The sequence below is a fragment of the Elaeis guineensis genome, chromosome 7, assembly GCF_000442705.2.
Source record: "Elaeis guineensis isolate ETL-2024a chromosome 7, EG11, whole genome shotgun sequence".
NCBI lineage: Eukaryota > Viridiplantae > Streptophyta > Magnoliopsida > Arecales > Arecaceae > Elaeis > Elaeis guineensis.
In genome coordinates, this window is record NC_025999.2 from 74,354,795 (window position 1) to 74,426,883 (window position 72,089).

Below are 72,089 nucleotides of genomic sequence, written 5' to 3' on the forward strand. Positions count from 1 at the left end.
ACTTTCGATACCAGCTACCGAAGTTGGGTCCCACCAATTTATCATTGTCCAACAATGATCGGAGCGATAGGGAAGTGGCCATATTTGCACAAAGGAGAACCGATGATACGAAAAATGAAGAGCAGGATGAAGAAATGGCCCTCATTACTAGAAAGTTTAAGAAGTTTTTGAAGAAAAGAAGACAAGGAATGAGGAAGAGGCCACCTACAAAAGGGGAACATAGCAAAGAGAAGGATAAGGAGCAACCTCTTATTTGTTATGAATGTAAGAAATCGGAATACTTTAAGTCTGAATGTGCACAACTTAAGAAGGATCCTAAGAAGTACAAGAAAAATGCTATGATGGCTATATGGAGCAGAAGTGATGAGTCAAACTCCGAAGAAGAAGATTCAAATGAACAAGCCAACTTGTACCTTATGGTATATGAAAATGAGATAAACGCTGAAACTTCTAATAACTTTACCTTTGAAGAACTTCATGAAGCGTTTTATGATCTAATTGGTGAACTAAAGAAGCTAGGGGTAAAGAACAAAGAATTAAAATCAAAGAATCAATCTTTACTAAAAAAAAATGAGATTATTTCAAATAAAAAATTAATCTTGTCTTCCAAAAATTTGAACTTAAAAAATGAGATTGCCAAGTTAAAACCAATAATTGAAAAGTTCACTTTAAGTTCAAATAAACTTCAAATGATACTTGACAATTAAAAAGCCATTTATGATAAAGCTGATCTTGGATATAATCCTTTAAAGAAACAAAAACTTCTAAAAAATATCTTTGTAAACTCATCATGCAATAAATTTTCAAATATTACTTGCTTTAAATGTGGTAAAGTAGGACACAAATCCTATACATATTTTTTTAATAAATTTAAAAATTCTAATGTAAAGAAAATATGGATTCCAAAAGGAATCATTGTGACTAACCAAAGAGGATCCAAGAAAATTTGGGTACCTAAAGTCAAAACTTGATTTTTGTATGTAGGTGTGTCTTGTATCCTAAGGAACAAATCAAAAATGATATCTTGATAGCGGGTGCTCAAGACACATGACTGGTAATGAGTCCCAATTCATCACATTTGATGCTAAAAATAGAGGGATGGTCACCTTTGGAGATAATGGCAAAGAAAAGATCATCGGTATAGGTAACATTAGTATCACTCTCTCTAAGTATATTGAAAATATTTTATTAGTAGATGGTTTGAAATATAATCTATTAAGAATCAGTCAATTTTGTGATAAAGGATACAAAGTCATTTTTGAATCTTCATTATGCATAGTAACTAGTCCTATTGATGAAGGTATTAAATTTGTTGGGCATAGACATGGTAATGTCTATATAATAGATTTGAATGATCTTTCCAAAATAAACACGCAATGCCTAGTAGCCTTGAATGCCAAGATTAATGAGACTAGTTGGCTTTGGCATCGTAGGCTTGTACATATTAGCATGTATTCACTTTCAAAACTTATTAAAAAGGAATTGGTTACCGGCTTATCCAAATTGAATTTTGAAAAGAATAGAATTTGTGATGCATGCCAACTGAATAAACAAACAACAGTCTCATTCAAATCTAAAATTATTGTTTCAACTTCTAGGCCATTAGAACTATTGCACATTGATTTATTTGGACCCACTAAAACTACTAGTCTAGGTGAAAAATGATATGGCTTTGTGATTATTGATGATTTTTTTTGTTTTACATAGGTCTTCTTTTTGGCACATAAAGATGAAACTTTTTATGTGTTCTCAAAATTTTATCGAAAAGTTACTAATGAAAAAGATTTTTCAATTCAAAATATTCGAAGTGATCATGGAATCGAATTTAAAAATTAAGATTTTAAAAAGTTTTGTGATGAAAAAGGTATTGACCATAATTTTTCAGCACCTAGGACATCCCAATAAAATGGGATAGTAGAAAGAAAAAATAGAATCTTCGAAAAAATAGTCCGTACCATGCTATGTGAAAGCAACCTCCCAAGATATTTTTGGACGGAAGCAATTAACATGGTATGTTACATATTAAACTATGCTTTAATTAGATCAATTTTAAAGAAAACTCCCTATGAGCTTTGGAAAGGAAGAAAACCAAACATTGCATATTTTTATGTTTTTGGTTGTCGATGTTTTATTTTGAACAATGGTAAAGAAAGACTAGAAAAATTTGATGCAAAATTCGATGAAGCTATTTTTCTTGGTTACTCCTCTTCTAGCAAAGCTTTTAGAGTTTTCAACAAAAGAACTTTAGTAGTAGAGGAGTCAATACATGTTATTTTTGATGAAACTAACGATCTTCTTTCAAGGAAGAATGAAGGTATTGATGATGCAGATCCTCTTATAGAAGGGATGAAGGAGATCACTCTAAAAGACTCAACAATTCAAAATGAAGAAGAACATGAAAACAAACAAGAGGATGAAGGTGAAGAACAACAAGAATAATCTCAAGGCTCAAATGATCTACTTAAAGAATGGAGGTATGATCACAATCATCTTAAAGAATTGATCATTGGTGATCCTACACATGGAGTAAGAACTCGTTCCTCTCTTAGAGATGCATACAATCATTTTGCATTGGTTTTTCATTTTGAATCTAAAATCATAGATGAAGCTGAAAAAGATTATAATTGGATAAATGCAATGCAAGAAGAACTTAATCAATTTGAAAGAAATAATGTATGGACTTTAGTATCAAGACCTAAAAATTATCCAGTAATTGGCACAAAATGGGTATATAGAAATAAATTGGATGAACATGAAAATGTAATTAAGAATAAAGCAAGATTGGTTGCAAAGGATTATAATCAAGAAGAGGAAATTGATTTTAATGAGATCTTTGCATCTGTTGTTAGATTAGAAGTAATTAGATTTTTACTTGCATATGCTTGCTTTATGAATTTTAAGTTATTCTAAACGGATGTCAAAAGTGCTTTTCTAAATGGATATATTGCTGAAGAAGTTTATGTAGAACAACCTTCTGATTTTAAAAATTATACTTTTTCTAATCATATTTTTAAATTAAATAAAGTATTATATAGTTTGAAACAAGCACCTAGGGCTTGGTATGAAAGGCTAAGTAAATTTCTGCTTAATAATAATTTTTCAAAAGAAAATATAGACACAATTTTTTTCATTAAAAGAAATCAAGATGATATCTTAGTATACAAATATACGTTGATGATATTATTTTTGGGTCTACTAATAAAATTTTTTGTCAAGATTTTGCTAAGCTCATGCAGGGAGAGTTCGAGATGAGCATGATGGGAGAACTTACATTCTTCCTCGGACTTCAAATCAAACAAACAAAGGAAAGAATTTCCATCACTCAAAGTAAATATACAAGAGAACTACTCAAAAGATTTAGAATGGAGGGTTCCAAAGCAATTGGTACATCCATGAGCCCCTCATGTAAGCTTGACAAGGATGAAGGAGATAAAAATGTAGACTTAAAATTTTATAGAGGCATGATTGGTTCTCTATTGTATTTAACCGCTAGTAGACCAGATATTATGTTTAGTGTATGTCTTTGTACTCACTTTCAATCAAATCCAAAAGAATCACACTTGAATGCAGTTAAAAGAATCCTTAGATATTTAAATGGTACACAAACTCTAGGACTATGGTATTCTAAGGACTCATCAATTGACTTAATAGGATATTGAGATGCCGATTTTGCTGGATATATATTAGATAGAAAAAGTACTAGTGGAACTTGCCAATTCTTTGGAGTTAACTTAATCTCTTGGTTTAACAAGAAGTAAAATTCGGTAGCACTGTCTACGATCGAGGCCGAATACATTACAGCCGGAAGTTGTGCTCAAATCTTGTGGATTAAGCAACAACTTGAGAACTTTGACATCAAATTCAATAAAACTCCCATAAGATCTGATAACACTAGTACATCAATCTAAATAAAAATTCAATTTAGTACTCTAGATCAAAATATATTAAAATTAGACATCATTTCATAAGAGAACATGTTCAAAATAATAATATAATTCTTGACTATGTATGTACTGAGAAATAATTGGCTGACATTTTTTCCAAGGCCTTAAGTGAAGATAGATTTTGTAAAATTAGAAGAGAATTAGGAATCCTTGATCCATCAGCTTAAGTATCTTTCTAATTCCAAGTTCTTAATGCCAAAAAATTCATTGAACCAAATTTGTTGAGCTCAATTCTCATCTCTTCTTTTCTCTTAAAAGCTTAAAACTGTACTTTACATGATCAATCTCTAGGTAGACACTTTTTCCTCAAAGTTTTAGATTTTTTCAAATTTTTTCATCATTCTTATGAATTTTTCTGTGCCATGAGTCGACCCCTAGGATCGATCCTAGGGTAAACTTGTAATTCTGTCAAAACCCTTCGGGCGTTCTCTTTTTATTAGAAAATTTTCTTTGAGCTGACTCAGCCCTTCTTCTTCTTCCTCCCACCGAACCAAAAGCTCTCCCTCTCTTCTCTCTCAAACCGAAGATTTCTCTTAAATCTCTCTTCCCACCGATTTTCACCCTTCAAATTGTTCGTTTAGGAACCAACTTCCTCTCCTCTTTCTTTCTCGTTTGGGCGATTCGAGCTTGCTCTAGATTCTACCCCTCTTCTCCAAACCGATGATTTACCTCTCCAAAATTCTTGCTTTTTCTTCTAAAATCATTTTCTCTCTACCTCTCATTTAGTCTTCTAAGCTCCTTGCAAGTCTCTTTTGTCCAAATGGCTCCCAAAATGAAACTACCGCAGAGAAGAAAATCTGTTCGCGGGTTGAAAGAGAGTGTACGCAGAAAAAGAATAGCAGCCGAGCCCTCTCCTACACCAATCCCAGCTCCAGATCCTGCTTTAGCTTCTACACAGTCTCCAATCAGTCCAAGCAAGGTACCTCTCTCTGATCGAAAAGTGGAACCCGGGAAGAATATAGATTTCAAATTTTTTGAAAAAGAAGGGTTCTCTATTAGATCAAAGATTAAAAATCAAGGATGGGAGTTTTACTGTTTATTAAAGGAAAATACTTATGTTGATTTGGTCAGAGAATTTTACTTAAATCTGAGTTATTGCAATGGAACAGTAAAGTCTACAGTGAAAGGTGTTGATATTATTCTTGATCCAGTGTATTTGGGATAAATCCTGCACTTGCCTTGTGAATATGGAGCTCCCAATTAAAGAAGAAGGAATTAATGTTATCTTAGGGAGAACTTTTACTGAAAGTTTGAATAAATTAGAAGCAAAAATTATTTCTGTTGAAATGAGGCTTTTACATCACATGGTAACCAAACTGTTTGTCCGTAGGAGTGGCAGATAAGACCTCCTATCTGGTAGGGACATTTGCATCATGTATCATGTGATCACTGAGACCCTCTTGAACCTTCCTATTCTGATGATTGAGGCCATGAGAGAGATCCTAAATAGGTCTAAGGCTCACTTATCTTTTGGTATGGCACTCACCCTGATCTTTAGGAGGTTCGGATTCAGTTTTGAGGGGGAGGCAGTTACTAGGTTGTCTCATTTCTGACACCATCAACTGCCACACACTACACCGCATAGGTTTTTCAAAGACTAATGGTGGTTGGTCAAAGGGTGTCAAGGAAAGAGCAGAGGAGCCAGCTGAGGAGAGAGCAGAGGAGGAGAGACTGTTTTCATCTCCTTGTGATCACAAAGCATCTCCAAATATTCAGTTCGTGTCTGATCACGAGGCTGGTCCTTCAGAGTCTGTGAGGAGGTATGTTTCTGTATCACAGTCTGGGAGCAGAGTAGATCATTCAGAGATCAGACTGGCAGACGATCAGATTAAGATGATGTCCCAGCGTGTTGTCTCCATTTTATCTCAGCAGTTTGTCACCGCAGTCTTTGCTGAGAGATTGACATCTCAGGATGACTCAAACCAGACTTTGATCCCTCATATCTCTATTATTTTTCAGATGCTCACAGCTCAGTCCGTATGACTTGAGAAGCTTGAGGGATGTGTTCTGAGACTGACGGGCAGAGTTTTAGACTTGTAGGGATAAGTTTTAGTCTTAGCCCATCCCCAGCTACAAGATAACATCACGAAGATCTCAGACCTATCTGCAGAGACGGCTAGACTTCGAGGAGTTTTAGAGAGTGGATTTGACTTTTTGAGGAGAGAGATCAGGGGCTCCAGTGAGACTGCCTCAACTCAGTTTAGTACCCTGATACAGTTTGTGTCGAGAGCTTTGGATCTTTTGGATACCATTAGACTTTCTCTTCTAGCACAGCCCGTAGCTTTCCAGGCTCCAGGATCCTCTCACCCCTCTACTCATGCCGATACTTTTACCCGTGCCCGAGGCAGACGTGGTCGAGGTCGTGCCCGTGGATTTGATTCTACATCTCCTCATCATATCTCTGACTCTTCAGATTCTGATCCCTCTAGCCATGATATCTATTAGGTCTAGAATAGTTAATCTTTTTTTTATTTTTATCTAGGATCTATCTTATGGCCTTTGTATTTTGTTGGCTGATTGATTCTTGGATAGTTATTATCCATGATTTTTATATGATCTATGTATTTTGACTTAATGTATTCAGTCACATGTTGATATATACATTTTTTTTATGCTTTGAATTTTAATGAATGTCTTTAGATTAATGTTTATGAATGGGATCAATTAAAATATTTTAATTATAAGATATGAAAAATGACTCATATATGTGTGATGAAATATCATGAATAGCAATATCTTCTAAATGAGCAAATTGATATATCTTTTATAATTGCTATAGTGAGGGAGAGTAGAGAAATAAACAATGAAAGAGAGGGAATAAAGAAATAAAATATGGTATCAAAAAAGGGGAGTAGAGAAAATATGTCCTTTATGTTATCTTTTTTTTTCTCTTCAAAATCTCTTAAGATCTTAATTGATGCTGTCAAAAAAGAGGAGTAGAGAATCAAAAATCGAGATCGAGCAATAAGTAATAGAGAAATAGAATCGAGACCAATAAGCAAAATTGTCAGCAATTTTCAAAGCAAATTATCTAATAAGCAAATTTCAAATTGATCTTCAAACTCCTCATGATGTATTTCATTCAAATAACTGGCTATGATGTTTAAGTGATGCATCTTCATAAATTTGAAATTCATGTTCAATACTTTATATATGTTATACTCTGCTTTTGCTCAAATATTTTGTCATCATCAAAAAGAGAAAGATTGTTGCTCCTTGAATTGATTTTGATGATTACAAAGTATTTGAGGGGGTTACTAATGATTTTGGCTTAAAAAAAAATTTATTATTTTTCAGAAATAAAATCGTAATTTTATCACGTCCTAATTCAAAAGCCTCAAGAACAAGAACAGAAGATTTATGATCTATTAAAAAAAATTTCATAATTTTTGGATATATATTTTGAAAAAAAATAATATTTATAAAATTGAGTCGGTCCCATGAGTCGACTCATGTCAAATGGGGCTGAACGGCACGCTGTTTTTTGGCTGGCACATCCAATTGAGTCGACCCCATGAGTCGATCCCTGTGCATGAGTCGATCCTATGAGTCGATCTCTATTACTGTGCATGTCAAAATTACAGAAGTATCATTTTCTGTTCTGTACCACAGTAGTCGACCCCATGAGTCGACTCATGTGTATGAGTCGACCCCTGCGACGAAAAAATTCTGTAACAACTAGTTTTTTAGCTCGTTTTGGCGCATTTAATGCTCATTTAATGATCTCCAACGGTTCTAAAACTACCCAGATCACTCTCCACCATCATTTAAAGCTATAAAAGGCACTTAAAGAAGGGAATAAAGAAGATTTTTCAAGCATTCATTTCAGCCCTAAGCAAAGAGTCTTCTTGAAGTTAAAGAAACTTTCATTTCAAGTTTACCAATTCTTCAAGAGCTCATTCAAGTCTTCAACAATCTTAAGAAGAATCAAAAAAGCTTCTTCATTATTGTGTAAAGTGTATTTAAAGCTTTATTTGCTCGTTAAAGGAGCTACATTTGTATTTCCGTATGATTAACTGTTATACTCTGTTTTTAAGTTGATCTTTAGTTTTGGAAGGATTCCAAAATATGGAAAGGTTGATCCGAACCTTGAATCGAATTATATTGGATTAGCTTGTACCCAAAAAATAAGTGTTCTAGCTTGGGATAGTTAGAGTCGGAGGTACCGACGTTGTATTCTTGTTGAATACGGTTTAGTAGATTTGAATTTTCAAGTAGGAGCTTGGGGAGTGGATGTAGGTGCAAGATTGGCACTGAACCACTATAAATCTTGGTTGTTTGTGGCATGCTTACTTGATCTCTATCTTATTTTCTTTTCCTTCTTGCACTCTTGCATCTAATATCTTCACTTTTCTTAAATCACTCACTTCAACTAACTTGCCTTTTATTACTTAATCCTTGTGGTTCTAGATTAATTTTAAATTTTTAAAAATCTAATTCACCCCCCCTCTTGGGTTGCATAGCTGGGCAACACTAATTCAGTGACGGAAGGCTTCTGGGCACAGTCAAGTATTTGCGAAGTTGGAGTGTGATCAAGATAGGATTGACCACTCTAAGAGTTGGAGAAGAATGAGTCGCTGTATTTCAATTTAGCAAAACCTTGGCCAAAATAATCCATTAGATGGATTTGATATTTTGAAATACAATATGGACAATCTGATCAAAGTTGACAGTCGAACTCTGAGGTGTCCTATGAGCATTTTGGTCAAAGGGATGAATTATATGGAAACTATATCCGCATGGGTTCTAAGGATGTTGTTCTACACATTCGACCTATTCGGCCGTCGGGTACCATTGCTAGATGGTCACTTCGATTGGTATAAAAAATTTATTCCTATACTATCGGCTTAGGTTCGGACCTATGAGGTCACACACATTAGAGTTTATGATCCGATCGGATGGTTGATCAATGATTAAGAATCGTTTTAGGATTAAACGATCAATACGATTGACATTTAACCTAGTGCAAGTATTGCAAGAGGATCGATTAGCAATTCGATTACTAATTGACTTAATTTGATTAAGCCAATGGGCTGAGATTAAGTCTAATTAAATATGATTTAATTAGATTTGGTTTGGTCTTGATTGGATCAAGTTCAATTGGTTTATTGGATAAAGCCAAGTGCAAGGAAAAACTAGTCTTAGTTCAAATAGGACTTGGATCAACCTAATTTCTAATTTGATTAAAAAATTAAATCAGATTTAAATCTAATTTAATCTAATTAAATTAGGCTCTTGATTAAGTTAAGACCTATTTTAATTAGGTTGTTTTGATTTTGGTTTGATTTAGTTTTGGTTTGATTTGGTTTGAGAAACCAAATTTGAACAAGTCATAGATTGAATCCTAGTAAGACTAGGATTCCACCTTGTGCCATCTTAGCCCCTCAGGCCCACTCTCTCTTATCCCATGCCCACTTTCTCTTATTTTGTATGACAAAACCCTCTCTCTCAGGTCTTCACGCATGCCTAAAACTTTTCTCTCTTTTTCTCTTACATGGAATGTGGTTGTGGATCAAGTCAAAGTAGGAATTAGTTTGGATTTCAAATTTTATGAGATAGAGTTTTAGAAAACCAAAACTCTTTCCTTATGGCACTGATTTTACCCAAATTTTTTTTTGAGATTTTCATGGATTTTATGGCACATAATATGCGCCCTTTGCTGGTGGTTCACGGCAGAAAAAGGAGAAGGGGACGCCCAAGAGTTGGGTGCCCCTTGTCTTGCCTTGTTTGGATAATCCTTGACTAGGTATTTAACCTAGACGAGGACTCTTCATATCTCTCTGTTTAAAATAAATTTCTTCATGAAATTTTCATGGAACATAGAGCATTGAGAGACCTTTGGGGCATCCAAAAATCAAGAAGAAAGAGTCTTGGGGTTTGGAGATCTAATAGACACAAAACTAGGTGTCTGGGTTAGAGTAAAGAGAAGAAGAAGAGGGTCTTCTTCTAAAGTTACTGGGTTCATCTCTTCCCTTTCTCCATCTGTAAGCTTTCTGAGAGTGCCTCATCTAAAACTCCTCCTACTTTTCATCTTTGGAAGAGTCCAAATCAAGAAGAAGGAGGCATCTGATTGACCATCGAAGAAGGATCAGCGCAGTACTAGCATACTGTACTGATTTCCTAGATCAGGACTTCTGATCGTGATTCTGGGCTCGTGCGGACGACTTCTAGAGGCCGGATGCGTGTGTGGCTCGCAACATCATCCTCAAGCCCAGATCAGTAAAGTTAAAACATCTAACTTGCAAGGTAATAGATTTGATCTATTATATTTTACATACATTAGATGTAGTATAGAAACATGTTGATATGATCAACATGTAGTTCTTGCTTTTTATATTTTAATTTTTGATTTAATACTATATAATAATTATGTAGTAAAATTTTAGATCTAGAGATTCTCTGATTTTATAAGATAAATTTTGGTTTATTTTAGTCTTCCGCTGTCTGATCTTGAAAAAGTTTCAAGATCTAACCTTGAAATCCTAGATCTGGTTCCTTCAATTGGTATCAGAGCCTAGGTTGTTTATTACATGATTATTTATACATACTTAGATTATTTCTTAGATTAGATCTAATTTATAATTTGATTGTTAAATCTGAAATTAAAATTTTTAGATCAATCACGAACTGTAGGTTGTCCTGCTGTAAGGTTTATCCCTTACAGTGCAAAGGTTGTCCTAGTTCGTGTAAGTCTATCTTTAATCATAAATTTGTTAGATATGATTTAGATTAAATTTATGATTTATTAGATTTAAAAGGTGTTTAAATCTAAAATGAAATCTCTCTGTTAATAATTCCCGCGCAAAGAACCATCATATATTTATCTGAAAAATTTGCGCAGTTTAAAGTTGAAATTATTTCAATTACATGAATCTATTTAGATTAGATCTAAAGTAGTTTGATGCTTATTTCACTTGTATTTTGATTATGAATCAAACATGCAACTTGGTTGGTAGAACCATATTGTAAAAATATTTTACAAATATGAAAATTATTTTTAAAAAGTCGAACCCCAACCCTCAGCCCAAAACTTAATTGAGAATTAAGAAGTTGTTTGATTAGGTTCTAGGATTGTGAATTGAAGAACCTAAGACACAAACCATAACACATTGGGTTAATGGGTTAGTGGGAATTAGGTCCATTAATTGAGTTAGACCTAAGGTTAGATTAAAGATGGACTTAATTAGAGAATTGACTAAATTTAATTAATTGTTGTCTTAGATTAGGTCAAGGATTCTTTAGATCAATTACAATAGTTGTAGTTGGTCAAGTTCATGTCTTTAACGAGTACCAAATGGACTTGATTCTTGGCTAAGTGATCTAGCACGAACTGTTAGGTTGATCTAATTGAAACTAATTAAACCAGTTGGTGTCTAAGATAAACCAGACCGATGGTTTTTAATTGGCAGCTCGCTTACCTGACCATTTCTGATGGTGTCTAAGGCAAGCTTTGGCAGACCCTCCCACCGATCGAACTTACCTGGCTTCTTGGTGAAATTATGTTTTGATCGGATCACTTGACTATTCGAGCTGACCCATGTCAGCTAGGTAAATCAGTGCGACTGATTTAGGTGCTCCTAGACGAGCCCCTTTAAATGGTCTCCCTTAAGCTGACTTGGTGAAGCCAGTGAGAGGATCATGATAAGCTGGTTCATCTGACCTCCTCTAAATCAATTAAATCTTCTAAAATTATTAGGTCCTTAAAATGAAATAGTTATGGTGATAACTAAATCATAGCCTCCCATTAAGTGGATGATAATGGGTCCATCAGTTGGATAATCATTGGAGGTCCAAAGGCCTGGTGCTTATCGACTGATGGAATTGTCATTCATAATATGATTTCTTAACTGCATCTTTCTAAATGGTGGTTAGGTTAGCCAACCAAAGTTGGGCCTAATCATTCATTGGCTAGATGGGCCAAGTATGGTCATGTTAATGGTTGGACCTAACCAGTCCTTTTCAGTAGAGGCCAAAGCCTACTGATTAGGGACTGGGGCAAAATTAAAATTATTAAAAATTATTTAGAGAAACAATTAGTTATGAACCTACCCTTAGATGTACATGGGTTGGCCAACCAAAGTTAGGCTTGTGTGTAGTCTAAGTGAATTATAGTACCCACTAAGGAATTAGGGTAATTCCTCGAATTGGAGGTAGAGACTACCAATTCGAATAAAATAGTGGAAAAAATCTTTTGATTAAAGTCCAAATCTTTAGATTTAATAAATCAATTACTAATTAAGTTATGGTTTTTTTTTGTGCAGATATGGCCACTTTTCTATCGCTCCGATCATTGTTGGACAATGATAAGTTGGTGGGACCCAACTTCGGTAGCTGGTATCGAAAGTTGAAGATAGTCCTGGATAATGAACGGATCCTATATATGATAACGGATCCTACACCTGAGGAGTCAGCTGCCAATGCACGTGGAATAGTCAGAGACACTTACCAGAAGTGGCTCAGTAACCGGACCATGGTGTGCTGCATCATGCTGGCTGCCATGAGCGACGAGTTCAGTCACAGATTTGAGACGACTCAGTCAAAGGATATACTTCAAGTGTTGGAGGATGCCTTTTGGCACACTCGATGATGTGGAGAGGCACAAGACTAGTTGTGCCATCTTTAACGTCAAAATACATGATGGTGCCTCTGTCATTAATCATGTATTGTACATGATCGAGCTGATGGAGCGTTTGAGCAAGCTTGGGAAAGATGCAATATTGAACTCACTGTCCAAGTTTTATCTCCCATTCCTCACTCATTATAAAATGACAAAGTCTGAAGTAAACTACCACGGGTTACTGGAGTTGCTTCAGAACTTTGAAAAAGATCACCAACTCCACAAGGAGTTGGTGAACTTAGTGGGAGGTTCGTCTTCTGGTTCTCGACCCTTTAAGAAAGGGAAGAAGAACAAGAAGAAAAAAGTGAAGAAGGTACAAGTTCAGGCTGGAACATCAGTGCAGGGCTAGACCAGAAAGATCAAGCCTGATAAAATCAAGCTGAATGCTTCTTTTGCAAGAAGCGGGGGCACTAGAAGAGGAACTGTCCTCAGTACATTGTCTCCCTGGATCCGAACAGATAGAGAAAGAACCAAGCTATTGCTGGGCAAGATATTTATACGATAACTCTTTGTAATTTCTCTATTTGTGATATAACTGACTGGGTATTGGATACTGGTAGCCCTTATCATATTTGCAATTTGTTGCAGGGGTTGCAGATCAGTATAAGATTCGAGCAAAACGAGAGGTTCCTGAACATTGAAGATGGAAGATCAGTTCCAGTTCTACCATTAAGAATCTTGAAACTTATATTTGAGTCCCATACCGTTGTTCTTAATGATTGTTATTTATATCCCAGTTTTTTTTTAAATGTTATTTCTGTAGGTCTTCTGGCCAAAAATGATTATGAAATTTCAATAAAGAAATAAGTTTGTAATATCATTATGAATGGTATTACTATTTGTTGTGAACATTTGAACAATGATGTGTATATGTTATCACAACTTGTTAACGTAATCTATTCTACAGGCAAGCACCTTAGATTAGATAGTGTATCAGATATCTATTTATGGCACTGTAGGCTAGGTCATATAAACAAGAACAGGATAAACAGGTTGACTCAAGAGGGAATCCTCGAAGTTAGTGATTATGAATCACTTCCAACCTGTGAGTCCTGTCTTCTTGGTAAAATGATCAAGTCACCTTTTACTGGAGAAGGTGAGAGAGCTACTGAGCTCTTAGGCTTAGTACATACTGATGTATGCGGGCCCATAAGCACAAGTGCTAGAGGTGGATATTTTTACTCATCACTTTCACGGATGATCTATCTAGATATGGATATGTCTATCTGATGAAACATAAGTCGGATTCATTTAAAATGTTCAAATGATTTCGAAGTGAAGTAGAAAAACAAACTAGGAAGAGTATTAAAACTCTTCAATTTGACCGAGGAGGGGAATACCTTTCTGATGAATTTCTCACATATCTAGGAGAGAATGAGATTCTCTCCCAATGGACTCCTTCAGGAACACTACAGCATAATGGTGTGTCTGAAAGGAGAAATCGGACTCTGTTAGACATGGTCCGATCCATGATGGATTTTGCCAGCTTGCCGATATCCTTCTGGGGATATATACTCGAATCGACCTGTTATCTATTAAATAGGGTTCCAAGTAAGTCTGTAATTAAGACTCCATATGAGATATGGATAGGCGTAAGCCAGCATTTTCACACCTTAGGGTCTGGGGGTGCCCGACCTATGTCAAACGGTTAGTTACAGATAAACTTGGACCTAGGTCTGACAAATGCATATTCATAGAATACCTCAAAGAAATCAAAGGATATTTTTTCTATCATGCTGATGAATAAAAGGTATTCGTCAACCTTAAGACAATCTTTTTAAAAAAGGAGTTCCTTGATGAAGGAACCATTGCCTCTAAGGTTGAACTTGAGGAAGTTCAACAGGTAGAAGGACCGACACCAATAGCTGAACCTGAGTTGGATTTGATTAGATCAGATTCGGAGTCCAATATACCTGCACCATTAAGGCAAGTCGATAGAGTACCACGTCAGCCAAACAGATATTACAGTTTCTTGGTCCGGGATGGTGATCCCATCGAACTCGATGAGAATGATGAGGATCCGATCATCTATATGGATGTAATGCAGAGACCTGATTCCGAGAAATAGCTTGAAGCCATGAAATTCGAAATGGAGTCCATGAAGGTCAATGATGTATGGACATTGGTTGACCTATCTGAAGGGGTTAAACCCATTGGGTGTAAATAGGCCTTCAAAAAGAAGAGGGGTGCAGACGGAAAGGTGGAGACCTATAAAGCACATCTGGTTGCCAAGAGATATCGTCAACGTTATGGTATTGAGTATGACGAGACGTTCTCTCCTGTGGCAATTCTCAAATTCATTCGGATAATGCTTGCAATAGCTGTCCATTTGGATTATGAGATCTGACAGATGGATGTAAGGACAGCTTTTCTGAATAGAGAGCTGACCGAAGAGGTGTATATGATACAACCTGAGGGGTTTACATCCATAGATGAGTCCAAGGTGTGCAAGCTTCAGAGATCTATTTATAGATTGAAGCAAGCTTCTCGGAGTTGGAATATGCATTTTGATAAGGTGATCAAAACGTATGGCTTCATTAAGAACGAAAAGAGCCCTGCATCTATAAATGGGCAAATGGTCCAGTTGTGGTATTCCTTGTCTTGTACGTGGATGACATTCTCTTAATCGAGAATGACATCCCCACATTACAGGAAATAAAGATTTGGTTGTCATCACAGTTCTCCATGAAGGACTTGGGTGAAGCATCCTACATCTTAGGGATGAAGATTGTTGCCCAGCTATGCAACCCAAGAGGGGGGGTGAATTGGATTTTTAAAAAATTTAACATTAATTTAGAACTATAATGATTAAATAATAATGAGCAGGATATATGTAGAGAGTGATTTAAGCAAGGTATAGAAATTAGATGCAAGAATGCAAGAAAATAAAAAAATTTAGAAAGAGAATAAGTAAGCACAACACAAACAAACAAGATTTATAGTGGTTCGGGGTCAATCTTGCACCTACATCCACTCCCCAAGCTCCTACTTGAAAATTCAAATCCACTAAACCGTATTCAACAAGAATACAACGTCGGTGCCTCCGACTCTAGCTATCTCAAGCTAGAACACTTATTTTCCGGATATAAGCCAACCCAATACAATCCAATTCAAAGTTCAGACCAACCTTTTCAAGTTTTAAAATCCTTCCAAAACTAAAGATCAAGACAAAATAGAGTATGTGAGTTAATCATACAAAAATATAAATTTAGCTTCTTTAATGAGAAAATAAAATTTTAAATGCACTTTACACAATAAGAAGGAAGTTTGATTTTTCTCAAGGTGGTTGAAGACTTGAATGAGCTCTTGAGGGGTTGGTGAACTTGAAATGAAAGCTTCTTTAACTTCAAGAGGGCTCTTTGCTTAGGGCTGAAATGAATGCTTGAAAAACCTTCGATCTTTTTTTCTTTTTCCTTCCTTTAAGTGCTTTATAGCTTCAATAGATGGTAGAGAGAAACCTAGACTGAAATAGAGCCATTGGAGATCATTAAATGGGCATTAAATGCAGTCAAAACAAGCTGAAAACTAGCTGTTGCGGAGTTTTTCTGTCACAGGGGTCGACTCATAGAGTCGACTCATGCACATGAGTCGACTTATGGGGTCGACTTCTATGGCACAGAACAGAAAATGACTGTTCTGTAATTTTGGCATACACAGCAAGAAAAGTCGACTCATAGGGTCGACTCATGCACAGAGGTCGACTCATGGGGTCGACTCAATTGGGTGTGCCAGCCAAAAAAATCAGCATGTCATTCAGTCCCTTTTGACATGAGTCGACTCATGGGGTCAACTCAATTTTATAAATATGATTTTTTTTTTAAATATATATTCAAAAATATTGAAATTGCCTCCAATAGATCACAAATCTTCTGTTCTTGCTCTTGAGGCTTTCGAGTTAGGACTTGGTGAAATTATGATTTTATCCCTAATAAACAATAAATCTTTTTTCAAATCAAAATCATTAGTAATCCCCTCAAATACTTTGTAATCATCAAAATCAATTTAAGGAGCAACAATCTCTCCCTTTTTGATGATGACAAAATACTTGAGCAAAAGCAGAGTATAACATATATAAAGTATTGAACATGAATTTTAAATTTATGAAGATGCATCACTTAAACATCATAGCCAATTATTTGTATGAAATACATCATGAGTAGTTTGAAGATCAATTTGAAATTTACTTATAAGATCATTTGCTTTGAAAATTGCTGATAATTTTGGTTCTTTGACACATTTGCTTTGACAATTTTACTTATTGCTCTCGATTCTATTTCTCTATTACTTATTGCTCGATCTTGATTTTTGATTCTCTACTCCTTTTTGACAGCATCAATTAAGATTTTAAGAGATTTTGAAGAGAGAAAAAAAAGGATAACTAAAGGACATATTTTCTCTACTATCTCTTTTTGATACCATATTTAATTTCTTTACTCCCCTTCTTTGATTGGTTATTTTTCTACTCCCTCTTATTATAGCAATCATAAAGGACATACCAATTTGCTCATATAGAAGATATTGCTATTCATAATATTTCATAGCACAAATATAAGTTATTTTTCATATCTCATAATTAAGACAATTCAATTGAACCCAATCATAAACATTCATTGAAATTCAAAGCATATAAATATATATTTCCAAAATGTGACTGAATACGTAGATATCCCAATACATATGAGTCAACTCAAAATACAAAAGTCATGGATAACAACTATCTAAGAGTCAATCAGCCAACAAATACAAAGGTCATAAGATAGATCCTAGACATAAAAGACTGACTATTCTAGATCTAATATATATCATGGCTGGAGGCATCAGAATCAGAAGAGTTTGAGATATGATGAGGAGATGTAGGATCAAATCCACGGACACGACCTCGACCACGTCTGCCTCGGCCACGGGTAGAAGTACCGGCATAAGTAGAAGGGTGAGAAGATCCTGGGGTCTGGCAAGCTATGGACTGTGCTAGGAGAGAGTCTGATGGTGTCCAATTGTTTCAAAGCTCTCATCACAGACTGCATCAGGGTACCAAACTGAGTAGAGATAGCCTCACTGGAGTCCTTGATCTCTCTCCTCAAAAAGTCAAATCCACCCTCCAAAACTCTTCGAAGTCTAGCCGCCTCTATAGACAGGTTGGAGACCTCTGTGATGTCCTCATACGGCTGGGGATGGGCTAAGGCTAATACTTGCCTTTGCAAATCTAGAACTCTGTCCGTCAGTCTCAGAACACATCCCTCAAGCTCCTCAAGTCATACGGACTGAGCTGTGGGCATTTGAAAAATAGTAGAGATATGAAGGATCAAAGTTTGATCTGAGTCATCCTGAGATGTCGACCTCTGAGCAAAAACTGAGGTGGCAAACTGCTGAGATAAAATGGAGGCAACACGTTGGGACATCAGCTTAATCTGATCATCTGCAAGTCTAAACTCTGAAGGATGTACCATGCTCCATGACTGTGGAACTGAAGCATGTCTCCTCACAGACTGAGGGACTAGCCTCGTGATCATATACGAACTGAATATTAGGAGATACTCTGTGATCATGAAGAGGTGAAGACAGTCTCTCCTCCTCTGCTCTCTCCTCAACACTCTTCAACCAACCGCCATCAGTTTTTGAGAAACCTATGCGGTGTAGTGTGTGGCGGTTGATGGTGTTAGAGTGTGTTAATTTTGTGACTGCCTCCCCCTCAAAATAGACTCCGAACTTCTTAAAGATCAGGGTGAGTGCCATACCATAAGGCAAGTGAGCCTTAGACCTGTTCAGGGTCTCCCTCATGGCCTCAAACATCAAAGCAGGAAGGTTCAAGGGAGTCTGGGTGATCACATGGTACATGATACAAATATCTCTATCAGATAAGAGGTCATGCCTACCACTCCTAGGGACAGAGCTTGGTCACCATGTGATGCAAAAGCTTCATTTCCATTGAAGTATCTTGGCTTCTAATCTATTTAAACTTTCAGTAAAAGTTCTTCCTAAGATAACATTAATTCCTTCTTCTTTGATTGGAAGCTCCATATTAGTATAGCCTTCACAAGGCAAGTGCAGGATTTATCCCAAATGCAATGGATCAAGAATAATATCAATACCTTTCACTGTAGACTTTACTGTTCCATTAAAGTAACTTAAGTTTAAATAAAAATCTTTGACCAAATCAACATAAGTATTTTCTTTCAATAGATAGTAAAACTCTCATACTTGATTTTTAATCTTTGATCCAATAGAGAATCCTTCTTTTTCAAAAAATTTAAAATCTATATTCTTTCCGGATTTTACTTTTCGATCAAAGAGAGGTACCTTGCTTGGACTGATTGGGAACTGTGTAGAAGCTGAAACAGGACCTGGAGCTGGGATTGGAGCAAGAGAGGGCTCAGCTGCCATTCTTTTTCTGTGCACACTCTCTTCCAACCTGCGAACAGATTTTTTTTTGTGGTAGCTTCATTTTGGAAGCCATTTGGACAAAAGAGACTTGCAAGGAGCTTAGGAGACTAAATGAGAGGTAGAGAGGAAAGGATTTTAGAAGAAAAAGCAAGGATTTTGGGGACGTAAATCACCGGTTTGGAGAAGAGGGGTTGAATCTAGGGCAAGCTCGAACTGCCCAAACAAGAAAGAAAGAGGAGAGGAAGTTGGTTCCTTAACGGGTGATTTGGTGGGAAGAAGGATTTTAAGAGAAACCTTCGGTTTGAGAGAGAAGAGAGGGAGAGCTTTCGTTCGGTGGGAGAAAGAAGAAGAAAGGTAAGAGTCGGCTCAAAGAAAAATTTTTCAATAAAAAGAGAGCACCCGAAGGGTTTTATCAAAGATTACAAGTTCACCCAAGGATCGACTCGGAGGGTCGACTCACGGCACGAAAAAATTCAAAAGAATGATGGAAAAATTTTGAAAAATTTGAAACTTTGAGAGAAGGGTGTTTACCTAGAGATTGATCATGTGAAGGATAGTTTTAAATTTTTGAGCTCTTAAGAAAAAGGAAAGATGAGAATTGAACTCAACAAATTTGGTTTAATGAATCTTTGGCATTAAGAACTTGAAATCAGAGAGATACTTAAGCTGATGGATCAAGGATTCCTAGTTCTCTCCTAATTTCATAAAATCTATCTTCACTTAAGGTCTTGGTAAAGATGTCAGCCAATTATTTTTCAGTATATACATAATCAAGAATTATATTATTATTTTGGACATGTTCTCTTATGAAATGATGTCTAATTTCAATATATTTTGATCTAGAGTGCTGAATTGAATTTTTAGTTAGATTAATAGTACTAGTATTATCACATCTTGTGGGAGTTTTATTGAGTTTGATGCCAAAGTCCTCAAGTTATTGCTTAATCCATAAGATCTGAGCACAACAACTTTCGGCTGCAATATATTCGGCCTCGGTCATAAACAGAGCTACCGAGTTGAGTAGTAGATTTGAGGGTGATTGTCCTTTTCTTCTTGACATCTTCTTCTTGACAACAACTTATCAAGATTTTTTAAACCATTAATAATATCCATAAAATGAATAAATATTTCAGTTATTAATTCATCAAGCTCCATTTTAAAGAGTTCATATTTGTGCACAAGTATGTTAATTTTTGATTTCTTAACTTGATTAGTGCCTTCATGTGTTACTCTAATCTATCCCATATTTCCTTAGCTGACATGCATATTGAAATGCGATTAAACTCATTAGCATTTAAAGCATAATATAAAATATTCATGGCTTTAGCATTAAGTTGAGCCATTTTCTTGTCAACCTCATCCCATTCTTTTTCGAGTTTGGTTGATTCTACACCATCAATTATCTTAGTGGATGTGTGTGGTCCATTAACTATGATACTCCACATATCGTAGTCAAGTGTCTGAATAAAAATTTTCATCCAAGCTTTCCAATAGGTGTAGTTTGACCCATTGAAAAGTGGAGGTCAGTTTGTGGACTGCCCCTCGGCTAGTGAAGCACCAACTTGAGTTTTCATAGATCTTTAGCTCTTTGATGGTTAAATCAAAGTAGGGTTAGAGCACTGAGCTCTGATACCACTTATTGTCCAGTTATGCAACCCAAGAGGGAGGGTGAATTGAGTTTTTAAAAAAATTAACTTTAATTTAGAATTATGATAATTAAATAACAATGAGCAGGATATATGTAGAGAGTGATTTAAGCAAGGTGTAGAAATTAGATGCAAGAATACAAGAAGATAAGAAAATTTAGAAAGAGAGCAAGTAAGCACAACACAAACAAACAAGATTTATATTGGTTCGATGCCAACCTTGCACCTACATCCACTCCCCAAGCTCCTACCTGGCAATTCAAATCCACTAAACCATATTCAACAAGAATACAACATCGGTACCTCCGACTCTAGCTATCCCAAGCTAGAACACTTATTTTTCGAATACAAGCTAACCCAATACAATCCGATTCAAGGTTCGGACCAATCTTTCCAAGTTTTGAAATCCTTCCAAAACTAAAGATCAAGACAAAACAGAGTATGTGAGTTAATCACACAAAAATACAAATTTAGCTCCTTTAATGAGCAAATAAAATTTTAAATAAACTTTACACAATAAGAAGGAAGCTTTTCTGATTTTTCTCAAAGTGGTTGAAGACTTGAATGAGCTCTTGAGGGATTGGTGAACTTGAAATGAAAGCTTCTTTAATTTCAAGAAGGCTCTTTGCTTAGGGCTGAAATGAATGCTTGAAAAACCTTCGATCTTTTTTTTTCCCCTCCTTTAAGTGCCTTTATAGCTTCAATAGATGGTAGAGAGAAATCTGGACTGAAATAGAGCCGTTAGAGATCATTAAATGGGCATTAAATATAGCCAAAACGAGCTGAAAACTAGCCGTTGCGGAGTTTTTCCGTCACAGGGGTCGACTCATGCACATGAGTCGACTCATGGGGTCGACTTCTGTAGTACAGAACAGAAAATGATTATTCTATAATTTTGGCGTATACAGCAACAGAGGTCGACTCATAGAGTCGACTCATGCACAGGGATCGACTCATGGAGTCGACTCAATTGGGTGTGCCAGCCAAAAAAATCAGCATACCGTTCAGCCCTTTTTGACATGAGTCGACTCATAAGGTCGACTCAATTTTATAAACATGATTTTCTTTCAAAATACACATCCAAAAATATTGAAATTGCCTTCAATAGATCACAAATCTTCTGTTCTTGCTCTTGAGACTTTCGAGTTAGGACCTGATGAAATTATGATTTTGCCCCTGATAAACAATAAATATTTTTTCAAGCCAAAATCATTAGTAACTCCCTCAAATATTTTGTAATCATCAAAATCAATTCAAGAAGCAACAAAGATCTATAGGGATAGATCTAAAAGGATGCTTGGATTATCCCAGTCCACGTACATAGACACTGTGCTGAAGAGGATCGGCATGGAGAATTTCAAGAAGGTCTATCTATCGATAGGCCATGAAATTTTTTTCTCTAAGAAGGATTGTCCGACAATTCCTGAAGAGAGAGAGCGTATGAGTAGAGTCCCATATGCTTCGATCGTGTAATTTATCATGTACGTCATGACATGTACAAGGCCAAATGTGGTATACTCACTAGGAGAAGTGAGTAGATACTAATCTGATCCTGAAGAAAACCACTGGAAAGTGGTTAAAGCCATCCTTACGTATTTGAGAAATACTAAGGACCAATGGTTGGTTTATGACGAGTCAAATCTGAAACTTGTGGGGTTCACAGACTCCAGCTTTCAATCTGACCATGATAACAGTAGAAGCGTGTCGGATTATATCTTTATTCTGAATGGTAGAGCCATTTGCTGGAAGAGTTCCAAGCAGTATACTGTGGTAGACTTTATTTGTGAGGTGGAGTACATCGCAGCATCGGATACCGCGAAGGAAGCTGTGTGGCTGAGAAAATTCATCATCAAGCTCGTAGTAGCATCCTCCTTCGATGGTCCGGTCCTGCTCTACTACGACAGCATTGGTGCCATAGCTCAGACAAAGGAATCCAAAGCACACCAGTGGACAAAGCACATTTTACGCCGCTTCCACCTGATCCAGGAGATCATGAATCGAGGTGACGTCGATCTTCAGAAGATCGATGGAAAGGAGAACCTGGCCGACTCCTTCACTAAAGTCCTGGCGATAAAGGAGTTCGACAATCACAAGTCGAAGATGAGTATTAGATACTGTGTCGAGTGGCTTTAGGACAAGTGAGAGTAGGAAAATATGTCCCAAATACCAATCGTCAGTCTGTTGACGGTTGAGCAACCAAGTATTGTAATTGATTTGTTAATAAATAAAATATATTTTTGATATTTTTATCATAAGTTTTCATCTTCTAATGAACTCCATTGTTACGATGAAGTCCTTAGGACTATTTAGGTTTGATAAAGAGAAGATTTATCGATTAGTCCTTAAAACTATTCATGATCAAATGATAGATTGTTAATAAGGACGACAGCCTCTATCGAGCATAGGTCGCTGTAGGTCATATAGGTTGGTTGTCCTCTTAACCAAAGAGTGTGGAGATACTGGTATAGCATACAGATGAGATGTAAGGGTACATCATCATTGAACGTGACCAATTCCAGAGCATTCTGCTGTCGAGAATATCTTTGATGGGATATAGGTATAAGTGTCCCTTAAACTTGAGATCACCTCAGTGACTTGCAAGCAACTCACTATGCTTTGATACTGGACTAACTGAATTTTTAATTCAGTGACGGAAGGCTCCTGGGCACAGTCAAGTACTTGCGAAGTCAGAGTGTGATCAAGATGGGATTGACCACTTCAAGAGTTGGATAAGAATGAGTCGCTGTATTTTAATTTAGCAAAATCTTGGTCAGGATAATCCATCAGATGGATTTGATATTTTGAAATACAATGTGGACAATCTGATCAGAGTTGACAGTTGAATTCTGAGGTGTCCTATGAGTATTTTGATCAAGGAGATGAATTATATGAAAACTATATCCGCATGGGTTCTAAGAATGTTGTTCTACACATTCGACCTATCCGACCGTCATGTACCATTGCTAGATGGTCACTTTGATTGGTATAAAAATTTATTTCTGTGCTATCAGCGTAGGTTCGGACCTATGAGGTTACACACATTAGAGTTCACGATCCGATCGGATGGTTGATCAACGATTAAGAATCGTTCTAGGGTTAAACGATCAATACGATTGACATTTAGTCTAGTGCAAATGTTGCAGGAGGATCAATTAGCAATCGATTGCTAATTGGCTAATTGGCTTAATTTGATTAAGCCAACGGGCTGAGATTAAGTCTAATTGAATATGATTTAATTAGATTTGATTTGAGTTTGATTGGATCAAGTCCAATTGGTTTATTAGATAAGTCAAGTGCAATGAAAAACTTGTCCTAGTTCAAATAGGATTTGGATCAACCTAATTTTTAATTTGATTAGAAAATTAAAAAGTAGATTTAAATCTAATTTAATCTGATTAAATTATGCTCTTGATTGGGTTAAGACCTATTTTAATTAGGTTGATTTGATTTTGGTTTGATTTGATTTGAGAAACCAAATTTGAATAAGTCATAGATTGAATCCTAGTAAGACTAGGATTCCACCTTGCGCCACCTTAGCCCCTCACGCCCACTCTCTCTTATCCCATGTCCACTCTTTCTTATTTTGTGCGACAAAACTCTCTCTCCCAGGTCTTCACACACGTCCAAAACTTTTCACTTTCTCTTACATGGAATGTGGTTGTGGATCAAGTCAAAGTAGGAATTAATTTGGATTTCAAATTCTATGAGATAGGGTTTTAGGAAACTAAAACTCTTTTCTTATGGCACTGATTTTATCCAGATTTTTTTTTGAAATTTTTGTGGCTTTTATGGCACATAATATGCACCCTTTGCTAGTGGTCTATGGCAGAAAAAAGAGGGGACGCCCAAGAGTTGGGCGCCCCTTGTCTTGCCTTATTTGGATAATCCTTGACTAGGTATTTGACTTAAGGACTCTTCATATCTCTCTGTTTAAAATGAATTTCTTCATAAAATTTTTGTGAAACACAGAGCATTGAGAGACCTTTGGGGCATCGAAAAATAAAGGAGAAAGAGTCTTGGGGCGTGGAGATCTAATAGACACAAAACTAGGTGTCTGGGTTAGAGCAAAGAGAAGAAGAAGAGGGTCTTCTTCTAGAGTTACTGGGTTTATCTCTTTCCTTCCTCCATCTGTAAGCTTTCTGAGAGTGTCTTATCTAAAACTCCTCCTACTTCTCATCTTTGGAAGAGTCCAAATCAAGGAGGCATCTGATTGACCATCGAAGAAGGATCAGTGCAGTACTAGCACACTATGCTGATTTTCTGGATTATGACTTCTGATCATGATTCGTGGGCTCGTGTGGATGACTCTTAGAGGCTGGACGCATATGCGGCTCGCAACATCATCCTCAAGCCCGGATCAGCAAAGTTAGAACGTCTAACTTGCAAGGTAATAGATCCGATCTATTATATTTTACATACATTAGATGTAGTATAAAAACATGTTGATATGATCAACATATAGTTCTTATTTTTATATTTTAATTTTTAATTTAATGTCATATAATAATCATGTAATAAGATCTTAGATCTAGAGATTTTCTGATTTTATAAGATAAATTTTGATTTATTTTAGTCTTCCGCTATCTGATCTTGAAAAGGTTTCAAGATCTAATCCTGAAATCCTAGATCTGGTTCCTTCAGAACTCAGTACTCTAACCCAATTTTTTATTAACCCTACAAATCATAAATCTTGGTCTAATTTTTTATCCATGATCAAATCTATTGCTTTGATACCATAAAATGTCATGCCCCAACTCTGAGACATAATACGACCATGCTATCGAGAGGTACTATCCTTAATAATGCGAAGCTTATCGATCATAGTTGACTAAAATTCATCATAAATAAAATATAATAAAAGGTTCAATTCCATCATTCATCAAGTAATTAAATCAAGATTGGTTTAGAACATCCAAACCTAAAATTAAATATCAAACCCATATCTCAAAATTCATCAATAGTTGATTACAAATCCATAATTATCCAATAAATTAAGATTCAGCTATAAAATCTCTAAGCCCACTAGCGTAGACCTTCAAGCCTGTATCATCCTTCATGCCCAACCTTATTTGTTTGGATAGAAAAAAAAAACATAAAAATGAGCTGCACCGGCTCAATAAGTGAACCTTATACTATCTTATCTGGATCAAGTATAAATTTATACATGCATCAATAAATCATTTAAACAAGATTATTATTAGAATATAAAACTTTTATGATAACAATATATCATTAAATCAATGATGTTCTTGCATATGCATAAATCATGCAATTTACATAAATATAGTTTCTGAAACATAATGTAAATAAATTCATAAATCATATTAATCTTATAGATAAAGTTATAAATTATCTATTATTTTATCACATTATAATTCTTAATAATGCTCTCAGACTAAATGTTATGATGACCTTATATCCGTGATAGGGCTGTAATCAAATTATGCTAACTACTATAACCCACTGGCGAGGGTCATTTGCCGAGCTACTATAATCCATTGATGAGGACCGTATGTCGAGCTACTATAATCTGCTAGCAAGGGTCATGTATCGACCTACTATAATCTGCTAGCAAGGACTATGTGCCCAGCTACTATAACCCACTGGTGAGGACTGTATGCCAACTATTGTAACCCACTGGTGGAGCCATATATAACTATCTGAGAGTTCATAGTTATACTTCTTAAATCATATTTTTTTAAAATATATATTCTTACATCGTAAATAAATAAGTAGAAGATATTTAACAACTTTACAGAGTTCATAATCCATAAAGTGAAGCAATCATGAAATCAGTATTTTTATAACTATACCAATTTTCATAAATATAGGGTTCATAGTTCATAAACAAATCATTAATATTAGAACATCCATAAATCATATTTTTCATGACAATACATGATTTACAAAATATCATATGCTTGATCCTTAATTTTAAAAAATATAGAATCATCAATGTTAAATATTTTTTTTATATTTTATAAAGTCTTAAACATTGAAAGCATCTGATAATTCAAAAATAAGGAGTATCGGGGTTATTTATCTCTCCATCCTAGCTCTTCAAACTTCGCTAGATGAATTTATCGAATCCATTTAATATATTAAAAATATAATTAATTTATATTCAATAAATTCAATTATAAGGAAAGAAGACTATAGATTGGATGGTTAGTCCAACAAGCTATCCGAACATCGAAGCAATTCAAGGCCTTCTAGCTAAGGATCAAGTCTAAGCGACTCAATCAAGGAATCGTGAAACATAGATTGGATCAAAGTCAAGATCGATGAACAGGATTTATCAATAGTGGGTTTTAAAGATGCTAGACATGATTGGGGTGGGGTTGACATACGACATTGCTATCAAAGTTGCCTCAGATCATCTTGCTGAAGTTAGCAAGAGGTCTCTTAAAAGATGAAGACATGACTCGATAAGGTCCCTAGGTCTTTTTAGAGAGAGAAAGTGGGTGATGAGAGAGAAAATAGAAAGAGAATGATTCTTCTTCTAATTTCTTTTATTTTCTCTTTTTTTCAAAAGTGTGAAAGAGAGGAAAAGTAGATACAAAAACCTAGAGAGGAGAAAGAAACAACTCTTCTCTCTTTTCCTTTTCTCTTTTTTTCTTTTTCTTCTTTTTTTTTCCTTCTTTTCTTTCTTGGCCGAGCAGGAGAGGAAAGGGGTGATGGTTCTTGGATGGAAGACCAGTGGTGGATGGCGATACAGGCAGCTAGTGGCAGTGGGGCAAAGGATGGTTGGTGGCATGTGGCTAGCCAATAAGAAAATCATGGGAAAAGGTTTGAAAAATAGGACATATGAATCTCTTTCTTGGATTTTTGATCATTGGCTGCTCATTGACGGTCGTGATTTTATTGAAATAGATCGTAGGGTGGCTGGACAACTTGATTGTAGGTCAGGCATCTAGAGCGACAGTATCGATGGCTCAAAAAGAGAAGATAATTAAAGATTAAAAAATAGGGGACATCTTCTTGGTGAATTTTTGACAAAGTCGGTGGCCGACAGCAGTGCTGATGGCCAAGAGAAGGGGAAGAGAGAGGAGGAAGAATCACAGTCTTATCTTGGCTCTGATGGCGTCTTCGACTCCAATTTTTGGCGAACAATCGGCAAAACAGGAAGGAGGAAGAAGAGAGGAGGATTTGGCTCATCGTGGACTGCTTTGGAGGGAGGAGAGAAGGGGATTTATAGTGGCTTCTTAGGATTTTAGCAGCCCTAGGAGTCCGACTCCTTGCCAGACATGTTGGAGAAGAAGACTCCCTTCATGAGTTTTCATCTCAATTTTTTTCTATTTTTTTTCTTTTGGATGGGGTTTTGGGTCGATTTCTAATAGATTAGTCCAATTAGACTAGGGCATCATACAGATAGTGGTATTTGAGATTTCATCATGCCATAACATCTTATGGATTTGTGATAACCAATGAAGATCACTGTATATATGTCAAGTGATTTGAGAATGATTTCATAATTTTAATTCTCTATGTGGATGATATTTTGCTAGCAGGTAATTCGATAAGTTTTATCATCGGTGATTGTCCTCTAATTGTGAAATGAAAGACATGGAAGAGGCTGTATATGTGCTTGGACTTGAGATCATAAGAAATCGATCAAAGAAACTACTAGCCATATCTCAAGAACCATACATCAAGAAGGTTCTTGAATGTTTCAATTGCAAGATTACGATCCCATTGATACAGCAGTATAAGATCCTAAGTCAAAATTTGTGCCCTAAGACTCTAGAAGAATGTAAACAAATGAGAAAAATCCCTTACTCCAGTGCTGTTGGGTGTCTTATGTACACTATGATGTGTACTCGGCTTGATGTCTGCTACATCGTTGGCTTGGTTAGCCATTTTCAGTCAAACCTTGGACCAAAGTACTGGAAAGCAGTCAAAAGAATTTTGAGATATTTATAAGGCACGATAGATTTTTGCTTATGCTATGAAGGAAGGATTTGTGCTTGATTGGACGTACTAATGCTGATTAGGGTGGAGACCTAGATGAGCACAAATCAACCTCAAGATATGTATTTTTGCTTAATTATGGTGCCATATCATAGAGTAGTAAGAAGTAAACATGCATGACTTTGTCAACTATGGATGCTGAGTTTATAGCATGTACTGCTGTCACACAAGAAACAATTTGGCTTAAAAGACTCCCATGCCACTTAGAAATTGTCCTTGATGCGCATAGACCAGTTGATAATCTTTTATGATAGCAAGCAGCAATTGCTTATGCTAAAGATCCAAAGTATTATGGTAAGACTAAGACTAAACACATAGATATTAAGTATAATTTTGTTAGAGACATTATGGCACAGAAAGTAGTATTGCAGTATATTTCTATGCAACATATAACTGCTAATTTTTTAACAAAACCAATTTCTAGAGATGTGTATTTGTCTCATGTGAAATCTTTAGGATTGTATAGACTATAATGTACTATTGTATTTATAGGCTGTTTTAGTGATATATATATATATATATATAATCTTATTTTCGTTTGTCTTGCAAATTTACTAGTACATACACACATGAATTTTACAAAAAGTATGTCATCAGGCAAAAAATTGGCTTACTCATATAAGCAATCGCCCCAAGCACTGGGAGAGTGGGTTGTGATAAGATATGACGTGCTCAATAATGAATGAAAGCAAAAGAAGCATGTAACGTTATATGTCGTCTTGACAAAGATCAAGATGAGGTTCATGACAACAATAGACTGAACATGATTCTTACTATCATGTATGTCTGAGGAGAAATCGGTTGCAAGAACTTGATTACTCGTAGGTAAAGCAAGTTAATAAGATCTCAAGCTAGTCACAAATAGTAAGATATTGTAATTGAGCTAAGATCCATATGGTGGTATATTTATATTTATAGACATACACTCTTCTGTAGATGAAGAAAACCACCATAACATGTGTTTATACCATGCGTTTGAGACGACTGATAAGGAAGGTGAGTGAGAATATTGATAGATATTGAATCCCTACTTCCTCACTATATGAGGTTTTTGAGGCTATGTGTACATAAACTGGCCTCACATTATGCCTTATGAGACTTTCGATTATATTGTAAAGTGAGGTGTAAATATTTACTATTTTATCATGTTATCTAAGGTCATATATTATTCGACTTTACGGGATATGTCTAGGAAAGCAGTTCACATGAAACCGAGCAATATGAGTGTGATTGGAAGACTATTTTTTAATTACATCTTTATATGTATTCTCTGGCTGTCCAATTATGTTTACTTGCGAAAAGTTTGAACATAATTGTGGATACACGATGAGAATGAAAAGTCAAGTATAGTTTTTGAGAGATTAAGCATACTTGGTCTGATGTAATAAAATAAGTCTAGGACACTACGAGACATATTTATTTCATCAAAGTATTTACCTTTTTGGGATTTAAAGCTACTGTGTCATCCCTAATAGATGTATGGTTTAAGCTTCCTAATATACGTGTGCTCGCTAGTCAGACGATTCATTTTTTTATATGAATTATTTTCTATGATAATGCAGAGAGTTGTGCTTTGAGATGTGTATGACAGCGAGAAACCCATCACGTGCAAGTAGGAGATGTTGGAAATATAAATTTCTATGTAACCGCCGATGATGGGCTTATTAAAAACTCTCCACTATTTGGATAACTATCCGGTATTTTGAGTAAAAATGGGAAGTTGTTTCTTATTCCACCGTAAATAACTCTCAAATATTTAAGTAAGAGTGGGAAGTTATTCCTTATCTCACCGTTACTGCAAAAGATAGTTATCTCTTGGAGATATCCGATTAAAAAATATGGTACGATGGACAAAGCACAGATGTTTTTTTTGGCTCTCAAACTTTCTCAACAACATACCCAGGAGCAAATGGATTTGAGTGGTGGACAAAAAGGCATTTATCCATTCATGATTTATGTCTGACTGCGAGCATATTGGCTGATTAGTGATTCCCTCCACACAGTTCCTTGGGGTAACGTATTTTTAAACTTAAATATTTGGAATTTATGAATTTTTGAGCACCATAATTAAAATAAATAAATTTATTTTTAATTATCCAAAAATTACTTCACTAATGAATTCATAAAATACAGGTTGCTGATATATATGAGCAGATGTTCTCAATGTCCTTACGTTTCTCATATATGTATTTTTCTTGTCATCTACTTTCACCATGCTTGGTTAGGATTGAATTTCAACTTGACCTAACAATATTGTATTAAAACCTTGAGTATTAATCAGATATATGGTTTGACTGTAGGTATACTATTATTTTTGATCTGACAACTCATTCCCCCATTGGATACCTTCACAGGTACAGCTTTCTTTTCTTACCCTGAATAATTGAACTTATATCTTTCTGCTTACTGTTGAATATTGATTCTTGGTAACCGTTCTATTAAAACGTCAAGGAAGTTCTTTTGGCTGATCTTTTATGGTTTTCTATTTGCAGTATCAAAGAAGAGCACTCCGATACAAGAGAGGTTGCTGCTTTAGATTTAATATTTTAGTGATGGGCTTCCCTTGTGGTGATGCTCAAGGTAGAGCAAATACCTTTGAGCTGCAAAGCATTGTTTACCTGGGCATGTAAGGATGGATTGTTTTTGTTTGGGGAACATAAATATGGACCTTCCCGATAGACAGCATGAACATTGATGAGAGTTTTTCACTTAAACAGTATACTTTAATTCTACTTGCAAGTACAGAACTGCCACAACAATGCATAAAGCCTGGGATGTAGCTAAACATGCATCGAGGGAGCATGTCTGTGTTCGTATTCCAGATGATTCTATCTGTCAAGCCATATTGCAAAAATTGGACGCACCTTTGGTTTGCATAGGGTTAGTTGAAACTATTAAAATAGCCAGAATATATTCTAGGTCTTTCAAGCTATCATTTCATAGAAAAGTGATGTTCAACTTGTCTACTGGGGGTCTCCACTGTCCCTAGTTGCTTGCTGATTGTGTCCATTTTCCTCAGTGTACGATGGCCTGAAAAAGGTCAGTGGATGTTAGATCCTGTTACCATCACAGGTACCAAACTACCTATGAGCCAGAGGCACGGGCTATAACTTTCCTTGAAGTGATGTTATATTTAAATGAATAGTATGTTCTGGGTTTGTTTCTTTTTAGTTGTGCTGTGTCCTGTTGCTCTGATATTTATTTATGTTTGCTTTTCTGTTCAAAAAAATTGCTTCTCTGTAATTACTTGGATCAAAGCATCAAGGAAGGATTTGGAAAAACTGAAAAGCTTTCTTCAGTAGAGGATTTAATTCCTTGATATAGATGGATGATGAGCAAGCAAACATAAAGGATAACTACAGTGAGATGTTATTGGAGGAGAAAATTTGTGATTGTTGAACCTGAATTACCATTTAGTTATCAAGATGTTAGTAAAATGCAGTAGTTTATATGCTGGTTGCTGTAAAACATTTTCCATATCTGCCAATGTGCACTATCTAGATTTTAAAGGGCTTCTTTGCTTCTGTTGAGAAATCTAAATTAGTGTTCTGAAAATTGTGTCATATCAGGGTTGTTTGATGGACTAAAGTTATGCTTTTGCTTAGAAGAGTGGATTATAAAGTAGTTTGAACTTCTAATCATGATCAACCTAGATATTGCAAACAATGACATTTTTCATTTTGGATTGAAAGAAAGTGGTCTGTACTGTTGAGGTGTGGAAAGGGATATAAATCAGATCTTAAGGTTTATCACATGATGCAAGAGTAGAAACTTCATAGGTAAAATATAACCTACAATTGAAATGTTCCAATTTTAGGGCTGTCAACTGATTCAAGCTCTACTCACAGACGAAATGTTTAGCTCGATTCTATGCTTGAATAAGCCTGGATTGATTGTAAATAAACAGAGCTTAATCAGAGGTTTTAGGCTTGAAAATAAATTTTTGTTGACCAAGTGCCTATTCCAAACAATAGTACATTCAGTTTATGTTCCAGAGCTGTAACATGAAATCCGTCACTGCAATTCAGTTTTTCTTATTGAAACCAATTTCGGTAAGCATCTCTGTTCTATTAAGTCTATGATGTTGAAATTTCATTGCTAATCATTTCCAATTTTTAATTTAGGACAAATCTTGGGCTTCTGCCTTTCAGACACTGTTTGGAATTTGAATGTTACATTTTTGTATTCTATGAGATTCATATGAATGCCCACCTGGCTTATGTATGCATTTCCAAGTTCTAATGAACCATATATTCCTTATAGCAGTTGACCTTGGACTTTGAATATATTTAACTTCGAATATATCAGAGTGGCTGATCCATCCACCAGAACTGATATGACTGGAGCTTATCCAAAAATCATTTGGCAAAGAAAGGTATTATGTACATCCATGATTCAACAGTCGTTCCTCTTTTGGCTTGCATTTTAGCATGTGACTGATTACATTTTCTTTTCTAAATAAGATATCTACTTTCTGTGATCAGACCAGATAATGACCAGTCCAGCAACTTTGTATTATATGGACTTTCAGGAGATAGCTCTGACTCTTTCTGTTGGCATTGTTTTGTTCTATCATTCTTTGTTATTAAGACTTTTCTTAGTTGAAGATGTTGGAATTTGGTGGTAGGTACTTCTTGTGCATATGCGCTGATACCATTTTGTTAAGGTGGATAGAAGAGTATCAATCACATATGATAAGAAATGCTTAAGAGAGGAGAGGAACAAGATCATAATTCATCTTCATTTCATATCCAACTCTTGCTACACACTCAAGAAATCACTTCTGTTTATACTACTCGCAAATACATTAACTATTAGAGTTTTATGACTCTTTGATCTCCACAATACATTAATTAATATCTCACACACTTTTGTAAGAGATACATATTTCTAAACTTCTCACATATATTTTTAGAAGTCACAAACACATTCCTAGACATAAGTTCATGTACCCACATTTAATACATTTTTTGTACCTAGACATGTATGCATAATCCACTCACATGGTTCAATGTGTTTTTTGATAACAATAAATTCATGTTTATCTTCCAACACCCCCTGTTAAACATGAATTTTTTGTTTAACTTTTTTCTTCAGCTTCTCGTAACTAGTGTACATCCTGAAGAGAAATCTCTGACAGCTAAAACATGTCTTCAGAATAAATATTCTTTCTTCCTGTCATAATTGCTGTCGAATCTCTTGGCACCATTTTCTAGTATCGCTAGCTTCTCTTCCAATGCATCACATTTCTCTACCACTTTCTTATGCATGTTAGTCAGTTCTTGATGGTCATATTTCAGATCATATAGTTTTTGTAGTTCACATCTCTTACTATATAGTCATACATAGTTTTGAGATGCCTGATTGCTTTTAACATTGCTTCTTGCTCCGCTTCTTTCTTTGTACTAGCTTAACCTCCATAAATCACATGTTTTCCATATCCATCATCAAGATTAGTATAACCCACAAAAGTAAGATCATGGTCTGATCCATACTTTTCACATAAAAATGAGATTGATGATAAATTTAATTTCTCAAGCAAATCTTTGAGTACAATTTTAATTGAGATTATTACAACAGTTGATATTACCTTATCGAATACATAGTTCTCCATTGTACTTTATCAAAACTCACAATTTTCTTGGCAGTTGCACTTTTTCAGAGACTTTCTTCGTTTCTTCTATGAAAGATTTCTTGTCTTCTTTGCTTGCGGAGTCACTCTTTTCAATTCGTACTGTTTCAACAGGTCTCTATTTCTTATCTTGAACTTGGAGTATCATAAGTTGCAAACTGCATACTCAACAGAACTTCTAGCTTGGAGTTTCCTACTCTAACTATAGAGAATGTTCTTCCACCTTCACACATCTTCGGATTATACCTTGCTTTGGCTGTTGCCTTAGAACCATGCTGGCTCTAACTATTGCCGTAGGACTATGCCGGCTCTAATACCACTTTGTTGGAAGTTGGTGGTGGGTACTTTTTGTGCATATGCTCTAATATTACTTTATTAAGGTGGGTAGAGGAGTACTCAATCACATATGATAAGAAATGCTTGAAAGAGGAGAGAAACAATATGACAATCCATATTCATTTGATATCCAACTCCTACTACACACTCAAAAAACCACTTCTATTTATACTACTTACACATACATTAATTACTAGAGTTTTATGACTCTTTGATCTCCATAATATATTAATTAATATCTCACACACTTCTCTACGAGACACATATATTCCTAAACTTCTCATACATATTTTTAAAAGCCACAAATATATTCCTAGACATAAGTTCATGTACCCACATTTAATACATCTCTTGTACCTAGACATGCATGATCCCATTCATATAGTTCAATATGTTTTATGATAACAATAAATTCATGTTTATCTTCCAACAGAAGATTAAAGAAAGCATTTATTGACAAAAACTGCAGATGTTCAAGTGTATGATTCAATTAGTTGGAGAACGGTCTTTGCAATGAGTCTATAAATTCTTTTCCTTTAGCTGCTAGGTATATTTATCAATGTGGTATCAGAAAATTCTTGGCCTAGAGATTGTCATCGGAAGATTTTGTCTTTTCATGAAAAGAATGCTGAGGAGGTGGTTTTTATAGCTGAAAATAGTATTTAGATAGAGGGATATCCATTTAACCATGAAAGATATTTCATTAAGTTTAGATGACTTAGGTTTCTGTGGAATTAATCTCTATAATTGTAACAACCTAAAGTTTCATCCAAAAGGACTAGTCATAATGTATTATTTGGGTTCCTTAGTCTTATATAAGCACTTAAGATCTTTTCAGCAAATAATCAATATGGGGACTAAATAAACGCCCCCACTGGCCTTTACATACTCCCTTCATTTATGCTCTAGAATCCTTGTCAGATTGAGGATCCAAATCCATTCAGCTCATGATCAATCTAAATGAACGCATACTGCAGTGTCCTTTGGTCCATATGGATCATGGGTTGGGTTCACTCGGATACTGTTTGTAACAACATAGGATCTCATCCAAAGAGGCTATCCAAAAAATATTATTTAGATTCCTTTATTTTATATAAGTACCCTAAATGCCCTTAGCGAATAACCAATATGAAACTAAACACACGTCTGCATAGGTCCTAGTAATAATTATCTCGCTTCAATACTTTCTCATAAAGTTATTGTTATTTGTATGTTCAATCAGCAAATATTTTCTCCAACCATGTTAGGAATGCCATGGTTCAATGGAAGTTAATCCTTCAAGTGCTTCTTCTACCAGTAAAGAAGAGATTATGAATTTTGATTGTACTGTTCAGGGACAAAGCTCTGGACTGGATGGTAGTGGAAGGCGAAGACTCTGCTGCACAAGATGAGTGGCCATTTTCTTCAATCAGGTTGAAGGTATCAACTAACCAAATGCAAGAAGCTATCTTGCTTTTGGTTTAACTATGTGAGGTTCGCCCTCTTAATCTCAAGGACTGGTCATTACCATAGTATTAAGGAATTTTAAAAAAAGGGATCCGGTATATATCCTTGCAATTTGTAGATGGCTAATTGGTTAACCAGTAGTCTTTGAGTTGAAACTAACATGCATGATGTGGTATGAGTTCCCATAACTTGTTCTGATCTTCGTTATGATACCAAATGTGACTAATTTGAATGAACAGAAACCTTGTGGCATCCAAGTATTCACTACTATGCCATGCTTTTCATTGCATACTTCGGTTTTCATTTACAGCATGGTAGATTAATTGAAAGTTTATTAAACCATGGATGTAATAGTACAATGAGTTTGTGTTCATCAAATTTACATCAGCTTTATGTCAAACTACATAAAACCATTTATTCCTAAATTTGACATGTTGCGTGCCAGAAAAAAACTAAGATGCTTGTGGATCGGTTTGTTTGCTGGTGTTTTCTGCTTTTAATCATGAAAAAGATTCAGGTGCTTTGAAGATGGGCTGTCAAGGGACTTGAGAAGACTATTGTGAATGTTAGCAATTAGAAAGATGTCATGCATTAGTTAAACATATTTTTAAAAGAAACTTTTAGCAGAATAGATGCCACTGTTTCTGATAGATTATGTTAGATTTGATAAACCATGATAGTGTTGATGGACAGCGTGTCTGAAGGTGGATGTGTATTATTACTAAAGAAGCAAACATGAAATGATAACCACAGAGAAGGCACCGGGGTGGGCATCAGCCCATAATGAAGTGACGAGGAACTGTTTAAGATAGCCGGCTTATGTGCAACGAAAAAGGGCCAATAAGAAGAGGGCTTTAGATCTGTGTTATAAAAGCTAGAACATAGAAGGTAAAGAGAGTGAGGGTTGGCAAAAGGTATGGTATGTTTACCTTTCAACAGAGGGTATGAACCAAGCTAAAAATAGCTCTGTAAGCATTAAGGCAACTTCAAAAATGTCAATTTGTGATCAATGTTATTTCTGTTTCGTTTGGTTGCGGTTATGGTAAAGTAACAATGAGATTGCTAGAACAATTGGGAAGCAGGTAAATATGGAGTCTGGTAGTAAAAATCCCACACAAAATTACCAAAATTTGGAATCTAGAATTTAAAGTTCTTGGGTTGTCTGCACTCTGTACCATTGTTTAATCTGAGTAAACTGCACCATTGTTGTTGAGTTCTTTTGTTTCCATTGATTTCATCTATAGTTTCCATTAAATGGAAATAGTTTCTCATGGTTACCCCTCAGACTATCTTCAAACTATTCCCGTTCCCCAATATGTGACATCCTTAAGCTATAAATATCAAACTAATCCTTCACCACAGAGACAATCTCTCAGTCCTACAGTCTAGCATCATGTGTCCAGCATGACAATATCTTCTCTTAGATTACATAATCCAGCAATCAAAATTGTGGGGATACATGACGGGATGGTATCCCCACATGGATCCATGTGTATGATTTGGGACCATGGATGAGGATTGTGATGGTCCCACTGCAGCTTAACCTTCAAAGCTAATCATACTTGTTCTCCTTATGATTGCAGCATCGATCGGGCCCACTGAGAGCACCATGGTCTGTCAAAAGAAGGGCTAATGATGGTCTTAAGACCATGTGAGCATCATCATAAAAAGTTCAGATGCCAATTAGGGTCAGTTGGTGGGCAACATGGGCTGTTTGTTCCCAACGCCCTGACTTTTGTTCTTTGTTCCAAAGCTGAAATGGGAAGGAAGGTGTTTTTATTGGGCATCAGAAGCCCTTGGGTCCCTCTAAGGGCTCAAAGTGTGGTGATGGTGACCAGGCCCACCACCTTTGGACCTCAGATCTTTGATTCACATGGATTGCGAACAAGGGGCAGTTCTGGGTATCACAAAATTCCAACTACCATGTCCCTTATATGGCCATTGGTTATAGCCATGGTCATGGTGGCAACCAGAGGATGGCAGCTGGAAGATTACTTGCCCTTTGGGTAGGGGTGGCAGTTTTTTTGGATTCACCTACTAACTGGTACCGAGCAACCGGGGTGGTTGGTATGTGTACTGGGACAGGGTCAGGAGGCAAAGGGTTGGCACAAAAGAATGGTTGATCTTTTTTCATGGCATTGACCGTTAGATTGCATCCCACAGAGATCTCAAAGCACACTAAATCGTTAATTCTTCCTCTTGCACTGGTCTCAAAGTAGATATTGTGCGATCCAACGGTGATTCGTGCGAAGGAAGGATTCAAGAGGCTAATGGGTTGGATACTAGTTGTGGTCACATGACCTGGTTATTAAAGGGTGATAGGTTTTGGTACCCAAGTCCGTGACCCCTTGATTATGGATTTTGGCTATGTTTACAGCCCCATTTGCCGCCTCCATTCTTGGAGATCATAGTAACAGTCTTTGATTTTTCGAGAGTGCCCTGATAGACTCCTAGGTTTTCTGGACATGTTTAGTATCTTTTCTTTGTTACGAACATAATATCATGGTGGAATAACACATCCTTTTGATAATCTTATTGTGAAAGCCCGGCCCACTAAGCCCTGTAAAAAAAAAAAAAAAAAAACAGAGCAGGAAGACTCCCGATCGGAGTCTTCCTCTTCCCCCGTTTCCGATCAAAAATCGGAGTCCTAGGGCCATTAAAAATCCTAGGACGAACTCTATAAGAACCCCCTCTCTCTCCTCTATGGGTAGACCCTTCAGTCACCGACGATTGCCGGAGATTTTTCTCCGATTTTCTCTTTTGAAGCCACGGCCCCTCGATCTGTGCTCGCCGCGATTTCACGCCGGTGGGGGTCACCGGAGGTTGTGATAAGGTCTCCCTCCTCTCCCTCTCTTCTCTCCCTTCTTTTCCGTGCCTGTGGGCACGATTGTCGGCGATGGGGTCGTCGGATTTTGCTGGAAAAGAAAATTCCTATTTTCGTCTCCTCTTTTCTCCGATTTTCCGGCACCGACGGTCATCCCCGACCGCCGGTGCAGGCCCTCCGAACTCGGGGGAAGGCCTCCCTTGCCGCCGGCCACCGCCGGGCAAGGGGTGGCCGTGAATGGCCGACGTGGGGAACGGGGACCTTTAGATCCCCTGTTCCGGCCAAAGAAGGCCACGGGAAGGAAAAGAAAAAGAAAAAGAAAAGAAAAAGGAAAAGAAAAAGAAAAAGAAAAGGAAAGAAGAAGAAAAAGGAGGAGGAGAAGAAGAAAAAGAAAAGAAAAAGAAAAATATATAGTCAAATAATAATAATAATAATAATAATAATAATAAAAAAGAAAAGAAAAGAAGAAAAGAAAAGAAAAGAAAATATATATATATAAAATAATAATAAAAAAAAGAGAGAAAGTTTCTCTCATCCATCTCTAAAGTCTTTCTCTCTCTAGAATTGGATTCGTTCTCTCTCTACTTTCTCTCTCTAAAAAAAAAAATTTCTCTCTCCAAGAAATCCTATGAATCCCTTATTAGGCTATCTTCTTCACTTCTAGGGACCTATGATCTTAAATCGGGTTAGAGCCAAAGGGAGAGATTTATTGGACTGATCATCAAATCGGTCATTTCTTTATATTATGCAATTTTATTAAAAATATAAAATTTATTAATGATTTAATATTTTAAATAGGACTGTCTGATTCTTTTAAGGAAGATTAAAAGGTCCAGGACGATCGAGGTAAGTAGATCTTATGCTCCTTATTTATTTTTTTTAAATGATCATATTTTTATGCAAAGAATTGATATTGATGAAATCATAAATTTTCATAAAATAAGGATCGGCATATGTGATATGAAAAAGTATGTTTTATTACGATCATTGATTTTATGAATATGTCTTATGAAAATAGCATGATTATAAAGTATGAATTTCATTATTTTTCCATCTATGTATATGTATGCTTTAAGAAAAAGATATAATGATTTCAAAGGCTCTCAGATGGCTATGAATGAATCCCTACAGGAAGGTCGACATCCGGAGCTAGCATCCACATGAAACATGGTCCTGCTAGCAGGTATAAAGTTGGCACATGAATTAAGAACTCTGTCGATTAAGAAATATGGCCCTGTCACGGGTATAATAGTGACCTTAGCACGAATATCTGTGAGCAATGTTTTGAAACATGACATGAATACATGATGAAAATGATTTATGATTCATAATTGTGAAATATACATTATTTATGCATGCATGATGAGCTTATAACTTGTTTTATTATATGCTCTATGAAATATTTATTTTTGTAATAATTGTTATTTGCTAAATGATGCATTATCATAGAAAACTTATGCTTGATCCGGTAAGGAAGCGGAAGTCTACTTACTGAGCTAGTGTAGCTCATATTCTTTTTGTTTTCTCTTTCATGTACAGAGAAATAAGGCTAGGATCGAAGGAAAGAGAATCCAGGCTTGGAGATCAGCAAAGCAAGTTTAGAAATTTTGCTCTAGGAATTCAGTTTATGTTTATGGATTGTAGTCATTATGAATTTTAAGACTTGGATTATTTTATCTCTGAATTTAGATGCTCTGAACCAGTTTTGGTTTAATTAAATAATTGAATTGAACTTTATTATTATATTTATTTGAGATACACCTGTTATTATATTTAAGAAGATGAATTTTGGCTTCGTGTTATCGTGGGTCCATCCTCGGTAGCATGGCCGTGTTATGTCCTGGGTTTGGGGCATGACACTTACTGTGTTGCATCAATGCTGTAGTGGAAAGTATAGACGCATGTTTTTTATGGGATAGTAATTAACTTAAGCTATATTATTCACAATTCTAGTAGATACTGCAGACAATCAACCAGTTCAAATATTTCTACTGAAAAAATTAAAGATACTACTATTTCGAGATTTACCATTGTCTAATAGAAGCACAGGAACCAGATTCATTAACAGAATAAAGAAAGGCATGATCCAATTGGCCAACAAGGCCTTGTTGATCCGGTAGGTGATGTCCTGTGCTTGTTGAAGGTTACGTTTTTCAATCTGTATAGGAGCTTTGGGATTCCTCTACGCATTTTAAGCGTCTCTTATTTTGCTTTGCAACTGTCTCATGTGGGCCATACAGGAAGAAGAATAAAGCTAATGGATGGCTATGATAGTGACAAATCAATGCATGTTTGCTGTTCGGTTTTCTTTTCTTCTCTTTTCTTCCATGAAACTTGATCCAGATCTCATGATTTTGTTTTTATTGAATCCTTCTATCTCTCTCCAAAAAACACCATCTACGAAAGAAAAGAGATTATAAAAGGGAATATATTTCGTGAGGATCCACACGAGCTTATGTTAAGTCCTACATCAATGATGCACTAGGTAGATTTTGAATACCTATATAAATCTAAGAAATCCATTTTATACTTTCAGTTAGTCTTTTCAGATGAGGCATTGGATTGTTATAAATGGTATCAAAGCGAATTTGACGTATAACCTATGTAAGTTAGGATACACTTTGAATCCATAGGTTAGCGAGGATGCTCAAACTTAAATAAGAGGAGTATGTGAGGAATGTGTAGACATGTATTTAGTCCCATATCAACTGATCTTTTTAGATGAAATCCTGATTTATTACATACTTCATGATTATATGTAACTCAATTGCCAATTTGCACGAACCTCCATTATCTAGCAGCTTCAACCCACACAATGTAGGGTCTCCAATCATGCGCAAAAGATGCGTTACAAATATGTATATATTGCTTTAGTTGTATAAGGCAGAATTCTTAGTTTTGTATGACCACGTCACGTGGTATGACAATTGCTGGTGGCTGCCAATGTGGAAATGGAGAGGAAAGACTTTTGAGATGCATGATTCGAGTTTCATTTTTGGAGTTTTGATTTAGTAATAGAATAGATTCTACATACTGGGTTTGTTTGCTTAAATAATGTTGAATAGTGAGACAGAGAGTTAAGATTGGGGTCATGGAATGATTCTTGCCAGCTCAGCCAGCTTGTTTCATGCTATCTAATAGTTTCAATTCGGTTGGATGCGGTTTATGTGATGGGATGATTAATTAAGGTCTGCCAGTGGAAAAATTGATCATAGTTGTATCAATTCTGGATTGAACTTCTTATTACAAAATAGATGCCACGGATTAGGTCATTACGATGACAGCTAGTCCTAATGGCTTTATCTTCAAGAAGGAGATGTAAGGTCCACTAAAATTCTTATGTTGAATCATTGTGAAGATGAGAAACCCAGGCGACTGATCCAAATTTTAGTAACTTTATCAAGCAAACCAGCTCATATGACCCGGTTCAAGATTATTAAGTTGATTATAATATTTGTCTTACTAGTTTGTGTGAAGAAACAAATACATCTCATCAAAAAACAAAAAGGAAAAAGAAAAAAAAAATGTATAAATGCATTTCTTAACATGATCTATCACTGGGAATTTCCCTAGCCTATTTAAGCATAACCAGATAAATCCCTTGTCAGTTGCTTGAACCAAGATTTTGATTATAATTCAGCTTATTTTCCATTTACTCTTTTTCATTCAAGCTGGAAACCAGCCCCCTTGGTGTAAATGTAGTCACATCCACTATTTCAAAATCAATAAACCACGAAAACAAACTTGAAAATCGATGAACTATTTTGGTAATCAAGTCTAATATGTAATCCACCAACATAATCCAATTGATGGACTGGAAAGAACTTGTAATAAAAAAAGCCATGTTTTTTTTCTTTAATTATTACTCTAGTAGCTAAACTTATCACCATCCATCTCTACCTATGTCTTAAGATCACTGCCTTCATATTTATTATAGCTTAATCATGAATCAAATTATTCATATTAATCATCTAAAGAGAGTTAATAAGCTATAAACTTCTTATTAGTGGATGACACTCTAGAGAGGTGGAGTTGGTTGATTAGTGGCAGCGGTGCTCCACTAACAGATGATGCTGGGGAGAGGAGGCTGGACAAATATTTTCAGAAGAGAGGAAAATAGATTAGGAGCTGGGATCGATAGAGACTACTAGATAAGGCTGGTGGCAGAATTTGGAGGTGGAATAACAAGATGAGATGGGGTTTTGGGGGGGGGAGGGTTGACGCTCAGGAGAGGAGAAGGAGAAGGTTGGATAAGGATGCTTGAGAGAGAGGATAGATGAGGAAGAGGAGTTGGGACTGGTGGAAATTACTAGGGTTGAAAGATGAATTTGGGTGGAATAAGGGTTAGGGGGATTTGGTTCCTCACAATGCTAATTTGCGTCATCTTATAAATGGTCTCCAAAAATGTAAATTAGACGATGGAAAAACTTTCTGATGGTAGGTTTCAATAGGAAAAACTATATTGTCCTGAAATGTCTACCACCAAACTATTTAGACAATGGAAAGTGATCAGACTCATTGTCTATTTGACACCAGTCTTAGATGCTCTGATCTTGGATGGAGCATATAATGCCACCAGTTTTATTAGAGTTGTGCAACTCTTCCATCACAATTTCTTCTCTATTTTCAGAGAAATGCTTTGATAGGAATTTTTCATAAGAAAATATTCCTGACTGACTCAGTTGACATTCAGTTTGATTCTATTTGCCTCGTATTAGGCTGGAAACAGCTCACAATAAATCCAAGTTTTTTAGGCCAAATGCAGAGTTTTAGGAGTTACATAAGATTTATTTGATTTTGATGATTTGACCAAGTCAAATCCAACTTTATGAGATCTAGATCCAATAAAATTGTAAGTTTGGGACAGACATCCCACTCATGGTATCTTAAAAGTCTTGGGTGTGCATTGTATCCACGTCTGCTTGGGGCAATCTCACCCTAACTTCATAGTCAAGCTGAACTAGCTTTATATCTTTAAGGCAAACAGGAGACATACCATCCACCTGACCGTTGGGCATGCCAAATCAAATTTTATAAGATGTACACTCAAAATAGTTAAAGTTTGGATCCCAACTCAGAATCCATACTTGACCTGCAGCTCTGAACTGATTGACATTCAATAACCAGCAGCACTCATAAGCATTGGAAATCATTGCCCTTGTTATCCTGGAATTTCCTAGCCATCATATTTTAGAGTTATCCCAATTTTATCCCCAGTAGAACGGAATTTTGTCTTTTATGGCTGTTTGTTTTGAGTTTGCCTCCAATACCATGTTCTATGGCACTGTTGTTGTAACAACTGGTGCCAGAATTTGCTTTACCAAAAAAAAAAAAAAACTAGTGTCAGAACTTATCTTGAAGCGACATAATGGAGCAGGTGTGGATGGTGAAATTATGATAGATTTAAGGAGGTTTATTTTAGATATAGCCCTATAATCATAGGGACGGTCCTCTTTCTAAGATATCGTTGTTGTGATTATGCACTTATGATTCGGTATGTGAGGTATTGTCCATTCTGACTCATAAATCTCAAGATTTTATTTTTAAAATTTCAATTCAAAAGACACCTCACATAGGATGGATGGTCCCTTCTTATATAAACAATATTCTCCTGACTCACAATCAATATAGGATTAATGATGTCTCTTCTCCTACATCACAACAAAACTTATTCTTTTTTAATTTCCTTAGTTTATTATTTTTTATGTTATTTTGGTATTTGTGTCTTGTTCTTGGATTGCAAATTTTAACTATACCGAGAATCATGTTATTCTACATTCTATCAATGCTATAGATTTTGAGATTAAAGATTTATGCACCAGCTTCTTGACATAGATGATGAATTAAGTAATGCACATGGTATGAGAGTCCGGAGTCTTCTTCCGAGGGGTGTTTAAGTGTAGTGGTTCATTGCATTTATGACTTGACGGTGTTACGGAGCTTCCTTTAATTTGTTGTGCCCATGTGTTTGTTGTGCTCTTGTGCAAGCGGCTTTTATTAGTTGAGATTGCCATTGCTGCTTTCTTTAAGGTAAGTTTTTACCGTGTGAGCATGTAATTCTCAATGAGGAAGTGTTGGAGATCGTTGTTGTTCATTATGCTACAATTCTATTTTCGAGTTATCATCGTTCTGAAGTTATCCTTGTTTGCTGTCCCAATACTATCCCAGATGGAATAGGAATTTTATCTTTTTGTAGCTATGGGGAGCGGCAGATTAGGATCGTACTCGGTGTAACTCTTTCCCATGCGGGCATGCAGTTCACAACGAGGAAGTGTTGGAGAGCATTCTTCACTCTGGATTTTATTTCTGGTCATCATTGCTCTAAGAGGATGACATCGAAATAGAAATAGCTATATCTTATGAAGCATTTGATTCGTGATCAAAATTACAATCAAAATGAAAATTTGAATCCTCAAAAAGAGTCGAGATTAGATTTTAGAAAGATTTGATCATTCTTATTCCACTCTGAAATCAGAATTGGAATGAAATTTTCCTCAACCAAATGATCAGAATAAAAATCATACATTTTTATTTCCATTTCTATTTTATTTCAAGCTCCAACTCTCTCCAACCAAATATCTTTTAAAAGTTATTCAAGTTAGTTATCCAAATGCTATCCCAGGTAGAATGGTAATTTTGCCTTTTTATGGCCACGAGGACTTTATTTCCAACACCATGTCCTACCACCATTGGCATAATAACTAGTGTCATAATTTCTCTTAAAGTGATATAAGTAGAACGTGTTAAGATACTAAATTATTTTAGGTATCTATGAAGAATTAAATAAAAATCCTTTAATACATGCACCAGAGAATATCGCATGTGACATGTTTTTTATTTTATTATATTTTTTTAGATTTTTACATGTATACTCTTCTAAACATTCAAATTTGCATGAATATTCTTTCAAAATTGATATTTGTATGTATATCCTCATAAAATATTTATTTTATATGTATATCTTTTTTTTCTTATTTTTTGCATATATATCCATATCATTTAACGTCGTTATAAAATTAATGGTTTAAAATTTAAATGACTACAATATCTTTATGGGTAGATGTGCAAAAAAAAATTATAAGGATAGATATATAAATAGCAATTTTATGAGGATATTCATGCAAATTTGAATATTTATAAGAATATAAATATAAAAAATTTTAATTAATTTTTATCTATTTCATCTAGATGGATTCAGGCCCTCTTACTCCACAATATAGTAACATATTATATAATATAACAATACGATGACGATATTATATAATATTTTATATATTAAAATATTATATTTATTTTAATTTTTGCAAGATAGGATGATTATGTCCATCTTATAATAATATGATATACCTTATACACTTTAAAAAATATTTTTGATAAAAATTTTTAAAATAAAATATAATAAGATTATAAATTCTTATTGTTACATACTGTCTAAATCTATAACCATGTCTATTCTATGCAAATGTACAAGTTATTCATCTAATATCATATTTAGATACTTTTCTTAGAAGCATATTATTATATATTAGAGAAAATATGGATGGTTACGATCTGTTTATTTTTTAAATAAAATAATTTTTATTTATCATTTGATAAAAAGATCATTTAATCTATATAAATTAATAAATTAAATAAATTTATTATTTTAGTTATATATGTTAATTTTTTTATTAAAATAAGAAAAGAATTAACAAATCAAGAGAGGTGTATTTATATCAAGGATTTTTTGCGTGTTTATCTTTTGAAATATTCAAATTTATGTGAATATCCTCATAAAATTACTATTTATATATATATCCTTATAATTTTTTTTGCACATCTATCTATAAGGATATTTTAATCATTTTAATTTTAAAATATTAATTTTTAATGATGTTAGATGATATGGATCCATATGTAAAAAAAATATTTTATGAGGATATACATGTACATATCAATTTTGAAAGGATATTTATATAAATTTGAATATTTAGAAGGATATACATATAAAAAAAAAATTTTTTTTCTAATATCGGACTTAAAGAGAAAACCTAAAAGTGAAATCAGAATGGAACTTCGATTACTATTGAAGTCCATCAATCTTGTGACTTATAAAAATAAACAAATAAAAAAAAATAAAATCTATACAAAACATTAAAGTTGAGACCAAGACTCTTTCAGTGCAACATATGTTGGATGTTCAGTGCACCACATAGCAGCCCACCAAGTCTTCTTCCTCGGTGTTTTTTTTTCCTTTTTGTTCAGAGTGCTATGGACAGATGGCGTGCATCCAGCATGTAACTGTTTGGATTGGACGGGTCATGCTTCTGATGGTTGAGCAGACTGGTTTGCTCTAGCTCTCCTCTCCCATGCCATTCTCTATCACAAAAGAGGCGCATGCAAAAAAAAAAAAGAGGAAATAGGATGGAGCTCTGTGTGTGGTGACTCTCCTCTCCCATGCCATTCCCTGTCATGAGAGAGGCACATAAAGAAAATAAAAAGAGTGAGGAATGGGGCGGATGAAAAAAATCTCAGAGAAGATTTCTGAGAAAAAATAGAAAACATTGATGGCAAAACATGGATTGTCTTATCGATTTCTTTCCACGCTTTAGCCTATGTATACTAAAGAAAAGGTGAGGTGGGGAGTATTTTTTCAATGGATCTATTTTTGATTGCTGCTGCTTTTATTTTTCATCAGGCTTACTGAGGAAAGATTGAAAAGGATGGCAGCAGATAAGAAAAATCAAGTAAAAGGAGCTAGAGAAGGTGATCAAGATTGAAGAGGTTGATAGCCGAAAGGAAATTGGGAAAGTGGGGCTAGAGAAGGTGAGTTTCCTCATCAGTTTTTTTCTCTTCACTATAACATTAGAAACATCGTTCTGTTCTTTGTTAAGAATGTAGGAGGATTGCTGACCATGTTTTGGCAATATTTCACTCCTTCGTTCACAAACATCATGTGAGGGAGGAAAGGGACAAAGGTTATGGTAGCCTTCCTCAAAGTCCATATGAAAGAAAAAAATGCAGCAATTGCTTTGACTCAAGTTGATAAATACAAATAAAAAAATTTACAAAAAAAAAGAGTGCCAGAGTTGCTGATCAGCTTCAACAGCCTTCCAGCGATGAGGAAGAAGATATGGATCGGGGTTGGGAGACATCGGGTGGTGGATTGGTGAGGAGAAAGAGAGAGGAGAAAATGGGTTACAGATCCTCGGTTGGTAGAATTGGGTTGTTGGGTTAATGGATGCAAAAAATGGATTATAGATGATTGGGTTAACAGGTTCAGAAATCTGTTATCGCTCAATATGGGTTGGTGGGTTAACGGATCCAGTAATCGGATTGTGGGTATCAGGTTCATGGGTCGTCGAGCCCGAATTGGTTCTGTTGGGATTAGGAAATAAACTAGGGTTGAGTGTTGAGTTAGAATCAGATTGGGATAAGGGTTATATTCTGGTCGGATGTGATGGTTAGGTTAGGATTAGGGGTTTGGTTAGGTTTAGGTTTAGGATTTTGGTAGGGGTTAGGGTCAAGCTAGAGTTAGGGTTAGGATCAGGGTTAGGCTGGCTAGGGTTAGTTGTTCGGCTAGGGTTTAGGTTAGGGTCAAGGGGCTGGGTATGGTTTGGGTTAGGGTAAGACTAGGATTAGTTACTATTAGGGGTTAGGGTTAGGGTTATGATTAGGCATCTGGTTAGAGTTAGGGGGGCCTACGGTTAGGGTTAGAGTTAGGGTGGGCTTGCAGACCAGGTTGGGTTGGAGAAGGAAACACCAGAAAAGAAATAAAAATAAACAGTTGAGAAGAGAAAGAGAGGGATAGTGTTTGGATCGAAATGAAGAAGAAGAAAGAGTACAGAAAGAAAATAAATAATAAATAAATAATAAGTGAGGGATTATGGTTATGATAGAGTTGCAGGAAGAGTTGGATTGGACAAGAGAATGAAAAAAAAGAGAACAAAGCAATAGGGTTAGGATTAGAATGAAGAACAAAAAAAAAATCAGGTAAGGGATGAAGAACAAAAACAGCACCTTGACCACTCTGCATAGGGTCGGCTTCGGGGGCTTGCATCGCTGTGCCGGCACCGATGGGGAGGAAGGCGATGGTGGAGACCCAGAGGTGGATGGCCATGTGATGGATGATGTCCACTATGTGGTGGGAGAGGCGGGGGAGGACGTCGGAGACAGCCATGGGGTGGATGCTGGTGGAGAGGAGGGAGAGGGAATGGCGGAGGAGGGAGCCAGCGAGGACGATGATGGTGGTGGTTCTGGGGGCAGGGAAAGGAAGCGGGGGGGGGGGGATGCGGACACAGAGTGCGGCTGGTTGGTTGCGGGGGGCGGGGAAAGAAAACGAGGGGGGGCGGCCAAGTCTGAAGGCCGGAGGGGCATCGCCAACAAACGAGAATGTTAGCTGCAGTGGGAATAGAGCCAGGGGGAGATGAGGGAGGAGAAGGGGAGGCGATGGTGGAGGGCGAGGAGCGACCGAGCTGGAGGTTTTGGAGTACACCGGCCATCGAGGTGGGGTTGGGGTTGGGTTCATGTCGGGGTTGAAGCCAAGGGGGGCCGATGGATACTGGAGGGGTAAAGCTGGGAAGGGGAGCACTGGTGGGGGAAGGGGAGGGGAAGGGAAGGATTTTGGGAGCGGCAGTGGTGGTGGTGGGTGAGAGGGGATTAGGGCCCGTGGGAGAGGAATGGGAAGGAGAGATTGTGGGAGGAGGGGTGGAGAGAGTGGGCTGTGCTATCGGAGAGCGGCGGTTGGAGGAACGAAGAGGCTAGGGTTTGGGGATCGGGAGTAGGGGGTAGGATCTAGGGTATGAAGAGATTTTTTTTTTTTGGTGGCAAGGTATGGAGAGAGTTAGAACATTCTGGAAGGAAGTATTTAAAAAAAATAATTTTGCAAAAAATCTCCTCCACTTATTATTTTTACAGAGTAGTCTATCATTTTGTTGTAATTACAAAAAACTCTAAATTATAAAAAATATGTTTTAAAAAAATATTAGTAAAATTTTATTAAATTTAAAAAATATACGTAGATAAAAAAATATTAATTATTTTGAAAAAAAAGACTGCATAGATTCCAAAGTTGTGGTAGTATTTTCAATAATTTTTTTTGATGACTACAAAAATATTTCTTAACAGTAAAAATATAATAATATAATATATAATATTCATCTAATACTATAATAATATAATAGTATAATATTTCCAAATATAATATATATAAATATAATATATTATATTATATTATTATATATAATAATATAATACTATGATAATATAATAATATAATATGTTATTATATATAATAATAAATATTATATTATGTTATATTAATATAAGATATTTACATAATATACCTGATATATTAATATATTGTATTATAAAAAAATATTATATTATAGTATGCTATACTAACATAATATACTATATAATAATATTTGTATAAAATATTATAACATATTATTATAGTATGATATAATATCCTATATTATTATAATATATAATTATTATATCTTTTTACGAGTAAATTCTAAGGTATGTATAAAGTATAGTTTAAAATTTTGTCTAGAATGTAGTTATTGGTGTTGGACCGATGGAATATTTTTTAATTTTTTTTGTTGCATTATTGGCGATCCAAAAAAAATATAAAAAAAGAATAAGCGATATTTAAAAAGTTGATTGTATTAATTAGATGATACTAATTCATCAAAAAAAAATTTGTTTGGTGTTTTAAGATTAATTTTAAGATACTATATATAAATTTATTATATATAGTCCGTGAAACATTCAAAGACCAGCAAAAATAAGTTTGATAGTTTGGGTTATATAAAATTATAATATATACATGCACATATTTGATTTAGAAATTTCATTATTAGAAAAATTAGTTTAAAATTATGGATTATATTTTGTTGATTAATTTTAAGATTTAATATTTAATACATAAATATCAAATATTTAATATTTAATATTTAAAATTATGGATTATTTCTTCAATCATTGTGGTTCATATTTTGTTATGGAACTCAACTCAGTAATAATCTAACAAAATTTTATGATATTCGTATTTTTAATTTAGATGAAAAAGTTATGATAGATGAAGACTAACATGAATGCAAATTCATCAACTGATTAAAAAAATTATATATTATCTTATATTAAAAATTATATATTGATAAAATATCTTAAATTTTTTGCTTTGACTCAAGGTAAATCCCGTTGTGAAGTGCGGGTTACATGCTAATTGTGCATGTGAAGAGAGGCCATCCACCCATATCCCCTCTTCTTTCTTATCAAGCTTCTCTTCATCTATCTCTTCCTTGTTAAGTTGTCTCTCCTTTCTTTGAGGCATTTCTTATTTCCAAGTCTCTTTCTACTCTTTCAAATCCTTTTCTTTCTCATAAATAAAGAAGCATATGGTATGTATTAGGAAGCCGATGAATATATATCATTTGGTTGTGCATTGTATACTAGTAAACATCGTATTCTAGAAAATGTGTATAGATTTACCTATATGTATGTATTGGAACACCAAATAACTATTTTACTAGATGCATATGACCTGGCTATGTAGTATGTAGTGATAAATATCATGTTTCAAAAATTATACATTGATTTATCTAGAGATGTATATTGGGATCAATGTTGGATAGCTATTTTTACAAGAGATGTATAGTACCTGATTATATACTATATATTAGATTATAATCCCATGCGATGCATAGGATGCGAGACATAGAGAGGTTCGAGAGGTCTCAAAACATCAAGGGACCAACTCACACAGCCATAACCCGCACAAACTCTCATAAAATTCATTTTATTTTAATATATTTTTAAATTATTTTTATTTTAGACTATAAATAGCCTCTACTCTATTTTTTATTTTTATTTTATTTGTTAAAGAAGAAAGATCTTTTTTCGTTCTCCAAAGCTCGTCCTCCCATCCACTTTCCCTCCTCTCTCTTTCTCTTGTTGTCATCAGAAAACTCCTCTTGCCTCCACGGCGTCTCCCACTTGCTCCTCCACCATTGCCTCTTCCACCGACGACATCTTCGCCCAGCTACTAGACCCCAATTCCTAGATTGGCAGCACCATCAAGAGCTTCTAGAGTAAGGGTCTCCTTGCTGGGACAATCGGCAGCTCCCGAAAGTGGATGGAGGTAGTGGTGGTGAGGTGGAGTTCAGGTTCATCCACTTTTCCTCCTCTCTCTTTCTTTATCTCTTTCTCTTGCTGTTGCCACAAAACTCCTCTTGCCTCCATGGCATCTCCCGCTCGCTCCTCCACCATCACCTCCTCCACCATTGCCTCCTCTATCGGCGACATCTCCTCCCAACTGTCAGATCCCAGTTGCTAGACTGGTAGCCCCATTGGAGGCCACTTTTTCAAAGTGAGACAAAGAAAGAAAGTCTTGAGAGAGGAGAGAGAGACAGGGGTATGGAAGAAGGGACTTCGACCGCGACAGTCTCCCTAGAGCCACTACTTCAGTCAGCCCAGGCATCGGCCTTGCCGATGAGGCCAAATCGGGTGGGCGCCATTCTAGGTCAAGCAGCAGGCCGATAGGGCCCCTCGATGTTGGTGCGTGAGACCGCAGCATGGCAGCTAGAGTGCCGTGCTAACTAGGCCTGCTCCTGACCGGTGGTGGCACTTGACATCACTTGGAACCTGGCCTTCACCGTAGTATCTATTACAGTTGTTGGGGGCCATAACCCTAAAGCAGCCTAACATGCCAGTCTAGATTTGAATTGCCAGGTATGTGGTCCAGTGCATTATCCATGTGGCGCTGGTTTGGATGGAGTACCGATGGTGGAGGACACAACCACATGAGGTCGAGGAGGGAGGCGGCAATGGGGAGAGGGCACAGGATAGAAACGATGTCGGCTTGGACTGGGAGACATCGATCATGATCGATTTTTTTAAGAACTTTCGCGAGTGCAAGGTTTGAGAGCTTCCATGAGCATTGCGACGTGGCCGATGGAGACTCTATTTTTATCACGTGTCAAATGGAGGCCATACCAACATAGAAACCTCCATTTTAATATATATATACTAGCTTAGAACCCAATGCGATTATGGGATGGGAACCTAAGAAACCCTCTAGTCTCTTCTCTCAAGTACTCTCTTTTCCCATATCTCTAAAAAAGATAATAAAATAAAAAGAAAAAGAAGCGAAAAAAAATCAATGGTGGCAATCCCCTCCTCTTCCCCACTCCCTGGGGTGATCCCCTCCTCTTCCCCACTCCCTGCCCACACTCCCCCTCTGAGTTCGAACCGTTGTTCCTGTGAGAAGAGGTGGAGACCCTTGGACATGGTCGTTCCATCATCGTCGCAGAAGGAGATGAGGAAGGATTAGAAGAAGAGAAGAAGACCCCCAAATCCCTTCTTGCCACCAGTTCCTCCTTCCATCCCACTCAGAGGATGACTCCCCTCCATTCTTTGACCGAAAAGATCTACAGGAAAGTGGTGCAATCCCACACCGACGCGCAGCAAAGGCCCAAAGAATGATGCCCTATCAAACGTCGCCTATTTTCGATGTAGATCCGATTGGAGCCATAGTCTACGATCGGACCTAAAGAGATCTCTAGAGCCAAGATGGTTGAAGGGATGGGCGGAGAAAAGAGATTGGCGATGGCGGTGGCCATGACGTCGGGCCGCACCACGGAACCTCGGAGGCAAGCACTGTTGGGCCGACCTGTGGATTTTTTCAGATTTGGGAGCGACAAGTACTATACACCATCGCAGAGAAGGAAGAAAAATATTGCTGTCTCCATTTTAAATGCCTCTACCGAGAGGTCTTCCACAACCACACGACTCCCCCTCCTTGTTTCCAAACACCCATATATTGAAGGCGGCTCCCCTTGCGTCACCCTTCTCATTGTTCGCATCGAACTCAATGTCACCATCAAGCTCGAGGTCCTCGTCGACAACTCCAACCGAGCGACAACATCACTATGGAGCTTGAGGTCCTCATCCACAACCCTAATCGAACCGCATGTCAAGTTCTATATCGAGGCCGATCGACTCACAACAAAGCTCTTGAGTCTGATTGCGGACATGGCCGTCAGCGAGGTGGTGTTTGATTCGTCGATAGAGAAATGTGAACAGCGCCGGAGGAGCAGTCATGGTAGGAGGGAGATAAGCGGCCCTCTCTCTCTCTCTATCTCTCTCTATCGCTCGGAGGGAAGCACGGATGCAAGATCAGAGTTCTTTTTTTTATTTGTCCACATGGCTTTCTCTCCTTCTTCCTAAAACTCAATGTGCTGCACGGAGGCTTCTCCAGTGAGAAGCTTCCATTTTAATATATATATATATATATATATCATAAATTGCATATCAATTTATGTAGATATGTGTGTTGTATTGTTACTGGATATGTATAAAAAAAATTTTCTGTATATATTGGGAAGCCGATGAGATTACTCTGTAGTTCTGACAGCCTTATCAATATATATATATATATATATATAATAGCTAAGAAACAGGCAACTGAGTTCCCTATAAATGCTTGGTGGGCTCGCGCTGCAGTGTAGTTAATCAATGGTGGCAGTACAAATGGCGGTCAATGACTTTAGACTTGGGAGGAAGGAAGGAAGGAGCAAAGAAGGGAAGAAACAAAGGAATCAAAGAGGGGCATCATTCTCCTCTTCCTGCACTGTTCCCTAGAGAAAGGAGTCTCTCCACACTTTTTTCTCTGCTACAAATTTTAAAAAAGAGACTCCTAAAGAGAAAGGTTAGAGTTTACTTGACCTTCGAGCCTAGGAACAAACAGTTGCACAAGGAAAATAGGGGGGTGGAGAGGAGCTCCTATCCCAATGCACGGGGACAGGACTACTTGGATTCCTCACTATACCTTTCACATGTAGGGCCCTGTTAATTTGCACTCGTTTTACTTCCTGTGCTCTTCGGCATATTTTTTGAAAATTTCTATGATTCAAATGAGGAATCGTCGCAGAGACATTTCCCTGAGTTTCAATCAGCACCTCAGTTTAAATCTTATCCAAAATGAGGGTAAGATGGACCTATCATTTGATTCAGCTAATGTCTGAGAAGACGAAAGATGGTGCTAACATCACATAACACAATTTAATCAAGACATGCCATGTTTTTTAGTAGAAAATTTTTAAAAAGTTGGTCAGCCAAAATCCATTATATCTTCCAATTTAGTCAATGTCCAAAGCCTACCTTGCCATGTCATGACCTCATGTAATCCTTATACCGAAAACAAGCCCTGCTACAAATCGTGGCCTCTTCAAGCATCGATGAACAAGCATTTTCCTTTTTATTAATTTCATATTTACAGAATCTTGAACATTTTAGTTATTGGCTGAAATCAACTCATGTTTGAGAAATCAGTTTAAATTGGGATTCAGCATTCTGGAAATACTTTCCATGGGATTCTGTGACTGCTGATTTGAACAGTACCACAGAACCAAAGATATCGCTAAGTGGTCCTCAAATGCCAAAAGGAAACAGCCCATACCAATACAAGTAACACATACTCCCATTCCATTGGTAGGACCACATGTTTTGCACATGCATGAATGAAAGAGAGAGAGATGATACCTTACTTTCTAGTAATGGTGGGTGCGTATTGTCTTGAAAGGAATGGCAGGACCATGGGATCAAGACTGTTCACCAGCAGAAACACTTCTGGCCATATACTCAAATATGCAATGATGTAGAAAGCATAGTTAGCCTCGTATCGGGAACTCAGTAATGGGATTACAAATAAGTACTTTTGAGAGATAGGACAGAATGAATTCTAATAGGAATTCAAGGTTCATACTTCGGTTTCTAATAATGGTTGGTATGTATTATCTTGAGAGCAATTAAGGGACCATAGGATGAAGGCAGTTCAGCTGCACAAATACTTCTGGTCCTATACTCCTTGCCTAATGATGTGGAAAGCATAGTTAGCACCCTATATCTACAACTCAAGAAGTGGGATGACAAGTAAGTGCTGGGAGAAGTAGGACAGAATAAATTATAATAGGATCTCGAGGCTACAATCTGAAGGACTTCAAGAAGGGTTATAAAGGCATTGGGATAATACTTTCTCTCAATATATGGATCTGTATGGGTTTCCTCGATCAAAAGAAAATCAGTGATTCAGGGTGACTGAAAGCAACTAGTATTGCATTTTGATTAGTATTGTAGTCGTACGAGGAGCATCTTTAGTCTCATATCGGTTATGAATCAAAAAGAAATATGATTTATATCGATTAAAACTTTCTGTCCCACGTGAAGCGTCTTTTAAAGGATAAAATCGTGAGACCCATAGATCAAAGCAGACAATACCTCATGTGACGGATCAAATTCTTGTCTACAATAATTAAATTACGTTGAGAGCGATTTAACTGTAAGTAATATTCTTTTTGATCTCAAGTAAATTTTCATGCAGATATGCCAAGAGGGTGTGGCTTCAGTTGGGTTATTTGTCTGAAATTATTGATGTGGATTTGACCATATTCCCAGCTGCGACAACTTGCTGAACATTTTAAGCTTCTATTGTTCTTTGTGCAAGATTTGGAAGATTTTGGGTCCTTCGTCTCTCTACTTATTTTAGAGACAGCTTGTCCAGAGAAGGGCATGCACTGCTAAAACGTACCCAAATATAACCCATGAAATGTTAGAATTAGAGAGACTAAGGCAATTAAGTAAATTCATGCCAGGCATATGCCTTGATTAAAGCTAAGCTCCGATAGTCTTTTAGCTATCTTAAAGTAGATTCTTTGCAATCCTCATCAGATTATCTGGACTATTTGAGGAAGATATGAAAAAAAAAGCCTCTCACTGTAAAATGATCAAATCTTTAAATTATAGAGGTTCAAGTTGAACAGAAAGGACTTGAAGATTCACATAGAAACTCGGGAGAAGGCAATTATTCGCAGAACATCAATTGATATTCTATTTTGCAAACGCCAGGCTCTCCTCCAGCATAGATTTAGTACTAACTTCAGAATCAACAGTTGAAAATTTTTAGCCCAAAATCACTAAAGGCAAGTTGTTGGAGAAAATGGAACTCTGAAATAGGGACGGGAACAAGTGACTCCCCTTTCAGCGATTTTGTTAAATAGAGTCTCATTCTTATTTTGATCTAGATAGGAATTGAAATATGTGCTAATTCTCCAAAATTCAATCCTTACTCTCTCCTAATATGCAAGTCCCATATTGATTTTGATTTCGATCCTAATTCTAATTACGAATCGAATGCATTGGGGTAGATATGGCTATTCTGATTCCCATTCCAATATATTTCAATTTTGATTCTGGTTTCGGTCACGAATCAAAGACATCCTAAAATTATGGATAATTACATAATCAATAACCTCCTAAGACAAATAATAATACATTGAAAAATGCTAAATAAGCAAGAAAAATGATGAGCAGCCTCGAATAAGTGAATTGTTTGCTTGTATACGAGGGCTTGCCAACCTAAGCGCTGCCTTAAACAATGCCAAGAGTGATTCTTTAGGATTATTCGTTTGCTCTTAGGTTAGTTAAGAATTTTTTCAGACTACATATTAAACAATCAAAACTAAGCATTTTTTAATTTATCAGGACATTATTTTTGCAAAAAACCTCCTCCACTTATTATTTTTACAAAGCAGTCTATCATTTTATTGTAATTACAAAAAACTCTAAATTATAAAAAAATATGTTTTAAAAAAATATTAGTAAAATTTTATTAAATTTAAAAAATATATGTAGATAAAAAAATATTACTTATTTTAAAAAAAAAAAGATTGCATAGATTCCAAAGTTGTGGTAGCATTTTCAATAATTTTTTTTTGATGACTACAAAAATATTTCTTAACAGTAAAAATATAATAATATAATATATAATATTCATCTAATACTATAATAATATAATAGTGTAATATGTCCATATATAATATATACAAATATAATATAATATAATATATTATATTATATTATATTATTATATAAAATAATATAATACTATGATAATATAATAATATAATATGTTATTATATATAATAATAAATATTATATTATGTTATATTAATATAAGATATTTACATAATATACATGATATATTAATATATTGTACTATAAAAAATAATATTATATTATAGTATGCTATACTAACATAATATACTATATAATAATATTTGTATAAAATATTATAACATATTATTATAGTATGATATAATATCCTATATCATTATAATATATAATTATTATATCTTTTTATGAGTAAATTCTAAGGTATGTATAAAGTATAGTTTACAATTTCGTCTAGAATGTTGTTATTGGTGTTGGACCGATGGAATATTTTTCAATTTTTTTTGTTGCATTATTGGCGATCCAAAAAAAATATAAAAAAAGAATAAGCGATATATAAAAAGTTGATTGTATTAATTGGATGATACTAATTCATCAAAAAAAAAATTGTTTGGTGTTTTAAGATTAATTTTAAGATACTATATATAAATTTATTATATATGGTCCGTGAAACATTCAAAGATCAGCAAAAATAAGTTTGATAGTTTGGGTTATATAAAATTATAATATATACATGCACATATTTGATTTAGAACATTGATTATTAGAAAAATTAGTTTAAAATTATGGATTATATTTTGTTGATTAATTTTAAGATTTAATATTTAATACTTAAATATCAAATATTTACTATTTAATATTTAAAATTATGGATTATTTCTTCAATCATTTTGGTTCATATTTTGTTATGGAACTCAACTCAGTAATAATCTAACAAAATTTTATGATATTCGTATTTTCAATTTAGATGAAGAAGTTATGATAGATGAAGACTAACATGAATGCAAATTCATCAGCTAATAAAAAAATTATAAATTATCTTATATTAAAAATTATATATTGATAAAATATCTTAAATTTTTTGCTTTGACTCAAGGTAAATCCCGCTGCGAAGTGCGGGTTACATGCTAATTGTGCATGTGAAGAGAGGCCATCCACCCATATCCTCTCTTCTTTCTTATCAAGCTTCCCTTCATCTATCTCTTCCTTGTTAAATTGTTTCTCCTTTCCTTATTTCCAAGTCTCTTTCTACTATTTCAAATCCTTTTCTTTCTCATAAATAAAGAAGCGTATGGTATGTATTAGGAAGCCGATGAATATATATCATTTGATTATGCATTGTATACTAGTAAACATTGTATTCTAGAAAATGTGTATAGATTTACCTATATGTATGTATTGGAACACCAAATAACTATTTTACTAGATGTATATGACCTGGCCATGTAGTATGTAGTGATAAATATCATGTTTCAAAAATTATACATTGATTTATCTAGAGATGTGTATTAGGATCGATGTTGGATAGCTATTTTTACAAGAGATGTATAGTACCTGATTATATACTATATATTAGATTATAATCCCATGCGATGCATAGGATGCGAGACTTAGAGAGGTTCGAGAGGTCTCAAAACATCAAGGGACCAACTCACACAGCCATAACTCGCACAAACTCTCATAAAATTCACTTTATTTTAATATATTTTTAATTTATTTTTATTTTAGACTATAAATAGCCTCTACTCTTTTTTTTATTTTTTATTTATTTGTTAAAGAAGAAAGATCTTTTTTCGTTCTCCAAAGCTCGTCCTCCCATCCACTTTCTCTCCTCTCTCTTTCTCTTGCTGTCATCAGAAAACTCCTCTTGCCTCCACGGCGTCTCCCGTTTGCTCCTCCACCATTGCCTCCTCCACTGACGACATCTTCCCCAGCTACTAGACCCAAATTCCTAGATTGGCAGCACCATCAGGAGCTTCTAGAGTGAGGGTCTCCTTGCTAGGACGACCGGCAACTCCCGAAGGTGGATGGAGGCAGCGGTGGTGAGGTGGAGTTCGGGTTCATCCACTTTTCCTCCTCTCTCTTTCTTTATCTCTTTCTCTTGCTATTGCCACAAAACTCCTCTTGCCTCCATGGCATCTTCCACTCGCTCCTCCACCATCACCTCCTCCACCATTGCCTCCTCCATCGACGACATCTCCTCCCAACTGTCGGATCCCAGTTGCCAGATTGGTAGCCCCATCGGAGGCCACTTTTCCAAAGTGAGACAAAGAAAGAAAGTCCTGAGAGAGAAGAGAGAGACAAGGGTATGGAAGAAGGGGCTTCGACCGTGACAGTCTCCCTAGAGCCACTACTTCAGTCGTCCCAGGCATCGGCCTAGCCAATGAGGCCAAATTGGGTGGGGGCCATTCTAGGTCAAGCGGCGAGCCGATAAGGCCCCTCGATGTTGGTGCGTGAGACCGCAGCATGGCAGCTAGAGTGCCGTGCTAACTAGGCCTACTCATGACCAGTGGTGGCGCTTGACATCACTTGAAACCTGGCCTTCACTGTAGTATCTATTATAGTTGTTGGGGGCCATAACCCTAGAGCAGCCTAACATGCCAGTCTAGATTTGAATTGCCAGGTATGTGGTCCAGTGCATTGTCCATGTGGTGCTGGTTTGGGTGGAGTACCGATGGTGGAGGATACGACCACACAAGGTCGAGGAGGGGGGTGGCAATGGGGAGAGGGCACAGGATGGAGACGATGTCGGTTTGGACTGGGAGACATCGATCACGATCGATTTTTTTGAGAAGTTTCACGAGTACAAGGTTTGAGAGCTTCCATGAGCATTGCGACGTGGCCGATGGAGACTCTATTTTGTCACATGTCAAACGGAGACCATACCAACACAGAAACCTCTATTTTAATATATATACTAGCTTAGAACCCAATGCGATTATGGGATGGGAATCTAAGAAACCCTCTGGTCTCTTCTCTCAAGTACTCTCCTTTCCCATATCTCTAAAAAAGATAATAAAATAAAAAAAAATAAAAAAAAAAAAATCAATGGTGGCAATCCCATCCTCTTCCCCACTCCCTACCCGCACCCCCCCTCTGGACTCGAACCGCCGTCCCAGCGAGAAGAGGTGGAGGCCTACGCCCTCACCACTGACGGCCCCCACCCACTTGTCATCGTTCCCACCACCATCTGTGGTGGTGATCCCCTCCTCTTCCCCACTCCCTACCCACACTCCCCCTCTGAGTTCGAACCGTTGTTCCTGTGAGAAGAGGTGGAGGCCCTTGGACATGGTCATTCCATCATCGTTGTAGAAGGAGATGAGGAAGGATTAGAAGAAGAGAAGAAGACCCCCAAATCCCTTCTTGCCACCACTTCCTCCTTCCATCGCACTCAGAGGATGACTCCCCTCTATTCTTTGATCAAAAAGATCTACAGGAAAGTGGTGCAATCCCACACCGACACACAGCAAAGGCCCAAAGAATGATGCCCTATCAAACGTCGCCTGATTTTAATGTGGATCCGATTGGAGCCATAGTCTACGATCGGACCTAGAGAGATCTCTAGAGCTGAGATGGTTGAAGGGATGGGCGGAGAAAAGAGATTGGCGATAGTGGTGGCCATGACGTCGGGCCGCACCACGGAACCTCGGAGGCAAGCACTGTTGGGCTGACCTATGGATTTTTTCAGATTTGGGAGCGGCAAGTATTATACACCATCGCAGAGAAGGAAAAAAAATATTGCTGTCTCCATTTTAAATGCCTCTACCGAGAGGTCTTCCACAACCACACGACTCCCCCTCCTTGTTTCCAAACACCCATATATTTAAGGCGGCTCTCCTTGCGTCACCCTCTTCATTGTTCGCATCGAACTCAATGTCACCATCGAGCTTGAGGTCCTCGTCCACAACCCCAACCGAGCGACAACGTCACTGTGGAGCTTGAGGTCCTCATCCACAACCCTAATCGAGCCGCATGTCAAGTTCTATATCGAGACCGATCAACTCGCAACAAAGCTCTTGAGCCTGATTGCGAACGTGGCCGTCAGCGAGGTGGTGTTCGATTCGTCGATAGAGAAACGTGAACAACACCAGAGGAGCAGTCATGGTAGGAGGGAGATAAGCAGTCCTCTCTCTCTCTATCGCTGGGAGGGAAGTGCGGACGCAAGACCGGAGCCCTTTTTTTTATTTGTCCACATGGCTTTCTCTCACTCTTCCTAAAACTCAATGTGCCGCACGGAGGCTTCTCCAATGGAAGGCTTCTATTTATATATATATATATATTAGATTAATGAACACTATATTTCATAAATTGTATATCAATTTATGTAGATATGTGTGTTGTATTGTTACTGGATGTGTATAAAAAAATCTTTCTGTATATATTCGGAAGCCGATGAGTGTATATCACCTGACCATATACTTTGTATTGGTGAACATCATATTTTAGAGACTGTATATTAATTTACTTAAAGGTATATATTGAGATATTGGATGACTATTTTATTAGGTATGAATTATCTGATAGTATGTATTGATAAATATGATGTTTTGGAAACTATATAACTTAGAGATATTTATAGAATACTAGTTGATTACTTTGTAAAATGTATATTATCTGGTCATGCATGTACTGATGAATATCATATTTTTTAAATTATATGTAGATTTATCTAGAGGTATATATTAAAATATTAAAAATTATTTTGTTAGATATATATCATCTAACCCTGTGCTATATATTATCTAAATTTTTTATATATTTTTTAGATCATGAAACTGACGGTCTTTGCTAACAGGAGGATTCTTACCTAAATTTGATTTTAAGATTTTCTTTTTTTAAGATGTGTTCTCCAGGAAAGGTGGTAAAATAGAAAGTCCGTCCCATACGATATTTTTTGGTGGATGCACTATAGGATTTTTGTTCTATGAAGTGGGGGTGCACTCTTGAAGTGAGTGTGTTCGTGAGCCATATGTGAGTTAGTCCTTGGAATGATCTATTCTCAGCTGCCAGGCACCATAGCGTTCTTATCCGTGAGGTGAATTTCTAAGGTGAGCCAAGCACCACGCATATTGCTCTTTTTTATCATTTTACAGGTTTTCAGTAAAATTATTTTTTTCTCTCACCAATTTCCCTTCATTATTGTTTGTTGTGCTATTTTGTAGCTTGTTCCTGGACCGGCACATTTTAGTTACATCAAGGATTGTACCATTCTATAAAATATCATCTTGCGTCTTATAATCCATCAGTTAATTTGAGCTATAAATATACTTTATTACAGTCAATGATATGGGTCATCTCCATTGATGTGCAAAACAACAATTAATTAAAAAACTCACTGGACTCTCCGATGGTTAAGTTTTTTTTTTTTTTTTTTTTTCTGATAGAAAAGAGGAATTGGGAAGGAGGCATCCCGGCATAGTTATCTTCTCTGGGTGTGACCATAAAGCCTCCAATCCTACTGAAAAATATTCGATTCGAAGGATAATTTGAGAAGGATCCTCCTCCCCATCATATGGACGAACCCAACGGATGAATCATCATCTCAATCCCATCGAAGTCTAACAGACCAAAAATTACTTTCAATATCCATGTCCAGACTATCAAGATCAACTTCCTTCTGATCATTCACGTTCTGTCATTTAATCGAAGTTTCGATGTCCATCGTAACTCGAATCCGGATCACTTGTTTAGAAGTCATTCCGCTAGGCCACTCCCTCGATGGTTAAGATAAAGGGGGAATGAGTATGTGGGAGAAGAAAGGTGAATGAGAATTTTGGTATAGTAGGGTTTTGTATTTCTTATGGAGAGTGCTCTATGTCCATATATGGTCAGGGGTCCAAAATCTCCGGAGGGTTGTACTGTAATGGGCCGAAATCATGCAGTAACTATGAAAGATTACATGGTAACCAATTTAAGATATAAGGTAATTGCTTGGAACCATTATAGTAATCTTTAATTATTGGAGTGACATAGGAAGTACATTTCTGCATAGAGTAGGGAACCGCTGCCCGAGATAAAAGGACTGAAATTGGTCTAAATCGAATGGTTGTCTGTCTAAATTGCAGAACTTTATGTCGAACGGTGTATCACTTTAGAAGTTGGTTGCTTTTGGCATCATCTTATTCTTAGATCGGCCAGGGTAGATCTAACTTAGCTATACAGTGCCACACCAGCTTTGGGTTGGACAAATCTGATCGTGCCACATCATCGGAGTCATTTTCTGTTGCTTAATATTTTGAGTCCATATCAAGCCCTATACAAGTGCGTGTTTAGGTCCAGCCATGCTACTTGCACCTTGAGTCATCCTAGTTATGGCCACATCAATGTATTTGAATTTCCGAGGAACATTGTTGGCTCTACACCATCCCATCACCGACCATCCAAAAAAAATCAACAAATTAAGAGAGGCCGGCTCGAGGCCAAGGACAGTCCGTTGGAGGTGGGTGGGATCGAATCTGCCCTCTGCGTCAGCTTTTTCGGTGAACCTTCCACCCCACATCCCATCACCCCATGGTACGTTCACCCCTCGCCTCTGTTCTTAGTGCTCCAAAGCATCACACCTCCACTTGTTGGGTGGAGGCTAGATCAGGATAAGGAGAGGAAGGTGGGTTAGCTTTTGATAGCTGAGAACCAAATCTCAGCTTCTTTTCTTTCTTTTTTTTTCCCCTTTTTTTTCTTTTTTAAATTATTTTTATTTTTCTTTTTGACCATCAACTGCAAAAAGATTGGTAGATCGTGGGCGTAATAGATTTTGATCTATTGGAGCTTTGGATTCCTGCTACTCCCCCTCACTACTCACTGTCTCCCTCTTTATTTTTTGTTATCTCATGAGGAAAATGGAACCATCTATATATAGATTATTATATGACTTGAGTCATGGCAGTGTTATTGTAAGTATTATTATATGGCTTTGTTTATTGAATAATTTGTCTCCTCTCCAGCCATCAACTTAACCCCAACGCAAAGGCAATTTAGGGAAGTCCACTCGCTCTGCGGAAAGTAAAACACGAAAAAGGTGAAAGCCGTGAAAGTTCGTCACGCTTCTCTTGCTCTCTTTCATTCTTTTATATAGACTTCTTTACTTCAATTTCGTTTTATTATTTTTTTTTCCCTTCCAACTTGCATGATGAAAGGGCCTCTCGAAAAAGAAGAGTTTTCTAGAAAGAGGAGAAAGTCTCAACTCAAAAATAGGGTTAAAGCATAAAGAATGAACATGGGCTTAGAAGGAAAAGATCCCAATAAGTGCAGCATCACCTTTTTTTTTTTTAATGGACCAATACAAGATTGTCTTGACATTATGTGAATGAAATGAGAATAAATTTAAGTGAGGAAGAGCTATTTTGAGATGCTGCGCTTGAAAACATTAGGTTTATTTTGAATCAAAGGTTTCCCAATCAAAATGTCTAATATATTTTAAAGCATGAAGGGTTATGTCAGCACCTAAGTATTGACATTTATTATTTTTAAAAATACTAAAATTTAAAACTTTTTTTATTGATAAAATAGGCAAATAAATTATAAAACGCTTCAGAACCATCCACACTAAATCCACTGGTGACTAAAAAACAGCTAACCTTTTTTTTTTTTTTGCATAAATTAGATCAAAATTAAGAACAGCCGAATAACTTTTGCCTCAGTGGAGATTACATGCCTCCATCTAAAATGGTGCTCTAAAAACTAAATTAGAGAAGGGAAAAGATAAATAAACATAGAGGAGAGCAGTATTTTTTTTTCTCAACTGTACAACCGAGAGAGAAAAAAACAAAAGACTCCTCTAAATTAACTCATCCCAACATCGACCACAGGAGTCCTAACCTCTCTCATTCCATACCGCCACCATCACCACCAACGGCCGCCGCCGGCGCGGCGGCGCCGTACTCTCCGGCAGCCGCGACCTCGGCCGCAGCAGCAGCGCCGCCGTCGAGGAGCCAGCGGTCCATGGGGGTGCACTTGGCCTTGTGGGCGAGCTTCCAGTCGAGCGCCTGGCACGCCCGGGAGCAGTAGTTCACGGTCCCGCACACCGAGCACCGCCGGAACTCGTGCCGCCGAGTCTCCGGCCGCCCGCACTCCCCGTGCGAGCAAAGCCTTAGCCCCTCCCCCGCCCCGGCCCCCCGCGCCCCAAACCACTCCACCAGGAACCGGTTCGCCGGGTGCGGCTCCGGCGCCGGCACGCTCCACCCGAAGTCGCTCAGCAGCGGGCAGCACCCTGTCGGCACCGCCGCCTCCGCCGGTGGCCAGCGGGCGGAAGAGAGAACGGCTGCGAGCTCCCGGGCGTTGGCCTGGACGAGGAAGCGGCGACCCTCGGCGACGTTCCGGCGGACGCCGTAGCCGTCCTGGAGGCAGTGGCCCAGCTCGCGGAGGGCGTCCACGTGGCCGAGGAAGGCGGCGCGGGCGCAGAGCGCGACGCCGGCCCGGAGATCCTTGTCGTTCTTCGACCCGCCGCTGCCGTTGAACTGGACCACCGCCAGCGAGTAGAGCGCCGCCGCGTGCGATCCTATCGCCGCCCGCGCCATCAGCGCCGCCCCGCTCCCCCTGTTCTGGAGGCAGTAGAATCGGATCTGCCCAAAATCACACCTTTAATCCCTCCATTCCAAGAAAAATAGCACCAAAGACTGAGAGACAAATAGGGGGATCTCAACCTACCATGCCGAGGATATAGCACGCTTCAAAATTTCCGGCATCGGCGCACTGCTTCAAGAAGCGATGGGCGGATTCGGACCAGTTCTTGGCCCGGACGGTGAGCGATTTCGCCGACGCCTTCGAAAGAACCAGGGGATGCAGACCTAATCCGTTCAATCTCTTACATCTGTCACCCAAACCACAAAAAGATCAGATTTTTACCCCGAATGCGAAGCAAAAACCACGAAATCGAACCGATGGCATCAAAAAGCTCGGATTTAACGAAGGAATAGTACGTCAGGAGTATGTTGATTAGGTGGGAAGCGCTGGTGGCGGAAGAGCTGAGCTTGGAAAGGATACAGACAACAATATCGTCCGGCAAGCCATCAAAGAAGTCCGGTTTCTGACCACCACCTCCCTCCGCCGCAGCAGGCGACGAGCAGCGGCGCCGCTTCCCGGAGAAATCTTCCCTCACTTGTCCTCTCCGCCTCTTTCTCTCCCTCTCCTTCCTTCCTTCCCAACCATCCACCTCCGACGGGGGCTTCGTGTATCGCGACCCGCTCCTCGTTTGCATCGCTCTCTATCTCTCACTCGCTAACAGTCGCCGGAGAAATGAACAGGGGAAGAAAGAGCGATAAGAGGCCAAGGAACAGGGCGTGTGAGAGAGGCGAGGACCCGAATGCTATTTATACGGACACCGACAGAGACCCTGCTCACCATTTTACCATTTCCATCGCAATGCTGCCGGGATTTACGATCCCGCCCCCCAGTCAAATCCCGTTGACCCAACCGGCTCCCTTTCCTTCGCCCATAATCAAACCGCCTCCCGCATAAATTATCCATGTGGATGATATCGTAAACGTTTAACGCACCCTCTAACGGTCGTTTACGCGCAGCGCGTAGACATTAACGCGGCTGTTCAAAATGGATGGTTCCTTAAAGCTGGGGCACCATCGTTAACTTTTTTTTAAAAACAAAAAACTTTTATCATTTGTTAACTTTTTTATTTTTATTATTTAAGAAATATTATTAATTAAAACTATCTTTTACTTTATGTGGGAATTGGTTAACGGCTAGCTGATATTGTCTGGTGCGTTTTCTTGTTTCCCAATTGTGGGATTAAATAAAAGTAACCGTTGAGACCACTAAGAGACGCTGTCTCGTGATTTTACCCCAAAAAAATAAATTATCTTATGGTAATTTGGCGACTGGGATTTCGTTATTGTAGACGGCAGTTAGGATTGAAGGGCTCTAAAGAACTCAGATAGAGATCAATGACAGTATCCAGCTCAACCAGAAGGAATGGTCAATCCCAGACCGTTGTTTTCTACTCTTTTGGATCTGGGGCTCAGATTGAATCTGCCAATGGTCGAAATGTCTGAATAGGATGAGCAATTTCTTTTAGTAAGGATTAGCCAACTGATATGTGACACAACAACCGTATAAATATAGGATTTATTTTTTGATGTCCCCAAAAAAAAATTGTGTGTGATTCTAGATTTTGTGAGATATGGTCTTCTTTATGTCCTGCAAATGGGACATGAATAGGTGCAGTTTTTGGTAGAGCATGATATATTGTTATGCAAAGTACTGAATGAAATCCAATACCAAATCGAGAGAGAATATGCCACTGTCTCAGATAAGATAATGCTTTATGATATGATGTGCGATGCAAAGAGGGCAGGTCACCTCATGGTGCCCATCCATGAACTGTTTCCACCCCACCAGTTTGCAATATAAACTGGGTCCTCTAGGGGATGCTTGGTGAAGATATGTGGAATCTAAATGGTTTTGTGAGTCTCATAATTTTTTTTTATGATGGTTCAAAACATGAGCTTGTATGGATGTCCACATCTGAATGGAGACAACCTGGTTTCTCTCCATTGCATGGTATATTTTTTTTGCCATGTTATAACCAGCATTACATACATATCTGAATGGAGACAACTTGGTTTCCCTCCATTGCATGGTATATAAATGCATATATTTTTTTTTTCCCAAGCTTTTCCTCATGATATTTGTTCTTCTTGGATTTTCTCATTGAACTTTCTATTCCAAGAGAGTTTGGACTTTATTAGCTATGACAACTTGACTACAGATGGGGGTGGCAATTTCATTGATTCATCGGATATTTTGATCTAATCTGATTCGAATGGAGTCAGTTTTATCCAATCCAATTAAAATTCCAGATGAGTATGGGTTCTAGAAAAAAATATCCAAAATAAATTCAAATTGAATATGAGTAATAGTATGCCTCACTTTGAATTCGATCTAGTATAATCTTAATCTAAATCTCTTTTTAAAATTATAATTATTTTATAATACTTACATGATGGATTTTTTATCTGATCCAATCTGATCTGATTCCTCTTATCTATTCAATCTGATCTAATCTAATCAGAAACGAATACATGGCAGATATGGATATAAAATTTTTAATTATGAAAGATATAAATATTGATAGATTCAATTCATATCCGGTTCGTCATTATTCTTAGTTGCAGATCAAATAGCAAAAACTTTCATTCTCAAGCGGGAATCCAAACTTTGCTAATTTGAGTGGCACTCAACTTCTTACCCTAAAAGGCTTCTGAATTCATTGTATTTCAACAATTTCTTTTCGTGGTAGTCCTCCCAGAGACAACTTTTCAAATTTTATATTCATTTCCCATCTCATGAAATGAATTTATGGGTAAAACATGTTTATACTCTTTAAATAAAATTATGGGCATAACCCAGCTCATTCTCCGTCACCCTGATTATAATATGCAATTATTAGAGGTCACATTAGAAGGTTTGGATTTTACAACAAGCATGCCAATCAAGATAAATTTTCCATGATTAAACTTGAATAATTTAGATAGACAAGGACAAAAAAGGTACATATAATTTTTGAATGATCAAAAGAAAACGGCCACCTCCGTCCAAACAACGACCATCTAGAAGTTGTCGCTGGGACTAGCCGATTTTTCTTTCCTGACTCCTATATATATATATATAATGCTTGGATCCTTTCGTCTTCGCAACTTTGTCTGAAACTCTGCATTGAATGGTTCATCCTAGAATTATCACAAAGTGACCTAAGCTAAACCAGTTGAAAAGAAGGATTTTTTTTTTTTTTCACGCTACCCCCTAGCATGCATTCATATTGTCTTCATTTTCCTGCAATACAGTCCTTCAAGTAGTTCACAAGCCTACAAAAAGATTCAGCACTAAGTAATTATTTTTAAGATTGATAAATATATTTGCAATCTTAAGGATACATTGCAAGTGCCAAAGGGTGGCCTTCATGAAGTCTGGTTCTGGAAAATATTCATGGGCAATTGGAATAATTAATGGAGGGAAAGCAAGGGATATATATGTATGTAATGTATGCATTTATGCAGAAATGTGACATTGCATGGTATAACCAGCAACTTTTTTGGAACAAAAAAATTAAAACATAATTCATTCAATGTTTTGGATTCCATTTAATTTGGCAAATAGGTATGTTTTATTATCGGATTGAGATCCTCTGTAGTACTTAAAAAGTACTATAGAATGCCGTGCATGTTTTTGGAGATCCATCAAAAGATGGATGGTTATGTAATATCTATCTAAATTGTTCAAATACTTTTAAGATTTATCTATTTTTATTTTTTTAATATTTTAATGCATACGGCCATCCATCGTTTGATGGACGTCTTCGAAGCATGTATAGCATCTTAAGGTATTTTTAAATACCGCAGATGATCCATTCTTTTCGTTATCTTGTCATCTTCACCGAAGGATACATTATCTACCGAACCAGCTTTGCATTTTTTCCCTGTTGGAGTTAATGTGGACATAAAGGTGATCGATGGGTCCATTTTCTCTTGCATGCTAGTGAGGCCTAGCTGTAAAATCTAAGCTACATCATTGTCCTCTTAAAGATCATTATAATGATAAAAAAGTTCTCATCTCAAAACCTTTCTATTGAAGTTAAGGGCACCCTCCACATGTGCGTGCATCAATGCCCATTAATCTTTTCCCCTTATCATGCACATTATACTAATCCAATAGAAATTTACTTTACTATAAGTACATTTTTATTGTTTAGTAGAATTACTATGAGATTTGAATGTGTCAAGAATTACTTGTTTATAAAAGCTAGTAAGTCTTAAATTTTTTGTTGTATCAGCTCATATGTAGATAAATTTTTCTTGATTATAACATTCACGAAGTAACCAGACTTACTTTGGTCCAATTCATAGACTAGTCCATGCATTGCAACGTCCAAAGCACATAAAAAGATGTGGTTATAGAGAAAAAAAATTAAAAGGAGAATTATGTTCATGCTTTTGTGGAAACTGTAAGCTAGGGATCCCCTATCTCACATGTAGAAGAGCATGCTATGTGGAGTAGATTGATTGTACCAATCGAAGATCCAGAATGAATATCAAATACAAAAAATATTTATAGAGGATCATGAAAAAATAATTATGGAAGAAAAAATTAGGAGAGAAAAATAAATTTATTCAAAAGAGCATAAATGCCAAAATCTCATAAAGATGCCTGAAAAAGAGTCTCTACATGCTAAATAATCTCTTCTTTCTTTTTCTTCCCACACCAAAGTAGACACCAATGATCCCTTTAAATAGGAATCACAAAGATGGGAGTTTGACTTCTATCTAAACTTAAAAAAATAAAACACATTGAAACATATACTCTAAACTAAATAAAATAACCCTAGATATAGAGTTTTATTTCAAATAGAATACAAAAGAAATAATAAATAGAGTCCTATTTGAAATTGGATACGCAATGATTCTTAACACTCTCTCTCATTATGAAGTCTATATAAAAATACTAAATTTATCAATATCATGAAATGTTATAATAGCTGTTCTGGTGTAGAGAGAGTCTTTTTAGTCCCACATCGGTTATGAGTCAAGAGAGAGTATAGCTTATATAGATTGAAATATTTTCTCCTCCATAAGACGTCTTTTAAAGAACAAAACTGTGAGGCTCCGGCCATACGATAGTGCTAGGGGTCAAAGCAGACAATACCTTATACATATGGATGCGGAGGCATAAGCCAACCATCTGAGCTATCTGACCTCTTGACCCAGGACCGCAACATTGGCACCATCTGTGGGATCACCTTTTACTCACAGATACTCTCTCTTGACTGGAAGAGCTGTGTTATGGTGTAGAAAGGATCTTTTTAGTCTCACATCGATTATGAGTTAAGAAGAATGGCTTATATGGATTAGAACATTCTCTTTCCCGTGAAGTGCCTTTTAAAGGATAAAATCGTAAAGCCTTGTATGACAACGTCAGAGATCATATTAGATAATACCTTACGTATGCGGATGTGGAGCTATAAGCCAACCATCCGAGCTATTTGACCCCTTGACCCATGACCGCAACAATAGCCATTGCGATTATTGCTGCAATAATGCAATATATAGTGACTTATCGAACCAATAATTAAATAGCAAAACTTCGTTATTAGCTAGAACAATAATTTTTCGCTAGCTCATATTTTTCGATGTAGATATTGAAATCAATGATGTCCTACAATGCTTTCTCTCAGCACTAATTCCACGATCATGATATCAAGATTCTCTTAAGCATTTAGTTTATCTCAAATGAATATCAAGTAAATGCTAGTTATATTTATTGCTTATCAAAGGCACATCGATTGTTACCTGCCAATCTATGAAATCAACCATAAAACTTTGGCTATATTTACATACCTCAACTTTAGTAGCTTCAGGTATCGACATACAATTGATTTCTACATATGAAATCAAATCTTCATGCATCAAATTTTCTAACAGCTTGAACTTTGAAGTAGTTTCAAAATTAATTGATGTACAAAAATTTTTGTTAACCACCAAGGTACAACATGAATCATTTCCACCAAGTATATCTT

General features: G+C 36.6%; 1 protein-coding gene and 1 long non-coding RNA gene across 9 annotated transcripts; one reads left to right on the forward strand and one right to left on the reverse strand.

Annotated features, from left to right (window-relative positions):
- The first annotated feature begins 30,481 nt into the window (after positions 1-30,481).
- On the forward strand, positions 30,482-45,124 carry LOC105036304 (uncharacterized). Of its 8 annotated transcripts, XR_012142876.1 has the most exons (7): positions 30,723-30,779; positions 30,860-30,913; positions 31,052-31,139; positions 32,826-32,934; positions 35,862-36,000; positions 39,929-39,980; positions 40,337-40,519. It is a non-coding gene; the product is annotated as an uncharacterized lncRNA (long non-coding RNA). The 8 variants fall into 8 exon arrangements; XR_012142882.1 differs by lacking the exons at positions 39,929-39,980; positions 40,337-40,519 and adding an exon at positions 44,966-45,124; XR_012142879.1 differs by lacking the exon at positions 39,929-39,980.
- Positions 45,125-65,223: 20,099 nt separating this feature from the next.
- On the reverse strand, positions 65,224-66,856 carry LOC105048903 (F-box protein At1g67340). The gene is made up of 3 exons (XM_010928383.4): positions 66,487-66,856; positions 66,215-66,377; positions 65,224-66,129 (listed from the first exon to the last, which is right to left on the reverse strand). The coding sequence occupies exons 1-3, from the start codon at positions 66,762-66,764 to the stop codon at positions 65,392-65,394; spliced, it is 1,179 nt and encodes a 392-aa protein (XP_010926685.1). The 5' UTR covers positions 66,765-66,856; the 3' UTR covers positions 65,224-65,391.
- Positions 66,857-72,089: the final 5,233 nt, after the last annotated feature.

Coding starts and splice junctions, on each gene's coding strand:
- LOC105048903 (XM_010928383.4), bottom strand. CDS start 66,764: ATGCAAACGAGGAGCGGGTCGCGATACACGAAGCCCCCGTCGGAGGTG. Junction 66,378..66,486: donor CTAATCAACATACTCCTGAC/GTACTATTCCTT, acceptor TTTGGGTGACAG/ATGTAAGAGATTGAACGGAT. Junction 66,130..66,214: donor CGTGCTATATCCTCGGCATG/GTAGGTTGAGAT, acceptor GATTTTGGGCAG/ATCCGATTCTACTGCCTCCA.